At 40.6% G+C, this 72,089-nt stretch overlaps 1 protein-coding gene across 3 annotated transcripts; it reads right to left on the reverse strand.

Annotated features, from left to right (window-relative positions):
• Positions 1 to 15,274: 15,274 nt before the first annotated feature.
• Positions 15,275 to 57,143, reverse strand: LOC148022801 (protein CYCLOPS-like). 3 transcript variants are annotated; one of them, XM_087695725.1, is made up of 12 exons: positions 55,984 to 56,120; positions 55,113 to 55,215; positions 29,953 to 30,002; positions 29,314 to 29,451; positions 29,148 to 29,199; positions 20,364 to 20,422; positions 19,538 to 20,184; positions 18,115 to 18,158; positions 17,927 to 17,978; positions 17,762 to 17,819; positions 15,861 to 15,980; positions 15,275 to 15,757 (listed from the first exon to the last, which is right to left on the reverse strand). In XM_087695725.1, exons 2-12 carry the CDS (start codon positions 55,170 to 55,172, stop codon positions 15,637 to 15,639), a joined length of 1,401 nt encoding a protein of 466 aa, XP_087551851.1. In that variant the 5' UTR covers positions 55,173 to 55,215; positions 55,984 to 56,120; the 3' UTR covers positions 15,275 to 15,636. The 3 variants fall into 3 exon arrangements, with proteins under 3 accessions (XP_087551851.1, XP_087551848.1, XP_087551850.1); XM_087695722.1 differs by lacking the exon at positions 55,113 to 55,215 and having other exon boundaries at positions 55,984 to 57,139; XM_087695724.1 differs by lacking the exons at positions 15,275 to 15,757; positions 15,861 to 15,980; positions 55,113 to 55,215 and adding an exon at positions 15,989 to 16,374 and having other exon boundaries at positions 55,984 to 57,143.
• Between the last annotated feature and the right edge of the window lie 14,946 nt (positions 57,144 to 72,089).

Raw genomic sequence — 72,089 nt, forward strand, 5'->3', positions numbered from 1 at the left:
TTCTCACTTTTAAACAAAGCAACATCAAGTTCTCAATATCCTCGTGAAACATTTCACCCTTCTCTTCAACTTATTTGTCTTTGCATGCAATATCCTCCATCTTCTTCTCTTGTATTGTATCTAAAGAACAACTATCCATATATTGAAGATATACAAGAAATCCAACATTCTTCTAAACAAGAAGACATTGATGTTGATTCTGATGAAAAGGGCAATCTGCTTTCCACTTCTTGAATTCTTCATCAATAAGACCAACCTTGTTTGAAAGTTGTTCTAGCAGCATTGGAAGCTTCCATTACATCTCTATAATGGACAAATACCTTAATCTCTAGGCCTTCCACATGTCTATCATAAAACTCCCTAAATCCTTTAGTTTATCTTCAAGATCCTTCAAAAGCTCTTGCAAATCAAAGGAAACATTGAGCATATCGCTGATGTAAATAAATCTAGATGAATTTCCAGTTTCATGAAGAAAATCAAATAGCTTTTCATCGCATGTATCCTCCAGATCCTCCTCCTCCATTCCCTCTAAAGACAACTTCCTTTTAGTCATCCTGATCACTCACAAAACCAAATCTAGAAAATAAAAATTTAAAATTAGGGACATAATATACAAATCCACATTTGCTCATATCCAGTAGACTAAAGAAAGATTACTAAAAAAAATTAGTCAAAACCTATAAGGCACTACTTTTGTATTTTGATAAATTTAATGTGTTTGTTATATAAGATATTAAGAAATACAAGAAGAATGAAATGAATTCACACTTTATGTAGCAGAGAAATCATAAAATTCCAAGTCTCATCAATCAAACTTTTTTTAACATTCACGACTCATGAATTGCCTCGAGAATGTCAGTTTTTTGCTAAAATATGAGTTAGCTCTGAATCACTTGACAATTCCTACCAAATCATCTCCAAAAATACCGAACTTATGAAACGCAATTAGCCATGGCTCTTCCCATCGACAAGAGCTATTTCACGTTTCAGACGTCGCTTGGAGGGCAAGTTTCTCTTTGATCAAATATGTATTAAATGAAATATTGTGTTGGTTTCTCCTGTCCATTTGAGGCCTCCTCGCATTTCATACGACTTACGCCTGCATTGTTTCTCTTGTGACGTATGAAACACGATAGGTGTTAGGTTCCCTTGTCCATGTGAGGTCTCCTCGTGTTTCATTCAACTTAGGCCTACATTGTTTCTCTTGTGATGTATGAAACGCGATATGGTGTTATGTTCTCTGATCCAAAAGGTCTCCTCGTGTTTCACACGTCTTGTGCATTGTTTAATTGAAATTGGGTTTAGACTATGTGATTAGTGTTTGTTTGCTACTTAGTGATTGTAGATAAAATAATATGAGAGATTTTGAGATCTTTCCTAATTTGGTTATATTATTTATTTTTTTTATGTTTCAGATGGCTAGAACTAAGGCTACTACAAGGAAGTAGAAAGTTGATCCTAGATGTCTTGCTTCAAAGATCCATCAATCCTCCAAGTCTTCCAAACTTACAAGGAAATTAAAGCCCAGAAGAAGGTTCCACAGCATGTTAGGTGCCTAAAGGAGATTAGAAGTGCAATGAAGGCTCTGAATAATGCAATTCCAAAGCTATCTTTTTAGAGGCTTGTCAGATAAATTTATGACAAGCATAGTCTTGATAGTTTTAGATGGACTAGGGAAGCTCTCAATTGTATTCAGGAGACTACATATTTGTGATGCTCATGCACATGGCTTACACTTATGGATAAAGATATGATAATTCTTAGGAGATTGAGATATAGGTTTTCAAAGGTCCTTGAGTCAATCCCTCTTTCTTATGTGAAGGCTTTCACTATTTTAAATGTGCCTCCATATAGAAAGAAAAAAAATGATCCATGTCTAAAGATTGAAGATGTTACGCATGAAAATGACACAAGACAACATGAGAAAGAGAAAAAGGCCATAGAAGAGCATGCACATAAATGGAGGGAGTATAAAAGAAAGAAGGAAGCAGAACAACTCCCATCTTTTGAAGAGGAGTTATCTATCCTTCTTAAAAGGGCTGACCCTAAGGGCTTCAATGTTTATTGCTTTTGACCTGGTGATATTAACAAAAGATCTGATATGGTATTTTTGGACTTTGATTGTGTTCAAATTCTCAAGAATAAAGTGAGAGAAGTAAATGACTCAATTCTTCTTGCTGGGATGAGGTATAGTATACCAAAATTTGTTTTTACTCACCATATTTTCTATCAATAGACTTTCATGTTGATAATTACTATCTCCATTCCTTTATTGGGTGTGTAATGCATGAGCTCCCCTTTGATATACAACAAAAGATTGAGGTTCTTGATCCATCTATCTCATACTATATGAGGAGTGAGCTTGATGCAAGTGCATTTGACCATTGGTTCAATTCAATTGACTTTGAATCTTTGGAGCTTCTTCTAATTCCATACAACAAATAGTAAGTAATTTGATATTTTGTTAGATTTTATAAGATCTTGTTTTGCTATATTATTAAAATATTTTCGTTTTCAGTTCTCATTGGAGCCTAATTGGAATAGACTGTGTGGAGAGGCAATGTTTCCTCATCAATTCTATAAAAGGAAGCCATGGAAATACCAAGTTGTAAGTTATATAATCTAGAGTCTCCTTAATATTTTGATCTTTTTTTGTAGGTACTCTAAATATTTTGATCTCTCTTTTGTAATTACTCTAAATTTTATTACCTTTTTGGTACAGAGCTATAAAAAGATTGATTGAAGTTCTAGAGAAAAAGCCTCCCATGCCTTCTGACTTACTTGCAACAATGCAATATAGACAAGTTACAGTAAGTTCTTGATTAATATGGTTGGAACATAATATGAAAATTTATTCTAAAAACTATCATAAACAAGTTTCGTAGTTTTACTTTATATTGTTGATGGTAGTGTCCTCATCAGGATGATAGTTACTCTTGTGGCTGGAGAGTAATTGTAAATGCTAAAAGATTGTTTAGTTTATTTATCTCAATGATGATAAACGTATAAAGGTAATGTGAAACATACTAAACTTTAAGATAGAGGTTTATAGTAAAATAGTCCATTGTGAAAAAATAACAATGAACTAAAAATCTTTTCTTACAAATGTATGACAGTTTACAAGGAATTGCCATACAAGTGAGCATGTTTGGTATATAAGAGCAAAGCTCATGAAATACATAATGGTCAATTGTATACAACCGACAAGAATGGACAATAGTAGGGGCTTGGACATTGAAGTTGAGGAGGTACATGTAACTACAGCAGGTGAAGCCATGCCTTCAATACCCAAGGCAACCAAAGCATCAAAGATAGACAAAAGAACTCCTAGAAAGGATGTCCCTTCTCCTAAGAAAAGTTCTCAAAAAAAATAGCTTTGTCTCATTGATTGTAAGCCCTTGTGTATAAGTCATGGAGATGACAGACAAAAATTTGCCACAAAACTTGCACATGTATTTTATATTGATAGTAAAGAGATCTTTTCTTCAATATCCTTGCATTGTATATTCTTCTCTCTCCTCATTGATATCTATAAAAATATATATGTTACAAATATTTATTAATCAGAAAGTGAAATCAGATATACACCTAACTGGATATAATATGATATAAAAACTTACTCATTTGTTATTAAGTTGGAACACTAATGAGTATGGTAGTTCAATATCTTTATTCTGTAAATCTATCCTCACTTGATGTAGCATACATGATGATCTAACTTTTAGGATTGCAATGTCCTCATTGTACCAAACATCAAGATCCACTATAAGATCTTTGTTAAAATTATCAAGATTTTGGTCTAAAGCAACCAGACTACCACCAACATAATACCATCTACTATAATAGAAACTAAGGATGAAATTTTGATTAGCAATAATATATTTACAAGCTATAGAGTCTTGATCTATCTTATATATAATTTTTCCTTCGGTCCTAGTGTCCCATCCCTCATCAACAAATTGTATAACGTGATCATATATTAGTCTCTTCACACTGAAAGCGTGGCCTTTGATCTTCTTATCTCAGCATTAGAAAAGAAGTCAACAAATATATTAATAGGCATGAACAAAGTAACTTTGCTTAGCCTACTTGAGATACTAGGTTTTAATGCTCTTTATATCTCAGAAAATGTTTTACACCTATAGCCCTCACCAGTAGCTCGGACTTGACAAAGGCCACTCAAAGCTTGAAAAATCATGCAAAGGAAGGGGGGAAATTGATCCCCATTGGCTACGCTGAAGAACGGTCATCGAAGAATATTCCATTCTTTGCAAGCTCTGTCTTCTTTCTACCTTTGTACATCTCTTCTCCAATCCATCCATGCATCACATCAATCACATCAACAATAGATTCGACCGATTGCCATTCCTCAAGATTAGAGGGATAGGCATCTACTATAATGGAAAACCTTAAACCAACTCATCAAATCCTTACATTTGGTTTATGCATTGGTAGATTTGAACTTCCAAGTTCCAAATATAGCTCTCTATGCATAAATACATGTTGCACAAGAACCTCTTTTCTGCTATTCTTATTTACTCCAAGCTTGAAATTTCGGATTTCACCCTTCCAAGCAGATATGAACGATCTCTCATATCTTCGCATTTTCCCACATTTTTCTTGTTGCATGGTGATCCAACTGCCTTTGCTAATGATTGTAGGAATCCATCTTTTATCTTTTTGGAATGAGTTAAACACTGATATGGATGTGATTTGGGAGCTTGGATGCCTTGTCGAAGGTCGAATTTCTATATCCATGGCACACACACACACACACACACACACACACACACACACACACACACAGAAAGAGAGGACTAGGCTACCACAAAGGAGGGAAAAACACGAGAGGGACAAAAGAAAGGAGGAAAAAAATATATGCCAAGCTTTTTACTAATTTGAATTTAGAGTAAACATATCATTATCATTAATCCAGACATATCATTAAATAAAAGTGGTTGGGATTATATATCATTAATGCAATGAATGTCATAATCACGAATATAAGAGATTAAAAATAGATATTCATAATAAAAATTCGTAATATTATATATATATTTGTAAAATAATTTTTTATCTCTTTTAAATTAGAAGTTCCATTACGAAGGCTTTTCTCCTATTGGTCTAGAGCACTCTCTTTATATCTCCTAAAAGGCATTTTCAAGACCTCAAAACTCCCCTAATGGAAATACAAAACCATACTACATTGAGGGGATAAGCTTTAGAGCCAAATCTTGTAGGACAAATTGAGCATCATGAGAGGCCTACTCCTAGCTTCAATCTCTCTAGCCCTTTTGGGATCAATTAATATGCCATTAGTGAATTTGGAAATTTCCCATAAGTTTAGGACTCATGGTCAAAACTTTCTCTTTGCTATAACTTTCATATTATGGCTTTGAATTTAGTGTTCAACAGCTCAATAGATTCATTTTTCATAAGGTTTCCAGTTATGTATTAGATGGTACTTTGGGTGACTTGAAGGTGTCTTTTTTTGTCCCAATGTTCTAAATAATAAAATATGGGAGTTGAAAGTTTCCCAAATTCACCAAAATTATATTACTTTGATTAGACCAAGGTTAATTTCCAATGGGAGTGATCTTGTTCTGCACTAATTGTTCATGGAAAACTAGATTAATTGAAGTATATTGGAATCACCTTTTCCATCAATAACCCAAACCATTTAGCATCTTTGATAACCTTTTTCCAGCATTGAATTAGCTTCAAGTACGCAACCTCAAAGCCTATGGATTTTATCTTGAGTCCCTTACAAAACACACCATCATCCCCTTTGACATTCCCCCATCTTCCTACACTCAACTTGCTCTTCTCAGTGGCCAAGAGCACCCAAACTGCTTGCATTTGAGTCCTTTAAGCATCTAAAGCGCAAACCAAGAAGCCTTATCCTTCAAATAATTAATTACAAGTCCCCCTTCCTTCTTCCCCACAATAATTACCTCCCAAGAAATAGAGTGTCATCATTGGCTACCTCCCCTAGAACATAAGAATGCCCTAAATTGTTTCTCAAGGTCATTTCAACAAGTAGCAAAAAAAATTGTAAGGTTGTATCCACAAAAACTATACTTGTTACGAAATGGAATGAAGGATCACTAGTATCCTCCTAAATAAATAAGCTTCATGATGCCATTTATGAGTCTTGGCTTTGACCTTGGAGCATCTCCATTTTACTTCAACTAATTAAGGAATCTAAGATGACTGAGAAGTCATAAAACTTCCATCAAATTATCCATGAGTTTGCTCTACTAGTACAATATTTATTTATTGCCTATAAAAAATTGGGACATAAAATTATATTCATCACTTGGCAACCTTAGAAGTTTGATGGATCCTTCCTGCTCTAGCCAATCAAGCTTATGCAAGAGGGGGTCAATTGCTTGGAAATCGCCTAAGGCTAGTGCACCATTCAACTTGAGCATACCACTTACCCGAGTGACCTTGTTCTTCTACACAAGTTATTCATGGTAGTATTGTAGCCTTTTCCACACTAATCCCAAATTCATTTATAAAATTCAACTTGAACATACCACTTACCCGAGGAAACTTTCCATTCTCATACTTCTAAGATAGAGTTCTGATGAAGGGAGCATCAAACCTTTCTTCCTGAACCTTAGGGAGCCTATAAGTAAAGACTTCAAAAGAGCCTTCATTATCATGTAATTTGATACCATTCTTATCTTCAATACAACTAATCCATTCTCATTTTTATACGCTACTAGAGCTTTAAGGAATAACTCTATTGCACTAGATTGCACAACAACATAGGGTCTTTACGAGAAATAGAAAGAGTAAATAAAATAGCATATCTAGCTCGAGAACTACAATCCAAAGTAGTTCTCCTTTTTGCATGCAAAATTCTACCATGCTTCTTTGCTCCAACAATATTTTATTTGCTACCTTCAAACCATGCTTCAATGCGATTGGTACAAGACTTTTTAGCTTCATTGCACACACATTCAACTTCATGACAAAACCTGGATCGTGTAAAAATGATGTATTGATTTGGAAAAACCAACAAACCTTCATTTGTGCCACCAACCAAAAGTGGATGAGACATCTCTTGTGTCAAGAATGTGGGAGAGAAGGAAGGAGTCTCACTTGTAGCTTTCTTGCTTGCACAATGGAGGAAGACACACAAGGGTGGAGGCTGAAAACAGTTTTTCCTCTTCTTAGTTGTGTAAGCCAAAAGAACTCTAGTACAAAGAAATAGAAGAACCCTAGATATGGGTCTCAAACCAAACTCAACTAACTAAGGTGGCATACTAACTGAGCCACAAACTAGAGTAGATAAGGATAGCTATCATGTAGCTATTATTCAAGGGCGGTGTACCAACCGCATCTGCAACTGACAAGTCGGTGACATAAATACACAACGGTCACCCTGGCGTATCACGAGTGGAGCTCGATATCTCAACACTCCCCCTCGAGCTCAATCCCAATTCCTGCACACCAAGCAGGTCTCTGAACTTGCGCAGCTTCTCTGCGCCCAATGCCTTCGTGAATATGTCAGCTACCTGATCCTCTGTGCTGACATAAACTAGATCAATAAGACCTAGTAAAACCCTCTCTCGCACATAGTGATAATGCACCTCAATGTGCTTTGTTCTAGCATGATAGACTGGGTTATTTGCCAAGTGTATACTACTCATGTTGTCACAATAAATGACAACTGGCCCATCTGTAGACTGATGCATATCATAAAGTAGCTTATGCAACCAAGCTACCTCACATGCAGCCATTGCTGCACCCCTGTACTCAGCCTCTGTGCTCGACAAGGCAACTGTAGGCTGTTTCTTGCTGCTCCAAGTGACTGCAGCACTCCCAAAAGAGAACACATATCCACTGGTAGATCGTCTATCAGAAATACTACCAGCCCAATCAGCATCAGTGTATCCATGCAACTGTATCTGAATCCCAGTCTCATAAAATAGTCCATACTGCAATGTGGACTTCACATACCTGAGTATGCGTCTAGCCGCATCCAAATGTGGTTTCCTTGGAGCCTGCATAAACTGACTTACCAATCCAACAGCATAGCTCAAATCTGGCCTGGTAATAGTCATATAAATCAAGCTTCCTACTATGCGTCTGTACATAGTAGGGTCTTCCAGAAGCTCACCTGCATCTGCGCTCAGCTTCACATTCTGCTCCAAAGGAACTGAAATAGGCTTACAGCCTGTCATCCCATATTTGGACAGCATGTCCAATCCATACTGCCTCTGCAAGAGCTGTATCCCACTTGGTGATCTAATCACCTCAATGCCCAAGAAATAACGCAGCTCTCCCAAATCCTTCATCTCAAACTTCTGCTTCAATAGCATTTTAACATGAAGGATATCTTCATCACTATCACCTGTCATAATCAAATCATCAACATAAATGACAAGTAGCATAATACCTTTCTCTGTTTTTCTCACATAAAGTGAGAAATCTGCCTTGGAAATCTGAAAGCCAATAGTGACAAGATACTGTCCTATCTTGTCAGACCATGCTCTAGGTGCTTGCTTCAAGCCATACAAAGCTTTCTTCAACCTGCAAACAAACTCAGGATGAACAGCATGCACATAACCTGGTGGCTGCTCCATATATACCTCTTCTTGCAAATCACCATGCAAGAAGGCATTCTTTACATCCATCTGATGTAAAGACCATCCCTTTGATGCAGCCATAGCAATGACTGCTCTTACGGTTGCCATCCTTGCAACCGGACTGAATGTTTCTTCATAGTCAATGCCATATGTTTGTGCATACCCCTTGACTACTAATCTTGCCTTGTATCTGTTCACAGAACCATCTGCATTGTGCTTCACCTTATAAACCCACTTACAGCCAATTGCATTCTTACCTTTAGGCAAAGGTACCAATTCCCATGTAGCATTTGCTTCCAAGGCATCCATTTCTTCATCCATGGCTTTCTCCCATTTTTCTTTTCCCATGGCTTGCTCAAAAGAAGTGGGCTCTGGTTCCTGTATCACTTTGACCATATATGCATAGTGAATGGCTGTAAATCCATCATATTTCAGCCTATCCACAGGATACCTAACTCTGGTAGACCTGCGCAAAGTGGATTCACTCCCAGGTGCTCTCAAAACATCCCTGGTCTTCCTTACTCCAGGTGTAACAATAGAAGGAATACCCAACTCATCATCAATGCTCTGTTCTGAGCCACTGGATTCACCATCCACATAAGAGTGACCTGCATTCACATCAAACATGGGCTGATCAACCTTCTCTTTTCCTTTTCGTGATACCTGCATACCACTATCTGCATTACTTTGAGAAGATTCTCCTGATCTCAATCTGCCTGTCCATGGCGAAGAGTGTGAACCACTACTAGAGGACGCTCCAGGTCCACTAATATTTTGTGACTGCTGCTGTGAATTTTGTGCAGCATTACCATTTTGTGCATCTACATCATCAATCACATTTACTGGTTTATACCAGCTACTCATCTCATCAAAAACAACATCTCTGCTCACTGTAAACTTACGAGTAGAAGGGTTATAGCATCTATACCCTTTTTGCTGCAGAGAGTAACCAATAAAGATGCACTTCTCAGCTTTTGGATCCAACTTGGATCTCAACTCATCTGGCACATGTACATAGGCAATGCAACCAAAAATTTTCAAATGAGAAATATCTGGTTTCCTACCAGTATACCTCTCCTCTGGAGTCATTCCATGTATTGCTGCAGTGGGAGTCCTGTTCATTATGTAGACTGCTGTAGCAACTGCTTCAGCCCAATAAAAATCTGGCAGGTCTTTTTCATTGAGCATGGCACGAGACACCTCTCCAATATGTCTGTTTTTTCTTTCTGCAATTCCATTTTGCTGTGGGGTATGACTGCATGAATATTGCTGCTTTATGCCATGCTCCTGCAGGAACCTTGCAAACTCATTTGAGAGGTACTCTCCCCCTCCATCTGACCTTAGGCATTTTACTTGCAAACCTGTTTCTTTTTCAACCATAGCTTTAAGAGTTTTGAAATGCCCAAAAACTTCACTTTTCTTTTTCATAAAATACACCCAAACTTTTCTGCTATAGTCATCAATAAAACTGACAAAGTAATGACAGCCTCCAAGAGATGCAGCTTTAGTAGTCCACACATCAGAGTGGATTAATTCCAATGGCTTCTTACTCTCTTGAACATGTCTAGGAAATGGTTTCCTTGCCTGTTTTCCAAACTGACAGGCTTCACATACCTTATGCATTTCTGCAACCTTGAATTTAGGCGATCCTGCAACAATATTTTGGGCCTGCATTGATTTAAGTCGCTGTACATTAACATGACCAATGCGTTTATGCCAGATATCAATATCTGCAACTACACCGGTCCCATGTGCAAACATTGCTGCACTCAATTCAGACGTGTCTGCATCCAACGTAAACATTCTGCCCTTCTTCTTTCCTTTTGCTATCAAGCGACCTTTATTTTTCATATCCTCAACAAAGCATCCATGAGGATTAAATCTGACCTGCAAGCCCTGTTCAACCATTTGACCAACAGAAACCAGATTCTTGGTGATATTGGGGACATGAAATACATCCGACAGGTATTTCTTTTTCCCATCCTGCATAGACAAAGGAATTTTTCCAATCTGCACAATCGGATGTGCAGTATCATCACCAGTCTCCACAAATCCTGGTTTTTCCATTTTCCTTGCATCCTCCATCCATTCTGCATGACCTGTCATGTGGTTTGATGCACCTGAGGCAACATACCATACATCATTGCTTTCTTCTGCACTTGTCACAGAGTTGTTCATGTGCTGCACCATGAACAAATGCTCATTTCTGTCATCACCCTGTCTGCTAGAAGATGCATAATTCCCTTGTTGCAGTTTTCCATTCATAATGTCATTCTGCTTTTTATAGCAGTCTTTAGCCATATGACCCATTTTACCACAATAGTAGCATTCAACATTACTGTTTGCATTTTGACCTCTTTGCCATCCACCACGACCTCTTTGGCTCCCCCTGCCTCTAGAGTTACCACGTCCTCCTCCATAGGACTGGTTTTCTTGAGTTTGCTGCATATTCTGATTTCTACCACGGCCTCCAAATCGGCCTCCTCTACCTCTGCCTCTACCTCTTCCAGCATTTGAGTAGAAGACAGCTTCTTTTGAAGTTCCTCCTGAAGAAGATGCACCACCATTTCTCTGCTCCTCAGAAATTAGAAGAGCAATCAACTCCTCAAAATCAGGAAATCTTTCACGAACTGAAATGGATGTCCGAAACTGTGCATAATCCTTTCCTAGACCATTCAAGGTCACGGAAACTAAATCATCATCTTCCACTGGCGACCCAATGGAAGCAAGTGCATCTGCAATCTTCTTCACCTTCATGTGGTAGTCGTTGATGCTCATATTTTCTCTTTGCACATTGTGCAACTCTTGCTTGAGCTGCATTTTCCTGGCTTGCGTATTTGTGCTATACATTTTTGACAAAGTATCCCATGCCTCCTTTGGCGTACTTGCATCCTGAATATGCACAATCATAGAGTCTGAAATGCTGATAAACAGCCAATACATAACTTTCCTGGCTCTCTCATGCCATGCTTTAAATGCCTGCATTTGCTGTTGATTGGGAACATCAGGAAGAACTGGTTCTTCTTCATTTCCTGCAACAAATTCCCAATATCCTTTTCCCATAAGGAAATTCGTCATTCTAAACTTCCATGCCTGGAAGTTGTTCTTGTCAAGCTTTTCAGTGACAATCTGTGAAAGAGAATCAGACGCCATTACAGAATACTGTAAGAAATTCTGTCACTGCAAAAAACACAGCTTCACCCTCACAAGGGCAAATCTGCAAAACTGGCGAAAGTGGTATTTGACCACACAGTCACTTCCTAGTGACGATTTTGCATAAACAGGAACCAAGGATGATTCTGAAACTCCCAATGTCTCTGCGCACAAGCATACGATGCAATTTCTACAGTAACTTTTCACCGACCTGTAGAACAGTGGTCGCACAGCATAAAACTGAGCCTTTTCCTGAGTGCGTGCAGAAAACTTCCGTCTGCAAAACAGGCCCCGAAATGGCCTCAAATCAAAAAAACAAGGTCGCCAAGGGCTAAAGCCCTCTCCCGCAGCATATACTGCCCTCTTGCTTCACCGCGAAGGGCGTCTCAACCTGAGACAATGCACTCCTGCAATTTCCGGCTGTGCTACCTGCACAGATCTGCTCCCAAAACAGAAAATGAAAGCAACACTGCTCCTCTTACCAGAACACCGCGAGCTTGGCTTGCTTTCTTGAGCTCCTTACCACGAACAAGGCTCTGATACCATGTCAAGAATGTGGGAGAGAAGGAAGGAGTCTCACTTGTAGCTTTCTTGCTTGCACAATGGAGGAAGACACACAAGGGTGGAGGCTGAAAACAGTTTTTCCTCTTCTTAGTTGTGTAAGCCAAAAGAACTCTAGTACAAAGAAATAGAAGAACCCTAGATATGGGTCTCAAACCAAACTCAACTAACTAAGGTGGCATACTAACTGAGCCACAAACTAGAGTAGATAAGGATAGCTATCATGTAGCTATTATTCAAGGGCGGTGTACCAACCGCATCTGCAACTGACAAGTCGGTGACATAAATACACAACGGTCACCCTGGCGTATCACGAGTGGAGCTCGATATCTCAACATCTTGTATGGGACAATGATTTGACCCTATGACATCAAGGACAAAGCATAATCTACAATATGAAGCAATCCACCAAGCTCCATCATCAATGTAGGTATAATCTAGGTGAGCATTTCTCCAGTTTTTCCCTCTTGCTATTGGTTGTGCCATATGTAGTATTTCATATCCTTTCCAAAACTAGAGGCAACATCAACTAGTCCATGCATAGATTGGAACTATTCCCAACTATCACACTCATCCACCAATGCAGTTCTATAGCCTTGTGACTAATCTCCAAGGTTTTTGGAACCCAAGACACAAAATCTACACATTTTCAAGCAATTTTGATCAAGCAAATGAGATGCTCTTCCAAAGCTAGTTTAACCACCGATTGCCATGATTCAAACAACATTTTCATGCAAACGGATTGCACAAACTCTCCCAAAATTACCATCCTTGATTAAGCACTATGCAAATTGCAATTCTCAACAAAGAGGCTTATACCCTAAAATACATACCATATCAAGAGGTTTCCATAAAAGAATGTTCCTATATGCAGGATGACAACTTGAATGCATCAACGAATGAGTAGAACAAAAAACAAAAAGGGAGAAATTTATGCATATTTCTCATATACGCATGTCAAAACCATTCAAACTCACCTCAAATCCTTTTGCTGATACACCTATGATTGAGAATAGATTTTGGCTTTGAAGTTTAGCACTCTCTCAACCCAACTCAAGCCAAGCCTTTGGGTATTATCCTAACAAATGTAACCAAATTGCAAGTCAACCTTGCTCGTTGATACTAGATAGCTTCCTCCCTCACTTCTCAAGCAAGCTAAGTCACTAAATGCATCACGAGACTAGAGAGAGAACTTATGACACCATATGCTTCAATCCTCCTCTAGAGTTGAGCAAGAATGGAACATACCAAACACCAAATCTACCACCTCTAGTAGGCGTGCTCTCTCTCACATCATGTATGAGCTTGAGATACATCCAGAATGGAAAAGCCGACAATGGACTCACTACAAAGCTTCCCTGCTTCGGTTTGATGCCATTAGAAGCCACCTTGACACTCCTTCCATATAAAGCCTCCATGTCTACTCCTTGGTTTCGAGTGCCATGGAAAAGAGAGAATAAGGGAACAAGAAGTAGAAGGAACTTATTTGCATACCCTTATATTAGATCTTAGTGATGTTTTGCTTATATGTGCTCGATTTGGAGGGCCGATGATGATCCATGAGTGGACAAGAAAATTCCACCCTCAACTTTTGGTCAAGAGAAATGACATCTTTAGTCAACAGAAATGATACCTTTCGTTCTTCTTATTGAACTTCCTGTTGACTAGACACCCAACTTATTTCAAATAATCACGCTCATTATCTTCTTGAAAATCTCATTGTTCTCTAAGGAGAAAAAGAAACTTCTTTAGGCACCTTTCTATTAGATAGACATGATGTTTTGTTTACATGAGCTCTAAGGGCGAGGGTGATGTATGAATGGAAGAGAAAAATCCATCCTCAATTGATTCTCCCTCCAATGAAACCATGGGCTTATTTTCAAGAAAAATAAGCAACCATTTTTTGCTTAAATGGCTAAAGTTTTTATTCAAGACAAATGACATTTTCAACATTTTAATTGAATGCCATGACCAAGTATCAAATTTATGTCTAATTATCATGCTCATTACCTTCTTGAGAATCTCATTTTACAAAGAAATTTATCCTATCCTCTTATCTTGGTAGTCAATTTGATTTGGAGGACTCACTATGGCTATAGTATGTTGTTCATACTAAGTATGAGTATGAAATCAAATATGTGACTCCTATTACCTTGAAGTATGTTAAGACCTCTCTCAAAAAGTCTTCTTATAACTCATGTTTACTCTGTAAAACTCTAATAACAAATCCTAGTCTCTTAAGGACATGTTTCCAATCTCATACCCTTTTTTCTCTCTAATGGCATGTTGAATGTAGCCCCTTTGATCATTAGCTTTGTAAAAGCTCTAAATGAACATTCACCCATTTCATTTGCCAACCTCTATAAAGGCTTTGTGAGATTTATCGCCACACCTTTTAGTTGCAAATAAGCCCATTGCAACCTCTTGAACTTTATAAATGTGTGTTGCATACTTGGTTTTATTCCCTTTCTTGTATTCTTTTGAAGGCAAGGTTATTACAATTGTTATTTGAGTAGTTGGATTTTCCTCAAGTGCAAGGCTAATTTTATGTGTATTTTCAAATATCAATTTGTACACTAATAACGATCTTATGTGCTAGTACTTTTTATTTCTCTAATTTTTTTGCTTCCACACACAAAATATATGCTTCTAGAGTTGTCTAGTTATTATTGTTGTTGCTTTAATGCAAGATATTCTAGAAGTACCACAACACCTCATATAGTGAGAACAAGATATACTAGTCCATCACAAGAACCACACAAAAAAGTAACAAAGCTATACTTTGCATGTTTTTTCTATGCTCTAAAAATTGTTGCCACTTGATTTTGATAATTCGCCACAAATAATATCAAAGAAATGGGCATAGCTTATTTCCAACCTAGGTAGAGAGCATCTTCAAAGCCTCAACAAACAAAGTGAGTGAAGTATTACAATAAACTTAGTCTTCAATTTCTATTCACAGCTTTGTTGTGGAAAACTAGTTAGGAGAATATTTTGATTATTGTCATCTTATTGCTAGTTTCATAATGACAATTGTGAATCACCCACCTTTCAAATCAAAAGTGAATGTTTGCCACAAATCACTCGTCCAACTTAGATTTTTTAGAATCAACATAATTAATATGGTGTCAGAACAACGCTCAATGCATTTGTGTTTGCTAAATGAGCAGCACCTTTGCCCCAAACAACATTAGAGAGTGTAGGTGGTGAAGGAATTAAAAAATGTAGAATAATACTTGCTTTTTTAAGTGATTTTACCACTGACATAAGTGTACTTTCTTCACTAGCAAACTATCTTTAAAGACTGACATGCCACTTGTCAATAGTCATGGACAGAGGCAAGCCGTTCAACCTCTTCTAACAAGCGTTCCTTTTCTTGTTGCAGCTCTTGATTCTCTTTTTCCAACTCCTCTATTTTCTTAGTTTGCTCCGAATCCTTCCTGTTCAAAAGTCACAGGGTCCTTATAACAGTCATGTACATTCCATGATAGGCAGAAACTTTTGACAAAACAAAAACATCATTTGTATATAGGCTATCAATACCTGTTCATGAAAGACACTGTCAACTTTAGGGACCGTACTTCTTTCTCAAGAGCATCGCAACGCTTTAAAGCCGCTTGCAGATCTGATGGTAGGACTGGCCTGCCTTTTGCTTCTAGCATCCTGTAACAGCGACAGTAAGGCACAACTGCACAGAGTTTTCATTTGAACCCTAACTATTTTGGCCTTTTAACAAAAAGATGCCAATTGATATTTGCAGGTGGTGTGCAGTTGTTGGGTTTGAGATGAAGGGATACAACTTGAAACAGCACAGCATAAAGGCCAGTAAGTCCACATACACTTGCATGGACCAGCTGACCTTCCTTTGAGGAGGATCTCAGTCATAGGACCCCAAGGGAAGTCGTGGCAGCTTATCTATATATATCACTTGGTTGGAGATCCAGGAGTGGCAGCTATGGATCTAGGAGGGCCAAGCTTTGAATGAGTTTTAGTGGGATCTCAAACAGAGGAGTTGGCGTGCCCCATCAATTTCACAAAAGGTAATGAGTTTCTTTGCCTACACAACACAGATCAACAGGCATATTTTAATGCAGGATAATATGGATTGGGCCCTCTCACATATCAAACACCGAGCAAATCATAGCATCACAGACCCTTCAAATGTACTTCATGGAGACGCCTTCGGGATGGCTGAAGATCTAGGAGGGTCTTGTACTTCCTATGGCTAGTGGCCCATGGGGGTCTAGCAGTTGGCAGATGGTTGGCTCAGATGCAGCACAATGGGAATTGCCAAAGCTGCTCACAGAGGCACCTAGAAACCCTGAAGCACTGTTGATGGTCTTGTGAGGCTGCATAGCTGATTTGAAGAGGAGGCCGCAGGAGCTTCCCTCAAGGAAATCCCAGCTATCAGGGTGTCATCTCGGGTGCTTTCTGCTGACAATCAGATCATCCAGGGACGTACCCACTCCACAAGATGGAGATGCATGATAAGATCATCTTTGAGGCTAGGTCATGTCAGTTCTGGCCTTGAGGCTCTGCCCAGCCCCAACAAGCATTCGAGCCTGCTGCATCACAATAAAGGAGTGGGAGCTTATCAATAGCCTCACAAGGTGGCACATCTAGAAGGCCTGCTACCAACTGATCATTAGTGGTGAGAGCTTTACGGTATCTGCCACTCTGGTGGAGCTCCAGTCATCCATCATTCACTCCCTCAGAGGCTGTTGGGAGCAGCTTCAGAGGGATTCTCAACATCGACATGAGCTTTAGCAACATTTTCTTCACACTGGGATTGCCATAGCCTGTTTTTCACCCTATAGGATGACAAACCCGGTGGTGTTACACTCCTGCACTATGGCTGCTTTCAGCCATCCCCCCAGACTGCCTTCAGAGGCCTTGTATATATGTGATTTGATTTGCATTCAGCTCCAGCTAGACTGTTGAGCTTGTACTTCATTGTATTTGCCACAACTTTTTACACCAAAAAAAAAGGGGGATGCAAAAAACATGAGAGTAGGTTACAGTCCTATGAAATGCTTGGTCCTAAATGGGCTGAGAGTCTACATTTTTCTGCTGCTGAGTGTTGTATTTCATGAGTTGTTAGGTAACCACCAATTGTCTCATGAATAGGAAGATAGGTGTATCAAACATCAAGTTGTGCTTTAGATGTCAAGTTTTGCTTTAGCCTATTTGCAGAAAAGTCTAAATTTGGTGTCTTTTATGTGGCTGCAGGCCAAGTGGGCCTAGGCTGAGCAGTCATGCCCTTGGACTCAGTTATGACTGAAAAAAGAAATCTGGATCCTACATCTAGTGTGCTTTCACATGGTGGTCTGTCTCACAGATCTCTTAATTAAAAATTATCATCTCTGGGACCACTAAACAAAACATGGAATCAACAAAGGAGCACAAAGTTGTGAAACCCATAGAAAAAGATTTAAGAAACTCACTTCTCACGACGTTCTACTCTCCGCATTTTTGTCGGATTGCTATTATCCAGACCAAGGCCTACAAGTTCCATACACTCATTATTTCAAATCTCTAATAATACTGGCAAACTTCCATTCATGATAGTACCAACAAGTGCTAAATACATTGTTTTCTCTTTTAAAAACCTGATCTTCCAGATGAATTAAGTGATCCGGCGCGTGTGAGTTGCTCAGGCTTCTGCGTATAATCAAAAAATCCATGAGTTCCTCTGGAGATTCACGATTGTAAGTCAGGTTGTCACAAATATTATCAGCAATCAAACGAGCTCTCCAGCAAGTACCAAATATTACAGCCTTTGTGGATCCTATAGTACCTTGCTTATTGAAGACTTTGGAAACACTTGAATGGGCCCATCACCTGATAACAGAGCAAAATTCTTTGCAAATAAGGCACAAAAAGCTATTGTTTTCTGAAGTCCATTCTGTCCAAATTTACCGACAGCACTTAATTAAAGTGGATAGAAGTTCAGGACTTTGATAATCAGCTGAAGTTGACAACATTACAAAAGTCTTCAAAGAAGTTGTCCATTTGAAAAGGCTTTGGGCCATTAGAAAGAGTGTAGACTAAAGACTCTCACTCTGCAAGGAACTACCACAATGCCTACAACCAGTGTTGTCGTAACTTTCTGGCATGCAGGTTGAAGCATTGTTACACTGATGCATGAATACAAAGTGCTACAGGGAAACCAAGCTTAACTTTTCACCAAGCATTACAGCCTTCTGGTACATGCATAGATCATTGGCAGATATATTTAGACATAAAAGTTCAGAGCCCTTCATTTGCCATGTAGCTTTGAACGTTTCAAAGTAAGTAAACAGTGCTTCGATAAAGAATGAAAGCAAATTGTACATATGTTAGAAGCAAAGCTAAGCTATGTCAATCCACTACCAAGATCTTCTGTAAAAGGTAGTCTAGGATTACAAGCTATGGTCAAGGCCAAGAAAAAAGAATATATTGTGCTGTCTTTAAGCTAGTAAGTACCACTGATTGTCCTTCATCTATAGGATAGTGCACATAACCTGGAAGGAAGGTGGAAAAGGGATGATCCTAAGCCATCTCAAGCTAGAATAGAAACCTGGCTTCAGATAGCTGTGCCACTAGCTGATTAATCAGTGCAAAACAAAATCAGAAAAAATGCCAATGTGTTTGTAAACTGAGACGTCCACAGTAAAGAGGAAGCAAACACCACAAGGGAATTTTAAAAAGTTCATTCATGTATGAGCACACTGGAATCTGTCGAAAAATCGAGTATTTGTACACAAGACCAGTATGTTTGTCAGATGAAGGCAGTACGCTGCAAGGATGTGAAACCTTTATTTCTTGAATAGAAGAGCGCAGTGCATTAGTGTATATCTAATCATCATTTTGACACAATGGCAATGTAAAACAAGCCCCAAGGAGAGAGAGCCCACTTCATGAAGTTCAACATGATGTGGGGAAAGAAAAGTCAAGGTATTTATGCGAGAAACTTTTCAGAAGCTTTGTCTTTAGCTTTGAATAAGATAGCCGATTAATCAGTGCAAAACAAAATCAGAACAAATGCCATGGTGTTTGTAAAATCAGAACAATGACAGTCTTCAGCTTTGAGAAAGACTAGCAAGGTTAATGCAGGAGAGATGTATTCAACCGGCCCCAAACAAGCTGAAAGATGCTGATTAAGCTACTATAAACTTGTGTGCGCAATCAAATGAAAAAACCCCATTTGGCATATGATTTCTTTCTTTTGATAATCATACCAGATATCTGTGACCTTGGACTTGGAATACTTCCACCATGATTCAGCTTTTTAAAAGGTTGATCAACAGCAGTCAGTGATTGTGCAGTCCGTTTCATGCCATTTTGATGAGTCGAAACTGTTCCTGAATTTGATGGCCCATCACTTATAGCCACACCCGCTGACAAAGTTGGAGCCGCACCAGAAGACTGACTTGGTGATACAGCTCCTGCTGTTGGAGCCCGATGAAGACTTGGAGAAACCCCCCCAAGGTTTATTTGAGTTCCATTTCGCATTTCTGCTTCTGCTGGAAAACAATGAGCGTCCACATGTCCGGGGACACTGCCACAAGAAGTGGAAACTTCAACAACAGTGTGCTGATTCTGCTGTTTGTTTCCAACTAATCTTTTCCTTTCCAAACTCCCTTTCAACATGTGTACCATGTTTGATATCGAATTTCCAGATCCAACATTGGGCACTGCATCTGAAGATTGTGCGAGGTGTGGGGTGTGAGAACTTTGTGTCACACGCCCATTAGCTAGTCCCCGGGCAAATGCACCTAATGACACCACAGCTTGATTCAGTCCATGAGTGCCTTCTGTAGCAAGCTTTTGTAGAGTGCTAGCTGAAGGAAAGGAAGGAATCCCTTGCATCGCTGCATACATTCGTCTGGAACAACAAACTAAATAATCAAGTTGAAAACTGAGCAGAGTAATAACCTGAACAAAGAAAAATACACTAATAACCACATGAGAGGCATGCATAGGCTATCTCAAGGAACTAATAGCTCCTTTACCATGTAAAATATCTTTTGACCTGTGAATAACCAGTTTATGGGCATTACATACCTAAGTTCAGCAGATCGGCTCCGTGTCATAGGTTGATTTTGCTGAAACCATGCAAGGGACTGTCCACAGTCAAAGAGCCAGATACTTTAGCTGAATTTCTACTGACTTCAAAACTTTTACCACACAAAAATTAATAAGACTTCTTTCCAATCACTTTGACAGAAAGCTCAGCAACACTGAAAGAGCCGCTTTAGATGTATAGCTTCTATCTGAGTGGTAAAAAGCTCACCCTAACCGCCTGGACAGAATGCCTCATTTCTGGGATTAGAATGTTAATTTCATTTTATCAAATAGTGCCCATTACCAAAGGGGCTTCTAATCAAATATCAGTTAAAGACTGGAAATCTCACTTAGTGCAGAAGATATTAGATATTTAGGCCTTGACCACATTAAAGAAAGTTCCATAAATAAAGCACAACTGGGTGGTTTCAAAAAGGGATTGGATGGAGCAGGCCAGGTAAAGAAATTCATTATTTGACAGATGAATCTGCGAAGATATTATGTATTACAACAATACAGTAAAAGAAAGAAAAGTCAATTGTTACCCAAAAGGGTCAAACAGGAATCTGCAGTTTGAAAATTGGTCAATCCAGGGCATTATACCTATCCAATCAATGAATATCACTGCATGATCAAATATGATCGATCAAGGGTTAAAACTGATTCATGCTAATGCAGAACTTATCCAACACTTCTGCATGTTGCATTAGAAACCTGAATTAATCTGAGAATGCACGGCGTATCATGCTAATTTGCATCCAAAGCAGATAGACCTTTCCTGAGAGAAGTGCTTTGTATCACAAAGAGTGGCATTCTCTGGCACAGTGCTTTTGTATGCAAAAGCTAAATTCACATCCCTAAGGCGTGACCTAGGAGAACCCCAGCAACAATGGAGTCCATATGAAGGAATAGAGTCAGCCCTCCTGGGTCCCCCCTGCACCCCAAACAGGCCCCAAGACCCCCGAACAGGCAGCATCCTAAGCTACAAGAACACACAGTCCATAGGACGAGAGCAGCAAACAGAGGCCACAATGGCTCATTTTAGGACTTGAGAGAAGAAGAGGCCCTCATCATCCTAGCCACTATCATTGCCTAAGAAATACTCAATGTCATCCTCCACTCTCAGGTAGGAGAGGATTAATATTGTCTCAGCTAGAGACAAGATCTTACAAGTCTTACTATGTGAGGTCACATGCACCTGGAGGACAGAAAACAGGGGCTACAAATTGACCGACCAAAGCAGTGTTAGTCATGAGGATGGCCTCCTTGTATGTACAAGGGGTGACAACAGGATAAATGCTCATATCCTTTTCCAGAGTGTGCATCTCTTCCATCATTTTGCACGCAATTCCATATATATCTGCTCTTTCATTTCTGAGGCCCATGCATACATTGCCTTGTTATTTCATCACGATGTTCATCTTGAGCATTTGCGATTGCATCTGTTTGCTTGCTCTTTTTACAGCCAAAAAGAAAGGTCTTGTCCCTTGTCCTCTTTGAGGATTAGAGCTTCACACAGATGACCATGGATAATCTTCCTTTTTCTTAACACATCACCCCTTGGTAATTCTCCCATCGAGGGTCTCTACACAAACATTCTTACTACACACAGATGACCATGGATAATCTTCCTTTTTCTTAACACATCACCCCTTGGTAATTCTCCCATCGAGGGTCTCTGCACAAACATTCTTACTTAAAATGGAATCTTCAAAACATAGCAGCTAAGAAACACATTTCTTTGAATTTGAAACTTACCAAAAGTTCCTTAAGGTATGAAATGTTTCTGAGAGTAAAAACGTGGGTGGTTTTTTTTTTTTTTGAGTTGGAACCCAAAACATGGTTTTTTCGACAAAAACTATTGGGCAATGTTAAACATGATGATGATGATGTGTAATGACTCGCGAGGGCTCAAGATTTTGGACAAGAGACTGATTTTGTTTAGTTATTGGACTTTGTCAATCTAGTGTCTATTCTTGTCTTGAGAGTTGAATATTATACAACTTTAGTCTCATTTATGAGTTATTTATGATATATTATGATTCATTCTCGATTTTGACATTTTGTCAGTTTGTTTTGAAATGAGAATCATGATGTTGCAACTTGACTCAGTCCATAATGTAGATAGGCTATTTACATGTTAATTTCAATTTTCTTTGTATGATATGTATAAATCATAATGTTTGAGTTTTAAACCATAGTATAGCTTGTCCAAAGACTAACTTTGATATAAGTAACAAGTTAATAATGGATCATGGATATGTAATGTATAATGCATTATTCTCAATCGACTCTATTATCACTCAAGCTCAATTGGCCATTCTTTGTTTAAGAGAGAGTTCCATAGAGGTTTAGAACCTCTTTCCCTAGTCAAAACTATTAAAAATCCCTATATGAAAAACCCACGTTTCTTATTTTACCCCCTCTTGAAAGAAACTTACGAAAAATGTTTCTAACGTTTCGTTTCTAAATGTTTCTAAGGTTTCTGGCTGCTATACTTCAAATTTTAGATATTCAGTAATGTGGTTTTCCACCAATGCACTCGACTATTGAGCTTCAAAATCTTATTTGCTTTCTCAAAAAACCAATGCTTATCTCACATCAATACATAAAAATCACTTAAGGGCTTCTGAATTCTTAAACTTCCAATCACTCCATAATTCCTACTCATAAAGGGGATAGGCTAGTTTTGAGAAGAAGCAATGAGGGATATGCTCTATCATGTTATTTCTAAACAAGCTACCACCTATCTACTCCCATTCTAAAATTTATATCATTGCTTCAATTGCCCACATTGTATGAGTATAATGTTGGATTTAGGATCATAGGAACAAACACATAAAGCTTGGAAAAGCAGCAGCTTCAAAGCACAACATAATGTGTATTAAGAGGTATCAAAGTAGAAGATTTGCAAGACTAAGTAAGCTCCAAAGTGAAGTAGGTATAGACAAGGGCGGGGGAAAAAACCTCCTAGTGAGAGAAAAAAGTACCCAAATTTCCCTATGTATGTTTACACACAGGTCTACATAGATATGGCAACCAATCTGGCACTCATGAATAGGGAAATGCTAAGCCCAGTGGACTATGATCAATCCACAAAGGGGAGTAAACTCAAAGATTCATGAATAGCTTCAAACTTCTCACAAGGCAAAGCCTTTGTAAAAAGATCTACAAGGTTATCCTGTGTTGGCACATAGGCCAAGCTGATATCTCCTGCAAAGAATCTCTCCCTAGTATAATGATAATGCACCTCAATGTACTTACTATAAGCATGGAACACTAGGTTCCGTGCAACTAGCAATGCAATCTAACTATTCATGAAGATGGTGGTGGCAGATGAATGTCCAATTACAAATTAGCGAAAGGGCATCTAAGCCAAACACATTCAATCATAGTTGTGAAAGTTGCTTTGTACTCAATTTAACAACTAGAAGTACCCACAGTGGGCTACTTCTTCCTCAACTTCACAACTAGACATGCACATAGTAGGCTGCTTCTTACTCAAAATATGCATAACTTGCCAAGCATGAAGTAAAAACTTATGGATACGAGTGTCATAACAATGAATCTAGTCGAAATTCAAAAAGGTGTGTAAATTTGGTAATAATGATCCACCCTTGGGATAAAACAACCCAAAGTACAAAGTATCACTCAAATAGCCAAAGATATGCTTGGCTGCTTCAGCTATGCATAAACCTCTTCAACTATGAGACTACAAAGTTCCGTAGCAGCTAGAACGTGAGAAACATTTAGAAACGAAATGTTGAAAACATGTTTCATGCGTTTCTTTCAAGAGGGATTAAAATAAGAAACACAAGTTTTTTTAACAAGGGATTTTTTATAGTTTTAAATTAGGGAGAGTAGGGGTTTGAACCTCTTAAACCAAAGAACTCATAAATGAGACTAGAACCATATAATCATTTCTCAAGCTAAGAATAGATATTACAATGATAGAGTCAAAGAACTAAATGAAATGCCATAAAGCTAAGTCCATCATTCCAAATCAACTTTGGTGGGCTAAGAAGTAGCCATTGATTATGCACAATAAAGCAATGAGAGTGGCAGGAGGCCAATTGAGGTCCCATAACATGGCACGACATTTCTCTAGAGTTGGGCTTCACTATTTTTTTTTTTAAACTCGTGTTTTTACAATAATGTCTCAACATACTTTGTTTAGCACAAAGCAATACCTCCATCACACTACTTGAACTAAGTAGCCCTTATGTCTGGCATATAAGGTGCTCTCAGTTGGATTATTTTGAAAACCATGTACGCATATATCTTCTTGTACCAAGACCAACGTGCTTGGCTCAGACCATACAATGTCTTTCACAATCTACACACTTTGTTTTTCTAGCCCTTTTGAACAAACCATGAGGCTGAAAAAAACTTCCTCATGCAAATCACCATTAGAAATGCACTTTTAATGTCCAATTGATGTACATTCCAAACATTATGAGATGCTAATGTACACATGCTATGTATTATTGTCATATAACAAGTGGACACAAAGGTTTCATCAAATCCAATACCCTTCTATTGAGCATAACCCTCTGCCACAAGTCTAGTCTTATAGCAATCAACACTGTCATTTGGCTTACGTTTCAACTTGTAAGCCCACTTAGTACCAACGGCCTTTTTGATGCATGCTTGGAGTAATCACTAATAAAAGTCACAAATTGTAGATAGTTTCTAAAAGATAGTATTTGCATCGAACCACAAATATCATTGTGTACAAGCTGCAGTTCGTGTGAGCAGCTCTCACTTAAACCATCTTTTGAAAATACAACACATTCCATTTTACCCAATATCCAACCCTCATAAATGTGTTTTATAAGTGCCTTAACAATAGGGAATGAAGACACCATATAACATTTCTACAAGCATAGCAAACCAGTAAAACTTAGATGACCAAAACATACATGCCCAAGTTTTACATGTGAAGCAAAGTGCAAATTTGCAACTCCATATTCCAACCCATCCACACATTTACCATAATTATTGAGCTTGTACAACCCACAACATAGTGAACCTAATGTTTTCACCACATGAGAGATCACATATTTTCATCTATCATCCATAAATTTAATAATCGAGTCAATCTTAGTAAGTGCAAAAACTAACAAATCATCATTTTTTATATTTGGCACATGCAAAGCATTTGTAAGTATGAAAGTACTGCTATTAGCAGTAGTTAAAATAATTTTACCGACTCCTTTAATAGGAGAAGAGGAGTTATTGGCATATGTGGCGATACTACCCTTAGGGACAAGAAGTGAAAAAAATGCATTGAGAAATAATATACCTAGTGGTACCACTGTCAAAGTACCAAACATCTGAATTCACGCTAGACATGCAAGAGTCATGTAAAACAAGGTTATAATTGCAACTAAATGCCCACTATTTATTCTACAAAATATTTGCAAAATTTGAATTTGCCAATAGCCATACCAACCTCTTTCTTCTTAGCCTCTTTCGCATGCAATTTAGAACAATCCTTAATGAAATGATCTCTTGCTTTATGATACTCGCAATACATGTTACTATTGTTTTTTTCTCATCCTTATTAGCCTTATTTTTCTGAACATTATTTGCAAATTTTTACTTGCAAAAAATGTAGCTTTTCCTTTACTTTTCTCACTAACCACAAAAAGCTTGATCTGCAACATGCATAATGAACGTATTTTGTGGAGATTGTTCTTCTTGTAGCAAAACAAAGACCAATTCATCACATGACATAGTATTGGGATTGCCTTTCATCATCAAATGCAGAGTAGACACAAGACTCTAATAAGAATCAAGAAGACCATGGATAACAATCTATACAAACTAAACTATTTGGCAATCATCTGCAACATTAACTATTCCTTAGGATCTTTGATCTTTGTCAAAAACTATTCACTAAGCTACCTTCATCCATATATTCACTTTCCGCTTATGCAAGTAAGCAACACGGGTTTCATTTCTTTATTGATACAAATATGCCAAGTATGTTCCAAGCCACTTTAACTCTCTTGCATGAGTGAATGTATGGGATCATCTCTACCATCCCAACTTATCTACTAAGAATAGCTAGTGGCAGTGCTCTAAGATTAATTGGAATAGAACTAGAACCTACAACATCTTCAACAGCACATGTTTCTATTGCAATTACAACTTCGAGACCACAACAGGACATACTTCAATTCCCTCCACAATGTTCCAAAGCCCTTCCCTTTTGCAACTAATACATGATGCATCATATAAGACCACAATAGATAGTTAGTTCCATCAAACTTGTCCTCAGTAACTAACTTATGGAATATATCATTGTTACCAATCATGGTCATTGATTGCACTTGATGCAAAAGTTACATGTATTAGAGGAAAATCCACACAAAACCAACCTATGCTACATAGCACAACACAAAGTAGATTGTAAAGGCCCTTACTTGTAGAAATGACCGTTGTCAAAATTCCATATAAAAGGGTCAAAGAGCGTGCACAATATTAGCAGTAGTACAAATAGAGCGTGAAATGTACTTGAATCAAAAATCTGACAATGCCAATTACTTGCAAACTCTCTTGCAGTATTTTTTGACTTGCAAATGCTCATCAAATCCCATCCCAATCAAAGGAGATGAAGCAAAAGGTATTCACAAATTTGCCCAAGAGATTGAAGTCTGCCTCGGTATCAATTGTTAGATTTAGGGTTGCAAGAATGTGTACACAAAGCTTGGAGAATAAAAAGCTTGAGAATACATCACACAAAATGTATCAAGAGGTATCAGAGTATGAGAATCCGCAATAGAAAAAAAAAATTTGAAGCCCACTCCTACTCGAGTCTCTGTATGAAAGACTCTAGAGACCAAAGCAATGTACAAGTGTTCAAAGTCATCTTCTCTCTATGAACCTATTTTTTATGATGAGCTCTCTAATCAAAAGCCTAGGTTTCTTCAAAGAGTATGTAGATCTAATACCATATAAAGAAATACTTGTCCACAAATAACAAACAAAATTGTATGACAAAGCACACACTAATAAAAAACACAAATAGGGTAAGCGTCACTTGGAGATAATGAACACCAGAGAAGATAATGAATAACTAATGAATGCTAAATATATGTATGATGCTCAATGCAACAAAGAAACTATGCCAAGGTGAAATACTGACCCCTAAACTCTCATGTCTCCAGGACAAGGGTAGAGAGTATAAGTTGGAGAGTATGTCATACTCAAATGGATCACTCTAACAAATCCTGAAATCCAGCAGACAAGCTCTATGCATGTCTCGCAGCAGCAAACGCAACTCAAGTGTGGCTAGACAAGCAGCCAAAGTGTAGAATCAGCAAATACGGGCCGTAATGATGACATGGCAGCAGGCAATAGGCGGCAAACTGCAAAATGCAGCTCTAAATGACACTTGGCAGGCTAGGCAAGCAGCCAAATGCAGGTCTTCAACTGATGATTTTGAAGGCAACATCGGATCTGTGCAAATGCAAGCTGGACAGCAGTGTGGAGCAGTAAACACGGCAAACAAGCAATCAAAATCAGGATGAAAACAATCACCAGCTGACGGAGAAGGCTGGACAGCAGGATAGCAATGGACAGCATCATGAACTGATATTGCCTCTGTGAACAAGGTGTGGACAGCAAAGATATGGCACTTACAAACTACAAAAACGAGATTAAGGGCTGAGTGGTAGGCAACCTATCTATTTAAAGATGGATGGGTCCTCCCAAATCAAGGTTTGGCCTATAGGACACAGACACTCTCTAGGATCATGTTTCTTTTTAATAAAAGTTGGGTAATTTTGAGTTTCGGGGCTGTTATTAAGAGCTAACTAAGTAATACTACACTTTTTAGCTCAACATCCTCAACCTCCATAAAAGATACTGCCACAATAGGCTACTTCTTACTACTCCATGAGATAGCTCCCGATCCAAGGGAGAAAGCAAAGCGTGTAGTGGAGCATCAAGCATCGACATCTCCAACCCAATCTAAATCGCTCCAACCTACTAGAGTGGCTCCCTCTTCATACATGATCCCATAGGATCTCTTCCCTTGTAAATAGCGCAACATGCACAAAGCAGCCCTCCAATGAACCTACCAAGGTGTCTTCATGAAAGAAGACGAGTGCCACAACATTGAAGATATCCAGCCTCATATGAATAAGCCAAATCAAAGAGCTAAGAAGGCACCTACAATTGGTGGCATCTGGAAGGGGATCACCTATAATAGTCATGAAATGGCTTACATGTGCCCATACTGAATATTCCAGACCCCTTTTAAGATCTATTGAGACAGTGACTGCCTGATCAGTCAAGAAAGTACCACGACAGAAGCCATGGAGGCCATTTTTAAGAGCTAAAACAAGCAAGTTACGACAATGCAGTCTAAACTTTCAAACAAGAAGCCAATGACCCACAAGAGCCAGGCTCCACAAGGGCAGTGAGCAGCTTGGTCCCGAGCAGTGAACTGGTGATTCTTAGAGCAGTAAGCAATTTGGTCCTGAAGGGCTTAAAACCTTACTGGCATCAAGAAGCTTCAAACTTGTCCAAGCTGTATTCTACCAGACACTCTGCAACAATCCTTATATCAGCTTTCTCCCATGTGACATTGTCACACTCAGCACATAACTGGTTCCCTAGGCTTTTCTTCATTTCCTTACCTTCTTCAAAAAACACGAATTACCACTCCTAAAACCACTTCACCACAATCTCATATTTCAAAACTAAATCACTATACTTTGGTTACTCAATCATCACCAAGAAAACATTTTGTAGTTGAACAGATTACAACACCTGCAAGCTGCTGAGATCAGGTAGTCCCGCTTCTCTTTCTTCACCTTCAGTTCTAAACATAGTAGCCAGGGTAAACGTTAGTACAGTCAGCTGCTACAAAGATCAGAATTGTACAAAAGTGGCTATCCGTTTAGAGAAAGCAAATGCTGATCCTCTCAAATCTCACCTTGGTCTCGAGTGACCTCGAAATGTCTTGCTGGGGACAACACAGTTTGGCTGCTGCCCATGCTCTTGGTAATTGATTAGCTGTTGATCATTTCCTGAATGTTGCTGATTGACAGGCACGCTCAAATCATTTGGTATCCTGAAAATTTTGAAAGATGTAAGTGCAGACCCAATATGATCTGATTCCATTAAAGGTAGATAAGTAACCATGGCAATTATACCATCCCAATGCTTATTCTCAGTCTAGGAATAGGAAACAATTTCCTGACAGGATTAAACCTAAATGAATTACTGCATTAGTTGCAGAATGTAGTAGCCTCATTTGCATGCATCCATATGTATTGTTTCCTGACTTAAACATCGTCTAAATATATGCAGTATAAAATGCTGGCTTAAACTTTGTCCTAATGCATGCAGATATAAATCCACTAAACAGAAAAGAACGGTTGCTTATAAACCATTCATGTACAAGACAGGACATTATCTTCATCTTGTCACTGCCCCACAAATAAACTAGTTTACTGTCTTTGGAATTCTCATTTATGTTTTAAGCATGCCCATAGAAGTACAAAATGCGAAATTTAAGCATAATGCAGAAAGCTTTCATATCAGAAAACCCTACAGTGGAGAGACTAAATACCTGCCAGATGATTGCCGAGCCCAATTTGGAGGAGACGCTAAACCAGGTCCCTGTACCCAGAAAAGCACAATTGTGATCTTTCTGCACACTAGAATAATGAAACCTCAGAAACAAACTCCTAAATGTCATGTTTGCATCGCAATACATTGAACAACCCAAATTCACACCTCATAATCTTCGATGGTGCAAATCCAGTAACTTGGATACACTTAAAATAAGTCTTAGGTACAACTTAAAGAACTAGGCCACTCCTTGTCATGAACTTTGTGCACACCTCTGCCTATCTGCCTTCCCATTGTCATCATTCACACTGCTCACCCACTCTCCCACACTCCCTCATGCCAGGCTGCAGATTTGGACAGGCAACCTCAACTGCCCCCTTGTTGGGCCCAGCTTCTATCCCAATGGGAGCTTAGTCAACTCTAGATTCTTGTTTTGTGCTTGTATTGGTGGTTGCCTCTCTCTTACAAGGGTGCATGCTGCCATTTCAGCTGGAAAGTTTACCCCCCCCCCCCCAAAAAAAAAGTCAAGTTGGCATTGCTATGTAGGTACCTTGTTCTTGTCTCCTCTTCTTCAATGACAAGGCGGTATGACAGCTCACCTTCTTCCAAGAAGAAGTGGTGTTACACCCTTGGACAATGAGATAGGCACTAGTAGCACTGGTCACAATGGTTATTAAAGTGATCTAGATGTGAATGAACTAGGGACACTTTAGGGTTAGGGTAGTTGAGTCCTATTTATAGACTTAAGGCCCTATTGTGCACATAATTGTGTGATCACCACTTCCAAACTCTTAGCTTGTAGGCCAATGCATTCAAACACTAGGATGGTGTGGGCTGGTGGTATGGAATCCCAACTCTTGGGACATGGTCGTGACCCTAGCTCCCAAGCTCAGAGGTGAGATTGTTTGGCTCTATGGTTGGGAGGTGAGTCTGATGTCCATCCTTATATGTTTTCTTTGTTGTGGATACAGCTTGTGTCATGTCTAGAGTGTATGTTGGATCCTAGGGGGACTTTCCATTGGTATCAAAGCATCAACTTGCTATCCAATGCGAGATACGATGACATACACAAAACCACCATTCGTTCATGGGATTGTGATGCTCCACACCTGTGGGTGCACTTCGATCTCATATAGGGTATATGGGATGCTACTAGCGAGGGGCATGCATGGGAGGCACATGTTGCACATGGTGGGTACGAGTCACGCAAGGTATGTTACTTGTCTAATACTAATGTGTAGGTTGGATCCTAGGGGGATGTTGCATTGGTAGGAAAACACCAAAGCTACTTGCAACAAAGATCATTTGAAGGGTCGCTACTTTATGTGTCACCAAACTAGACACTTCCATGGGGACAAAAAATGTCCACAAAATAAGAAGGCAAAGATGGCTTACAAAGTGTCAACAAAAACTATTGTGGATCATTGGGATCAGATGGTGCTAAGCCCTGCCATGTACCATGGAACCATATAGATGACGCCTTTCTTGGAGGCTATGGGAGAGCTGCCAACAAGCTTCAAGGCAACCTCCACCGAGGTGAGATAGACCATAAAATACCCTAGCCCATCAATATGACCGTGGCAATCTGTGCAATATTAATGTGTAGGGTGGAAAGAAGCCAATCATGGAGTTGTGCCCTAGAGGGAGAGTGTCCAATGACCTTACTCAAAATCGAGGTCTCCTCTAGTTCCCTTTCTATGGCACAAATGGACAAGATTTGTTCCTTAGTGAGTATGGCACACAAGGCATGTGACTGGGGGGCACTCACAGAGTGCTTCAATGCATCAAACCAAGGGCTTCCATTGCGGGTCTTCACTAGGGACCTTCCAAGGATGCTACCATTGACTTCGGTTTAGCCTCAAGGGGAAGGGGCCAACGAAAAAGGCAGATTTGGTTTAGCTGATTCGAGGAGGGGAGGGGGGTGTGTATGGTGGCAAGACAATGGGGGGGAGGGAGGAGTTGTGTATGGTGGCGAGACAATGGGGGGAGGGAGGGGGAAAGGTGTAGAGAGGACAATAGGAGCAGGTGCCTCTGGCCAAAGGTATCCTATGGGGGAACAAATGGCAGCACTATCCTATGGGAGGAGCAACGACAAGACCACTTGACAAGGACAATATCTAGGGGGGAGGAAGGTGACAAGTTCCGCAAGCACAAGGTGGGGGCGATTGGGGCAGTGATGTTTAGGCTGAGGGGGTGAGACGCCAGGAGCAGCGCCAAGCGAGGGGAAGATGGGCATAAGAATGCAGATGGTCATGCAGCGATCTAGCAAAGGTGGGCGGTAGCAAACAACGAAAGGGGAGACAGCTGCATCACATCGATAGTATGCTAGGTATGATGGAAGCAGCTTCTCTTATTATGCACCCTATTTTCCATATTGCTAGTACTACGCAAGATGTTTTTTCCTTTGTACTGAATTTTTGACAATGTTCATCTTTGCTGGTAAGGCATTTTAAATCTACTATACGTTGTGCTATATAGCACAGCTTGGTTTTGTGCAAATTTTCCCTTATACATTAACTTTTATATCAAGTGCAGTCAATGGCTATGGCTAAGAACAATGCTATATTAGGTACGTTGATTGTTGAGAAAAAGTTGAATAGAACTAGCTATCCATTGTAGGCTTATATGATGCGTTATGTATTGATTGCAAAAGGGTTATGGAACATTATGCAAGGAATTGATATATATTCTATTGTGGCTACAAAAGCTGCAAGTGTAGCAAAACAAGGTATTGACGAGGATGTTATAGATTCTAGTTCTACTGCAATTAAATCACTACCTACTGCTTGGCATATTTGGCCATGATATCAAAGATGTGCAAGCTCATGCCATTATTATGTTATCTATTAAATATGCCATGATCCCACACATTCACTCATACAAGACAACTAAAGATGTTTGGGATACACATGCATATCAATATCAAGGAAATAATGAGGTGTGTGTTACTTGCACAAGCAATTAGAGAGTGAACACATGGATAAATGTGTCAAAATAGTGGGCAGAAATGGAAGCAAAGAAACATTGTTGTAATAGACTGTAAGAACACAAAAAATAGAAAAGAACACGAGAATTCAAAGAGAATATGCTCAAGAAATGAAATCCATATACCAAAGCACAAGAACACTACAAGGCTCTAGCATGGAATCATCAACAATGGGGATGGTCTCCCTCTCTCTACCAAGATGCAGTCGTACTGAAGGATGAGTATTTGCAAGTGACTAAAAGTGGAGGAAGAAACTTATCTAAATAGGTCAAAAGAATGCCTAACAATGATGACTAGTTGGCCAATTGAAAAAAAGACACCCAAAATCACAACGGCCAGCCACAACACACACTAGTATAAATTAAGAAATTTCCATACATACACAAATTCTAGCCTGTGAGATATACACTGAATTGATATCCTCTCATATCATGGGTGATCAATACAATAAAATATACAACAATAAGAACTCATCATAGTACATACAACAATAACACTTAGACAGGACCATGGATACTATAACCAGCCTTCCTTCCATCAGTAACATTTATTACAAAACTGAGAAATGCAAATTAACTTACAATCTTGAACAATGGACACCCTGTTGGCCCCAAAACTAGTGCCCCTTTCGGTATTTCTTTAACTTAATTGAAGAAGAAGTTGATGTACAATGGGATTCTCCCAATCCCTTTTGGTATTCCAACTTCCCTTGCAGTCAAAATGACCAACAAGTCTTCAATCTGATTTGCTCCTTGATTTGGACAGTCAATTGGCCTTCATCCGCTTTGATGGAGATGGTAAATGACCCAAATTCATTGATTTGTTGGCCCCTCCACTTGAATTTGACTAAAAACAGCTTCAGCCTTGTTGAATCCAAGTCTTAGAGCTTCCAATTTTTTGCATGCTTCCCGAGGTTACTACTAAACCCTAATTTTTGCTGCAGATTAGGGTTTACAGTAGAGAAATATGAAATTTCTCAGCCTTTGGTGATCTCAATGCTGTAATCTTTGGAGCAAGGCTATAGAAAGGCTGGGAGATGAGAGAGAATGTTGAGGAGAGAGAAAATTCAGACTTTCTTCACGAAGAACTGAAGAAAATCTGTCATTTATTATCGCTACACTATCTCAACAGCTTGTAGATGCAAAGAACTGAAGAAAATCGGTCATTTGCTGCTACTGCCTTGTCTCAATAGCCTCTGGATCACGGTATCCAAAAACGCCATTTCGGCAAGCCCCGAAACGAGCTGGCTGTTTCAGGTCTTCTTCTTCACATAATCCACTACCTAAAGACTAATTTTCATATCATGGCGTCGGATCCATATTGAAGGCACGTCACTCCAATCAAGGGATACGAGGGCTCCGCCTATCAAAGAAGTGGCGGTACAACTATTGTAGATTGGAAAATTTGGGGAGCGTAACGCGCATAAAATACCACTTGGAATGCATTCCTAACAAAGACATCGGGCCTTGCGCAAATGTGCCGGAAAAAGTAACGATAAGTCTCCATCTTTGGCGCCGAAAGCATATGGGTATTGAGCTCGAAGAGGGTGAATCCTCTCATCCAACACCACATCGGGCTAATGAAGCACAAGTGGGGCAAGGAGAGGCTAGTGGACCTAGTGGTGCTAGCCAAATTGGAGGTGCTAGTGGCCCATCAAAAAGAAGTGCATCCATATCCGTATTGGGTCCAAGTGCAAAAAGGACCCCGTTGCCATCTTCTAGTGGTGGTGGACAAAAGGGCTCCTTATATGGTGCAAGTATCCATGCACGACTTCAGAGGTAAGCAATTGTGGAGACAACTAGGGAACTCACACGATTATTTATTCGATGTGCTATCCCTTTCAATGTGGCCACTATACATCAATGGAAGAAGACAATCAAGGTAGTGAGTCACATAGGGTGTAAGTGGGAAGGCTCATCCGCAGATACATTATGCACACGGTAGCTTCGAAAGAAGAAAGCATTCATAGAGACTCAATTGGAACCCTTGAAGAAGATATGGGTGAAATATGGATGCACAATATTATGCGATGGATGGTCAGATATGCGCCGAAGGAATGTTTACAATGTTTTGGTATCTTCATGTAAAGGCACCATGTTCATTAAGGCCATCGATGTCTCTGTCTCAGGTCTTACCATCACAGGAGCTTTCATTTGAAAGCATATGCGACAAGTCATCATGGACGTAGGAGTCCAAAATATGGTGCACGTGGTGACAGACATAATTGCCTCTGTACGTGGTACGCAACGCTCCGTACGGTACCATATGGTACAATTTCGTGCGATAAAACTGGCCTCTTTCAGCCACCTGGCCTGCACGTGCTCTTTTCGCATTTCCTACGCCCTCGCGTCCCGCGTTTTGCACTTTTCCTGCACTGTTGCGCTTTTTGGGGGGTGGGAAGCCTTGGATACCTCACCCCACCCCCCTTTTCCAAATTCCAGCCATCATCCATGCAAAACTTAATGCTCCTCTTTGGATTCCTTCCAAGCTCCAGCTTGTAGCCCTCTCTTTGGATTCCTCTCTTTAGACTTTGATTGTTTGAACTTTGAACTTTGACCTTTCTCTCATCTACAAAAGATGCTCCTCTTCTCCATGCTTCCATACCAATTCAGCAAGCACTTACAAGTTACCATTCTCATCTTCCTCTTTCCCGCACCCTATCGAAGCATTTGCCATTCTCAAAGAGTCAAATCTCATCTCCATCCCCTCTCTCCCGCACCCTATCAAAGCATTTGCCATTCTCATCTCCCATTCCCTCTCTCTCACTCTCGCTCTTTCAACTTTACCCCAACCCTCAGGCCTCTCAAGTCTCCCTCCCTTTCAACTTTCAAGACTCAACTTTCAAGAGTCGAGAGTCGAGACTCAAGCATCTCTCTCTCTCTCTCTCTCTCTCTCTCTCTCTCTCTCTCTCTCTCTCTCTCTCAGACCTCTTTATTCGTCATCGGCACCATGACTCGTGAGAAGCACGAGGCCTTCAATTTGCATGCGATCCATGTGGAGAGGGACACAAAGAAGTCCAACTCCCACCATTGGGCATGCAAGTATTACGGGAAGTACTATACAAGTGGTGCAACTCGGCTTCTCCAACATCTTTCCAAGACGGGGGGGCAAGTGTTAGAGATCATAGCCAGGCAGGCAGGCAGTCTGCACAGCAGTCTGCACAGTCGGACTGCCACGTGGCAGTCCGACTGCCTGCAGCCCAGTCGGCTGCATTTAATGCAGCCGACCTGTCCTGGTTGCGCCCTATTTTCTGGCGCCCTCTTTTTGCCCCGGTTGTCGGCTATTTATACCCGACGTTCCCAGCAGTCTAAACACTTCTCTGCTCGCAGATTACAGACTGGTGACGCGGAGATTCTGTCTCTGTTCACAGATTTCAGACAACAGACAGTGCAGACTGCAGCGGACTTCGAGGTGGACAGCAGGTTGCATCGTCGAGGTGGAGACACGCAGTCCAGCGCACTGCGCCCGTGTATATATCTGCATATCTTTGTATTCAGCATTCTTTATATAGCAGATCTTCATCGTCCACTGTCTCTTTCTCTCTCTTCTCTCTCTGCGTTCTCTCTCTCTCAGTCCTACGCTTCCGCACCGCTGCACTCTGACATGGTATCAGAGCAGTGTTTGAGGGCTGACTGAGCGCAGAATCAACCTGAAGAGGAGTTTCCATCGCGACACAAATTTGCATTTTTTGCGTTTAAGGGCAGATAGGAGGGCTGCGCCTTGGAACAAGGCTGAAACGAGTGTGGGCGCACAGGAAAGGAGTACAGGTGGTGGATTTGCTGCTGTTTATTGCTGTTTGACGCGAAGGAAGTTTGAGTTTTCAGCCTACAAGTGCAGGTTTTGCTTTTTCATCGCCTCCGGCGGGTGAAGAAGGTTCAGGACGCGGAAGAGCCTTAGCAGGCTGAGTTTTCCCAGTCAGAGGGGGCTGCTTTTGCATTTGTGAAGGCATTGCAGGTGAAGATGTCTACCGAGATGGACTTGGAGTTCCAGGCGATTATGGACCGGAAGGTGCCTGTCTTACCGGCTCTTCCTACAGATCAGAAGCTCGACGGCGACAACTACTGCATTTGGCGCGTCATGATGTTGGCCATCCTTGAGTCCTATGATTTGGCGGAGTTGGTACAGGAGGAGATTGACCGGCCCTCGGTAAGAGATGAGTCCAAACTCTCTTCCGATGCTCGTGCGGAATTGGCCAAGGCCCAGTCTCATTGGGACAAACTGAATGCGAGGATTCGATCCTTTCTTTTTTTATCATGCACTACAGCCGTGATCGCTCACATCGAGCACTTGACGGTGGCTCGGGAGATATGGCTGGAGCTTGATCAGATGTACAATCGGATGACCCTAATGAAGCGGGTTTCTTTGGAGGTACAGATGCGGACCTTGTCCGTAAATAAGTCTTCTTCGCTACGGGAGCACATTAACAAGCTAAGGCAGCTACAGATGCAGGTTCAGAATGCGGGGAAGCCGATTTCCTCCGAAGACATGGCGATCACACTATTGTCCCAGTTGCCGCCACGATTCGGTACATTTTACTCTGCCCTTATTGCTTCAGGGCGAGAGTCTACTCTTCGGTGGGAAGAGTTGGTTCCTATGGTCTTGGACCAAGAGGAACAGTTAAAGGGACAGAATGCTTCCAAATCGGAGGCGCTGACAGGTCAAGCCTCTCAGAAGAAGGGGAAGGACCAAAAGAAGAAGAAGGGGGATAACAAGTCCAAGAAGGACAAGGAGAAGGACAAGGACAAAGACTCCACATGCCATATTTGTGGAAAGACTGGCCATTGGAAGAAGGATTGCCCTGACAAAGACACGAAGGACACCAAGAAGAAGGACACCAAGGATTCTGGAGCGGTGGCTGCACCCTCATCAGCTGCATTTCTTCATCTAGCTGTCATTGAGGACGCTTCACCGAATGCTTCTGATGCTGCGATGACGGCTCCCCAAGCTCGAGAGTGGATTGTTGATAGTGGTGCCTCACGGCACATGACTCCTTCATCAGATGGTGTTGCCCAGTTGCGACCCTCGCGTGGGCAGATTCTCATTGGAGACAGCTCTTCAGTTTCTGTTGCAGGTCGGGGTAAGATGCAGCTTATTCCGGATGGACGAGGTGGTACCCATACCTCAGAGGTTTTGCATGTACCAGGATTAGGGTATCATCTCCTTTCACTTCATAAGATTTGCTCCCTTGGTCTTTTGGTGGAGTTTGACAGTTCTACGGTGCGAGTCCTTGATCGTGGATCGAGGAAGGTTCTCTCATCCGGATATGAGGAGAACGGCATTTACAAATTGAAGTCTTCCACTGCCCTCTCTACTCTTCTTCTTACCTCACAGTCACAGTCAGAGTTATGGCATGCTCGGTTTGGTCACCTGAACTATGACTATCTTCGAAGGGCGATCACGTGGACAGCTTGTTCGAGGGTTGCCGGATATAGTGGTGAGCCAGCAGCCATGTGTCTCCTGCATACGGGGGAAGCAGCATAGGGATGCCATTCCCCACACAGCTTCGCGGCGGTCTACTTCACCGATGGAGCTAGTATCTACGGATCTATGTGGCCCTATGAGGAATGAGTCCTTGCGTGGGAGCTCGTACTTCATGCTGATCGTGGATGACTATAGCAGGATGACATGGGCCTACTTTTTGGCACTAAAGTCAGAAGCTTTCTCGCACTTCAAGGATTGGCTTCTCTTTGAGGAGAACCGATCAGGCCGGAAGTTGAAGACCTTGCGATCCGACAAGGGAGGTGAATTTGTGTCTAATGAGTTTGCTCGGTTTTGTGCAGATAGAGGAATTCACCAGGAGTTTGCCAATACCAATACTCCTCAAGAAAATGGTATTCTTGAACGGAAGAACCGCAGTGTGATCGAGATGGCGCGCACCATGATGGAGCACCAACAGACCCCTCAGGTTCTGTGGGCCAAGGCTATGGCTACTGCAGTTCACATCCTTAATCGATCCCCTACTTCGGCCGTGGAAGGGATGACTCCATTTGAGGCTTATTTTGGGACGAAGCCAGATGTTTCTTACTTTCGGGTCTTTGGGTGTGATGCCTATGTTCACATCCCCAAGGCTCACCGTGATAAATTTGAAGCAGCTTCCCGAAAACAGGTATTTGTTGGCTACAGCTCCCAGTCCCAAGGCTACCGACTGTATGATCCCGTCAAGCGGGATGTGTACACTAGCCGTGATGTGCGGTTTGTGGAGGTTCCGGCTACTTCAATGGGTGAGAAGCATCCCGTTCTTGGAGATCCAGGGGAGAGTTGGGATCCTTCTACAGTTCCGCTGGAGCCCGTGCCTTTTGATTATGATTCTGTTTCTGACACAGAGTCTACTGTTCCACCGGACACCTCTGAGGAGTTACCACCGGTGGATATTCCAGAGTCTTCTACTGATGGAGAACGACGAGGGGAGGTTCGGCCTCCTCCTCGTTGGGCCCGTGACACACTCCGTGATTCAAGGATCGAGGGGGTTCCTGAGGAGTGGGGACCCCAGGATGGTCCGCGGCGGTCACGAAGGCACCAGGCACATTCTACGAAGCTTGTTTGCTCCAACTATTGTTTGATGACCCGTGTTATGCAGGATCGAGAGCCCACCTCCGTGAAGGAGGCTTTACAGTCCGCCCCATGGAAGAAAGCTATGTCAGAGTGCAGCGGTGCGGAAGCGTAGAACTGAGAGAGAGAGAATGCAGAGAGAGAAGAGAGAAGGTGATTGGAGTCAAGTGGGTCTTCAAGACCAAATACCTCAGTGATGGTACTTTGGATAAGCACAAGGCTCGCCTTGTTACTAAAGGTTTTGCACAGCGCCCAGGGATTGACTGTCATGACACTTTTGCCCCCACAGCTCGTATGGCGACCATTAGAGCTGTTCTTGCTTTGGCTGGCCATAGGAGATGGCCTGTTTATCAATTGGATGTGAAGTCGGCCTTCCTGAATGGTGATTTGAAGGAGGAGATCTATGTTGAGCAGCCTCCTGGCTTTGGTTCTTCAGATGGGAAAGTCTACAGGTTGAGGAAGGCCTTGTATGGCCTCAAGCAGGCTCCGCGTGCATGGAACGAGAAGATTGATTCGTTCCTCCAGTCTCAGTTGGGATATCGGCGGTCCAAGGCCGATCCGCAGCTGTATGTTCACACTTCCGAGGATGGTTGTGTGCTGTTTGTATTATATGTTGATGACTTGATTGTCACAGGTGATGCTGCACAGCAGGTCCAGGAGACGAAGTCAGCTTTACATCGGACATTCGAGATGACGGATTTGGGTCTACTCCATTTCTTTTTGGGCCATGAGATTTATCAGTCTCAGAGGGGGATCTTTATCTCTCAACAGAGATATGTACAGGAGCTCTTGGTGTCTTTTGAGATGGAGGAGTGTCGGGCCCTATCTACTCCTATGGATCCGAACTGGAAGGCCACTTCCCATTCAGCTTCTCCTTTGGCGGATGCGTCCCGCTATCGACAATTGATTGGGTCCTTGATTTGGCTTCTCAACACCAGGGTTGATCTATGTTTTGCTGTTGGGCTCTTGGCAGGGTTCATGAGTGAACCTAAGACGGTGCATTGGCAGGCTGCTCAGAGGATACTTCGGTATCTAAGGGGGACGTCTGATTTAGGGATTCATTACCCCGCAGGGACAGATGGGTCAGATCTTGTACTTGCAGGTTGGAGCGACTCGGATTGGGCCGGTGACGTGGACCACAGGCGGTCTACTACAGGTTACTGTTTTACTTTGGGTGCAGGTGTTATTTCATGGAGTAGCAAGAAGCAGCCCACGGTAGCCCTTTCGTCTACTGAGGCGGAGTATCGGGCCGCGTCTTCCACCACATGCGAGGTTGTGTGGCTTCGGAGATTATTGGAGGAGCTTGGGTGCCCCCAGACTCGTCCTACATTGCTGCGATGTGACAATGAGAGTTGCATTGCCTTGGCAAGGAACCCTGTTTTTCATGCCCGGACGAAGCACATTGAGATCCAGTACCACTTCATCCGAGAAAAGCTTCTGGATGAGACCATCACTGTGGAGTATTGCAAGACGGAGGACAATCTTGCGGATTTGTTTACGAAGGCACTTCCTCAGGCTCTACTTCGGAGACATTCCAAATCCCTCAGGCTTCTGCCCTGCCCAGGCTCTGAGAGGGGGTGTTAGAGATCATAGCCAGGCAGGCAGGCAGTCTGCACAGTCGGACTGTGCAGTCGGACTGCCACGTGGCAGTCCGACTGCCTGCAGCCCAGTCGGCTGCATTTAATGCAGCCGACCTGTCCTGGTTGCGCCCTATTTTCTGGCGCCCTCTTTTTGCCCCTGTTGTCGGCTATTTATACCCAACGTTCCCAGCAGTCTAAACACTTCTCTGCTCGCAGATTACAGATCGGTGACGCGCAGATTCTGTCTCTGTTCACAGATTTCAGACAGCAGACAGTGCAGACTGCAGCGGACTTCGAGGTGGACAGCAGGTTGCATCGTCGAGGTGGAGACACGTAGTCCAGCGCACTGCGCCCGTGTATATATCTGCATATCTTTGTATTCAGCATTCTTTATACAGCAGATCTTCATCGTCCACTGTCTCTTTCTCTCTCTTCTCTCTCTGCGTTCTCTCTCTCTCAGTCCTACGCTTCCGCACCGCTGCACTCTGACAGCAAGTTGCTCCATGCAAGGAGATCCCTCCAAACATTGCGGAGGAGATTCTCGCCAAGATGAGAGGGGGATCCACAAGAGGAGGAGGAAGTGGCTTATCAGCACCGACTCCTATGCCTACTAACGAGGAAGCATCCAATGTGGGCGTATCTTCAACCGATGCGAGAGAGGCCTCTACCATTGGTGGTGGGGGCTCCACATCCGCATCCAGCTCCAGTAAAAGACAAAGAGTGGAGGCTCATACGTTGCTGGAGAGACAATCGTCTCTCTCTCAAGCACCCGGTCATGTGCGTGGATCGGTTGCCTTTCTTAGAGAAAGGCAACAACTTGCAAACATTGAAATTGCAAACACGATGATTGAGTGCAATCTTGCATTCAATGTCCTAAAGCAAGAGCAATGGAAGAAGATGGTAAAAGCCATTGCCAATGTGGGTCCATGTGAAGGATGGACCAGTGTCACATACAACAACATGAGGACGAGAAAGATTGATGAAGAGAAGGAGAGGATTGATAGAGCCCTTGATCCTATTCGGGCTGCATGGATAAAATATGGTCGCTCCATTCTCACCAACGGATGGAGTGATCGTAAGAAACGGGGCATCGTCAATATACTCGTCTCATGTCCACTCGGCACTTACTTTTTGCGGGCCGTAGATACCGGCAAGAGAGGGAGAAAAACGACGGGCCCATTCATCTACCGCCACATTCAACAAGCTATCATTGAGGTATACATTGCAATTTGCGTTTTAAATTTGTTTCACTTTCTTTCATTATGATAATATCATGATTCATAATTGAAATTTGATTTATACATAACTTGTAATTTGTAAATTGTGGTTGTAGGTGGGCCCCTCAAATGTAGTGCAAGTTGTTACCAACAATGCATTGAATTGTCGACGCATGGGCCGTTTGCTTGAGGCCAAGTTCCCTACCATTGTGTGGACTCCATGTACAAGTCATTGTTTAGACTTGCTCATGAAGGACATTGGGAAGCTCAAGTGGGTGAAGAGGGTGGTCCGCAAAGCTACATCAATTGTCACATTCTTCACGGTAAAGGTAAAGGTACTTGCGATGTATCGTGAGCATAGCACACTTGAGTTGAAGAAGCCTTCTTCAACTCGCTTTGCTCACATGTGGTTATTGCTAGAGCGCCTTTATGAGGTGCGGTCCGCCTTGCACCAGACAGTGGTGTCCACTCTATGGAATGAGTGGGATGAGCATCAGACAGAGGAGGAAGCCATGCAGCACTTGTGCCTTAATGAGCAATTTTGGCAAAAAGTCCGTGCCGTTGTCATTGTTGTGACTCCCTTTTATAGGGTGTTACGTATGAGTGATTGCGAGCGGTCCACCATGGGCCTTCTCATTCACTTCTTTAGAGCGGCATTGGTAGAGGCATGTGCTTGTACAATGATCACAGAGACGCAGCGTGCACATGTTTTAGAGATAGCAGAGAGGAGATGGGCATGGATGCATAAGCCCATCCATGGTTTTGCCGCGTTGGTACATCCAGTCTAGAAGTCACAGGTGGTCATGGATGATAGAGAGTTCTGTTCAGACCAGCTTGCTTATTTGACTCGTGTGGTCCCTATTGATGACCACAATGCAATGCTAGAGGAGCTAGGATGCTATGCAGATCAGAGAGGGCATGTGGCTTTTTCTTTTCCCACTTATTGGAGGAGAGAGTCACTTGTGAAGCCTTTATTTTGGTGGCAAAACTTTGGATACGCACTGGAGACCCTTCAGCCCTTAGCCACGAGGGTCCTTGCCCAAGATTGCTCTTCAAGTGTATGTGAGAGAAACTGGAGTGCCTATTCTCTCATTCACCAAAGATTCACAATCAACTTAGCACACGATAGTTAAAGCGGCTAGTCTATTGCCGCACTAACTTACGCATGATGAGGGCTATAATGAGCATGGGTAGTCCGAAGCAGGTAAAGTTTAAACACTTAACCATAACATTTAAAATTTGTTGTTTTAACTTTTAAACTTTGAACTTTGAAGTTTAAACTTTATACTTTACAATTTAGACTTTAGCATCTAGTATTTACAATGAATCATGATCAATCTTACGTGCATCACTGCATTGTGTAGGTGAATGTTGATACATTCAAGTTGACGGGCGACACTCTTCCGAGTGTACATAAGGAGGTGGATGAGGAGGAGGAGATGATTTTTGCAGAGCTCTATAGAGAGCTTATAGCAGCAAATACTCGTGACACTCGCAGTCAGCGTGCTCGTGGGCGAGGAGTTCGAGTAGGTGGTAGCAGGGGCATGGTCATTCGACACCATCCATCATCGAGGAGGGGTGGTTCGAGTGGCTTGCAGACATATGTAAGGCGGGGCTCTAGTAGCTCACATCCTGTGCTTCATGATGGCATCCCCCCCTTGCCTACATAGTCGCCACCTAGGGAGCCATCATTTGATAATGATGGTAACCTCATCAGTGAGGATGAGTATGAGTCTGTCTCATTATCGGATGCGGAGGAGTCATCTTCAGACTCTCTTGATGAGCACTCAAATGGTTCTGATAATGATGATAGTGATGCCTCATCATAGATTCATCATTCATATGACATAGATCTCTCTTTTTTTTTTGTATCAGATATACTAGACTGTAGTTGTATGATGTATCGCATGTTTTGCGTAGCCCATGCGAGTCGCGACCGCGATGGTCACCCTCATGTATTCATCTTATTCTATAATGAAATGGCTACCATATTTTATCGTACCGTACCGTATCGTACCTTTCGTACCTGATAACTATGGTAACAGATAATGGAAGCAATTGTGTGTCTAAGGGATGTATACTTCAGGAGGAGTTTCCTAGCATAGTATGGACTCCATGTGCATCCCATTGCCTTGACTTGCTTATTGAAGATGTTGAGCAAATATCTTGTGTGGATGACATTTTCAAGACGGCAACAAGCCTGGTAAGATTTGTGAAGAAAAGGCTATCCGTCACAAGTATGTTTCGAGCCAATAGCACACTTGAGCTATTGAAGCCCTCTACCACTAGATTTATTTACATGTTTATTGTATTGGAGAGGTTGATATGGGTCGTCCAAATTTGATACGGACCATTGCATGCTAGGAATGGCTCACATGGAGTGAGAGAGAGTCTCCAAAGGCTCTTGCTTTTAGGCGCAAAACTTTAAATGAGAGTTCGTGGATTGAGGCAGAGGCATCGGTGAAAAGTCTCACTCTTATTTATACTGTATTGCACATCATTGATATGGAAGGGAGTACTTTGGGGCTTCTATATGAGTATATGAATAAAATTGGCGAGGCCTTGCTTCACAACAGCTTTTTGCCCCAAGACAAGTAAGTTTTTGTTTAACTTTTACACATGTAATTATTCGGTATTAACGACTCCTTGATGATTGATTATTATTCTAACTTCTAAGTTTTTAACTTATTTTATCTGTGATCCATCATCCTTTGCTCTGAAGGGTTGATGAGATTCGTGCAGTGTGGAATACACGATAGGATTGGTTCCATAAACCAATCCATGTGTCACACATATCTTGCATCCCCTTTGGCGCAGCGAGAAGCAGTACACTAGCAAGGAGTGAGAGGAGGGCTTCATGAAGTACATGAGGCGTCTCACAAGGGATGATATAGATATGATGAGGAGTAGAGGATGATTTTCTGGCATTCTACAATCATTCTCTGCATATTGGCCGACCCACAGCTAGGCTTCGAGAGACACAACTGCAGTCTGTCTCTTGGTGGGAGAATTACGGCAATTATGCTCCCACTTTGGTATGTGACTGGTGACTTTTATATTTTGAATCTTGATTATCTAATGCATTATGCGACCTAGGTAACAACTTCTATAGTCTATTGCCCACTCAAATGTTGATTTTGCGGCTTACATATTAGTAATAGTCAATTAGTTAACCTCAATCTCTTAAATTTGAAGAGAAACGCATTGCCATTCAAGTCCTCTCGCAAGATTGTAGTTCAGGGCCTACCGACAGAAATTGAAGCACATGGGTCCTCTTCTACACCAAAAAGAGAAACAAGCTCACAACTGTCCAACTGAAGCATTTAGTGTTTTGCCATTGCAATCTCCAACTTCTTGAGAGGACCGCTCTGTCCCCTGAGCCTTCGTAGGTAAATTGGTAATGATTAGTATTATGTATAATTAACTTTTTAACCTTGAGTCCTTGATACTTGACATTGCTAATTTGCTTGAAAGTTGGATCGTAAATTGTGATATATATGAACAATGAACATGTTGAATCTTCTCTCATATGATATATCTTTGTCTCGTTCACCTTTACAGACAAATGTTGACCAGATTGATATAGAGAAGGTGCGTGACATCCTGCAAATACCATAGGAGGAGCAAAATATCTACTCCATACTCTATGAGGAGCTATCGACACTCGTGCATGAGACTTGTGCACAGAGGAGGATTAGAGCAAGAGCCACATAGTCGTGCATTACAAGCAGAGTCAGAGCCTGAGTTTGAGGCTGAGGTTAAGGCTACTTCATCAACTTCTCAATCAGGGTCCTCGGAGTCGGCGGACGAGGAGATAGTGCACAGATCCTCAGAGTCTGAATGAGTCATGAGTCATGACTTGTGATATATAGAAGTCAGTTTAGTAGTGCAGAGTCCAAACTACAGTTGCCAGAGTTGTTCATTGATGTTGATACTTATAGCCTCACTGGACTTTGAGTTTTTACAGATTATTCACATGACGTAGTTACACGTATCATTGTATCTTGATTTCACTTATTATGCATCTTGATTCTTGTTCCATTGTTCTTGATGTCTTTCTCCGCTGTTCTTAATCTCAATCTTCACTGCTCTTTAGATCATAGATTATTCATGAGTCATAAATTATAATTCATTTTGTTGCCTTAAGTTTTGAAAATTGAGTCTTAATTGTGTTAAGCTGTCTTAAGTTTCAACAATTGAGTCCTCAGTCTTGACTCCTCAATCTTCACTCGTGAGTCATGACATGTGTAATGAATCATGATTTCAATCATATGACATGAAGACTCAAAGTTTTGTATGAAATTTGGATACATGTTGTTGTGGGCATTGATATATTTACATACTCACATAATACTGTATTTATTTTAGTGTACAATCCGAAAAATTGTTTCCCCGTTTCCAAAATTTGGTCGAAACTCTGAAACTCCGGTTTTTCTTGTTTCCGTTTCTCCCCTTTCTGCCCCGTACTATGCTATAGATACTATCATCTGCTGTTGATTGGTCTTCTCCTACCCCTGGCTACCTTAGAAGATTCTCCAATGGCTGCAAATCAAACCAGCAACATCTCCTCCCTCTCTCTTACAAGGTGAATCTGCTCAAATGCCTCTCTCCAACCTCTAAAGACGTTTTTCAGTCTTGCATGGGCATTTTTGACAAGTGGCATCCTTCCCAAATGGTTTTTCCAACATTATCCATAATTAAATAGTAATTCTCAGTCTTGAAATACTAAAAATTAAACTAATAATTATTTCAATATCCTGAAAAATAATCTGACTAGCCAATAATTAAATTGGCTAGGCAACTTTCATTCTTGAGTGTCTCTGTGTCATCTTTGAGCATCAGATTGGCGTTAGGTACCATTAAACACCACTTCTCTAGTGTCACCAAAACTGACTCTTATGGCCAAATGAATGACCTAGGCCAGCAACTGGCACCAAATACCACCAAATATCTGTACGACATAACTTGTATCAACATTTTCCTTTGACATCTCGTAATTTCCTCGGGTCTCGGGCTCATAAATTTATTCTAACCCCACTTACACCTCACATGTGCAACATTTACTTAACCATGTGGTTAAAAATTAATCTAAATGTTAAGCGAGGTTTTAAAAATACATGTCCTCATGACAAATACCCAAGCAATGGGTGATCAAGCCACCACCAAGGTGCCTCACAAAGACATTGATATCAACATCAATCATACCAATCCCTAAAAACAAATGTTGTCATAGTAGCTCACGATGTCTATCACCAATGCCCTCTAGTAGCATACGTGACTATCAATTCCCACTACCAAAGTGTCCCCTTATGTGACCTCAAACTAGGAGCAAAACCTGCTCTCTATGAAGCAAAACAGCCCATGATGAACTTGGATGTCAATATCAACTCCAATATTTCAAAACTTGCCAAACTTCAATGCGTGTGAGAAGCTACACTTTGGGTCCATTATACCTATAGATCGATGAGGCTAGGATGCCCCACCATTGCCACCCTCTCATACTCTGTCTCTAGCATTGGAGAGTCGTAAGGGATGATAGGATCACTAGGACTAGAAGGAAAAAGAGAAGGCCTTCACAACCTTCTCCATCACCAATAAAAGAGGAACCCTTTGTAGCCTTGGACTTTCACTTTGGCTAGAGATCAGAGTCAAAATCTGAATTTGAAGATGATAATGACACATCGCAGGAGTCCTTACTCTTCTTCTTCTTCTCCCACTCCTTCCCCAATGCCGCTAGGTCCTTGCAGTCCTCTTGGAGACACCCCCTCTTGCCACAATAATAACACTATGCCTTCGTTGTCATCTTCTTGTCACCCCTCTCTAAAGCCCATAAGCCTCTTGATTGCCATCATATGTAAACACAAAGCAACCTCATGCTTAAGCAACATGGAGGACACATGCTCCAAATTGGGAGGTGTTATCGATATTTATGCTTATAACACATTGGTCATGCCATCAAACTTCATAGGAGGCTTGTAGAGAGAAATCCCCACAACATGTGCTTCATGAAGGGTAGACTACATGTCTCAAAGCTGATAAGCCTTCGTTGTCGTCTTCTTGTCACCCCTCTTTAAAGCTCATAAGCCTCCTAATTGCCATCATATGTAAACACAAAGCAACCTCATGCTCATAAGCCTCCTAATTGCCATCATATGTAAACACAAAGCATCCTCATGCTCAAGCAACATGGAGGACACATGCTCCAAATTGGGAGGTGTTATCGATATTTATGCTTATAACACATTGGCCATGCCATCAAACTTCATAGGAGGCTTGTAGAGAGAAATCCCCACAAGATGTGCTTCGTGAAGGGCAGACTACATGTCTCAAAGTTGATCCTGTATCTATGTCACCCGAACAAGGAATGACTAAATCATATTAGTTGCTCTAAAGTTAACCATAGATGGTCATAGCTCGCATGGTCAATGGATCCTCATACATAAGCTGTAGTTTCTCCTAAACCCGTCTTGTAGGAGGTGACCGCCGAAGGAACTTCTTAAGAGATGCATCTAAGAAGAGCAAAGCAGGCATCAGCATCATCTGTCTCCCAAGTAACATGAGACTAAAATCTAGAATAGAAGAAAACAAAGCAGTTGAAGGTAAACGAGGAGTGTCGACTTCCTCACTAAGTCCATAATGCCTCCTCAAGGCCTCCAATGATGGATAAGTCTAATAAGACATCACGGGGTCCCGAGAAGAAGGTGACTAAGACATTGTGATTTGGTTATGGGTCATTCCTATGCCTTGCACAATAAACTAGCACTCCAAAATATCTGTAGGATGCTCTTTACAAGAGCACCGGCTTTGACACCATGTGAAAAAATTGTTGGATTTGCACTGAGAAAACACAAAGTATACAACCACGACAAAAACATAAACACTGACAGTGATGTGCAAAACTCAAACCCTAAACGCAAAACACAAAACTCAAAACTCAAAACTCAAAACGCAAAAACACAATTACAAACAGAGAGAGAAGGAGAACTTTGAAGTGAATGAATCAATGTAGTAAATAAATGTAAGGGTATACGAAATGCTCAAGAGCAAAGCAACAGAGTGTCAAAGTGTGACATCCACTGGAGATGAATCACGAGTGCCATAACCACCAGTCAAAGATGAGAGTGTGCTGAAAAATGAAGGGCGACAAGTTGGTTACCAAAGCACAGCAGTCGCAAGCTGAAATCTAGTAAACACAGCAATGTACCACCATAGAAGCCTAAAAACTGATCACTTGAGACACAGAAGTGTCAGGCAACAACAAGAGAAGTACTTGCTGATGTAGGTAGCCTACTAGACAGCAAAAGCATAGGTACTGCAACAATCACCTCATGGAAGAGATGGCAGTAGCCTGTTGCCTAGCACCAGATATTGGAAATGTGGGCTGATCATGTGCTATGATGAAGTAGATGGAGACCTCTAAACAACAAGGTGATGGCTGAAAACAAGCCACCTAGGGCCGAATGGTGACGGGCTGTAGTCGGTGATGGCTGGATAACAAACGGTAGGTGGCTAATGGCTGAAATCTGCATGGTAGAGTGAGAAACCTACAAAAAAAGATGAGACTGAATGGTGGGCAGCCTGTCTATTTATAGATGTGGATGTCAGATGGACCCTCCCAAATAAGGTTTTACACAAAAACACACTCGAATTGCTCCCTGTTTCAGAGTTTTTCATTAATTAAGCATGTTTTGGGGTTGTTCAAGAGGTTAAACAACATGTAATGCATTTTTTAGCTCAACATCTTATGCACTAGTTGTTTCCAGTATGTGTAATAAAAATGAGCTTATTTATTCGGAAGAGGTACAAAATTCAAAAAAATGAATGCTTGTTATGCCATCTAAGTATGACACTACTGTCAATAACTACACTTGGCTCTTCGGTGACTTGTCTTGTCATGAGGACGTGAAATTTTAGTGCTTTGCTTGGCATTTGATTAAACGTTAATCAAATGTGCTAATGTCACTTGCACATGTGAGGTGCAAGTTAATTATTGCACTATGTGGGACCCAAGACCTTGAGATCTCAAGTGGTGCCAAAGGCAAAAGTTGTAATAAGTTATGCTTGACAAGTATTCCGTAATGCCCAGTGTCAAATTTAGCCAAGAACAATTTATTGGCCACTAATTTCAGTGGACATTAGTAGAGACTAGGCATTAATTAATTAATGAAAGCCAATTGAGTCAATAACTACTCAAGGATACTTGGAAGACAAATTGGCTGGCCAATTAATTATTGGCTTGTGGAATTAATTTTTTGAGCACTAGAATAATTATTAAATTAATTTTCAGAATTAATATTTTAAAAAGGAGAGGACGTTGATGTGATTTGTAGCCACCAAGGATCAGTCCTATAGCATGTGACAGTAATTTGAAGCCCTCCAAGAGCAAGTGATAGCAGCCCAAGGTCCTGATGCAAATGACAATATATAAGATGGGCCAACAGTCTTTTCGGTGGTCCTAAGTTGTAAGGAACAACTTCCATGGCTATTTGAGCAGGATAGCAACAGTATTTCAGCATTTCTCGCGAAAACTCTGAAATTTCTCTCTCTACTGTATTCTCTCTCATCCTCCAACCATCTCTCAAGTTATCTCAATATTTTCCAGCAATTTGAGCCATCAAAGGAAGAGATTTCATTCAATCTCAAGTTATCAAACCCTAATTTACAATAGAAAATAGGGTTTCATAGCCACCTCAAGATGCATGCTCAAAATTGAGAGCCTAGGACTTGACTTCTAATAAAATATTGAGAATTTTCAAGGAGATTCAAAAGGCCACCTAATCAATATCAAATTTGGGGCTGAATTTGTCTTTCAAGGAGCAGGGTGAAAGCCCATCCCCAAGCAAACCAAGAGGCAAATAAGTTTGGAGGCTTGCTAGTCAATTTTGATAGCAAGAGACACTTGGATTAGCGGAGAAGATCAAAGGATATCAGTTGTACTCCTTCCATTTCCAATATAAGATAAACAAATACCGCAAGGGGCGCCATTTTTGGGGCCAACATGGTGTCCAAACGTAAATCAAATGATATTATTGACTGCTATAAGGCTAGACTTGTGACAAAGGATTATACTTAACAAAAGGACATTAACTTTGATAAATTAGGAGACCTTTCCTCCTATATGCAATATAATGATAATTAGTAGCATTTATACATTAGCAAATTATAATGGTTGGAATGTACATTAGTTAGACACAAATTGCATTTTTGAATGGTAACTTACATAAGGAAATATATATATTTCAACCTCATAGTTTAGTTCAAAAAGGATAGGAAAGAATAATATGCATTAAAACTGCATTTTTTATGATGATTTGCATGAGAAAATATATGTATTTCAATCTCATGGTTTTCTCAAAAAGGGTAGAGAAGTAAAGTGTACAAATTGAAGAAAGCATTGAATGGTCTAAAGCAAGTATCTCGGGCTTGGTACAAAGATTTGGTCTTGAGGACTACAAGTCCATTGGTACTTCTATGGGGACACATTTGAAGTTAAGCCTTCATGATACCAAAGACTGCTTTGATGTCTTTCTCTATCGACACGCTATTGGATCCTGAATTTATAAATACATTACAAGGCTTGACTTTCAAATTGGTGTCTCACAGATGAGCAAGTTTATGCATAGCCCAAGCACCAAGTGTCAACGAGCTGTGAAGCATATCTCATTTCCACCACATTTATATGCTTTTTCATATTTTGACTAGGTTTTTTGTTACAACACTCATGTATCTACAAGTGATTTTTGCTTAATGTTTGGCAACTCATGTATATCGTGGTTAAGCAAGAAGCAACCTATTATAGCTACTTCTAGTGGTAAAGATGAATATATAGCAACTTTCACAACTATCCTTGAGTGTCTTTGCCTCAGATGGAGTTTTGGCTTATTTAAGAGAACAATTTGGCCTTTGTGCCATCACAAGATAACCTTGCAAATGTTTTCACAAAGGCTTTGTACCATGAAAAGTCCAAAGCTTGCAAATGTATTCACAAAGGCTTTGCACCATGAAAAGTTCAAACCATTCACTTTCCCCCCTTAATAAATTGATCATAGATGTAGTCTATCTAGCTTGGTGCTTCCTATCAGCTCTTACTCATCGTATCCCTCCCAAGGGGTTTTGTTATTGTATTTTGGCAGTAATGTGTATGGATACACTTGGGACAGCCCTGGCACTCTTTTCCCTCACTAGGAAGTTTCTTTCTCCTAGCATTGTATATATGCCCATTCACTCTAGGCGAACTTATTCCTCAATACACTTTGTGTTGTATGCTCTCTTTGTTAAGATATGCTAGGGTTTACATTGAAAAAAACACAGAATGTATGAACATGACTTAAACACAATTACTCAAACAATAATGCAATAAACGTAAAATGGCAAAACACAAACACAAACAGAGAAGAAAAGGGACTCTGAAGGAAAGAATGTACAAGATGCTGGAGGACAGAACTATAAAACAGCCAGTGGCTCTCGTGGAAGCGGGCTGAGGGAGTAGTCAGAGTGTGACATCCACTGGAGACAGATCCCGAATGTTGTAACCACCAATCGGAGAGGGCAGGCAGCAAAACACAACCTGTAGGAGTATGATGATGATCACGGAAATCTCCACAAAGTGCAGCAACTGTACAACCAGGCTACAGCAGAAAGGCAGCTGTGGCAGCACTTTCTTCAATATACCACATTCAGAAGTGCTCTTGAACTTAAAAGCAGGTTATCACCATTAGCAGCCTCCTTACAGACAGCATGAAGTGAACTCAACCAAAAACTCTTCTTGTTCTCTCATTGGGAACGAAGAAAAACCCAAGAGGGTCAACCCTGTACTAAAGGAGAAAGAAACATAAAGTTGAGCCGCTTTTACCACCAGTTGTTGCTTCAGCCCCAGCAAGTTCTGAGCAGCAGGAGTAGCTACTTTGGTTGTAGTGGCATCAAATCCACTACCACACAAGAAGAGGAGAAGCTTGAATAGTATTATGTTACAAATACTCTCATTTTTGGCTAACAGTTTGGGCTTGCATTTTGCAAGGTGCAACTCTATTGAGCAGTCTACATGTGGGTTGATCTAGATTCTAGACCTGAGAGACACTGGCGGAGCACTGGGGTGGTAAACCCCCATCCTCCATCAAAATAAGTTATTTGTTGGGTGTATCAATACAAGATATACACTATTCCTTGCCACAATTCTCAGCCAATTGAAACAGAAAACAGAAAACGGAATCATCTTACAAAAAAAATCACCAATCAAGGTCCCCAGCTTGCATACCACCAAGTCCAATCTTCTAAAAGTCTTCAAAAAAAAGATAGCCTGAGTCCTAGAAAGCTCACATTTTTTCTCAACACTACTCAACACTGTCATCCAACTGTTGAGAAACCACTTCTTCAGTTTCCCCGTTTCATTTAGGGCTTCGCACTGACAGCCCCAAAAACGGCTGGTGTCCAACATTCTGGTCACTTTTTCAATGGGTGATGGACCACCCTAGACAGCTTATGCCTATAAATAGGCCATCACTTCATTCATTCCTACCCCACTTTAGTCATTCTTCACCTCTCTTCCTTCGTCATTCCGGCACTCCTCCCTCCCGCCTCTCCACTGCCCTCATACCCCTTCAAGCAGACATTGTGGTTCATGGTGGGCATCCATTAGCTTCCCTCTTCTTGGCATCATACATAGGTATCTGGCATCAGGATTTCAGGCCTTGGTCCTTGCGTTTGGCAGTCAGGAAGCTTTCCCATCTTGCATTTGCCACTCTCCAGGCATATCCTCCACCTATAGCACCATCTCCACCATCAAGCATCACCTCTCCCACTCCTAGCGTCATCTTGGCTTCTGCATTTGGCAAATTTAGAGGTTTTTCTGCTACCGGTGTCATCACACAGACTACTTGTGTTTGTGTTTGCAACCTACTATCACTCCTCCCACCTAGCATCAGCATCCACACTCCTAGAGATAGCATTTGGGCTGTCATCATCTGCATTTGGCAGCTCACACATCTCTGGCATTTGCATTTTGCAACCAGGCCATCTTCCCAACATCTAAGGACTACGCTTCACTCCCTTGACAAACTAGTGATTATCTTCCTCATCTCTGACAGCATCTAAGGACTGCACTTCGCTCCCTTGATAGCTCTCCTTCATTTTCCAGTGATTACTTTGATAGCCCACTGCCCGGAGGACTGCGTTTCACTTGCTTCACTATGCAAATTCCCACAGGTGTGCTGCCACCTGATTCAAACAAGACAATGCAATCATCTCTAGAGCTTCAGCTCCACTGTATCAGCTTTCCTTCTCATAGCATGATTCAGTGCATCATCATCATGTTCTTCTTGTGTTTCTGAGTTTCTCTTCTCCCTCAATGTTTGCCATACACACACTGTGTTTCTCCCCGCAAACCCTACCGTCTCTCTGGTCTCTTAATCATTTTTTGACACCAGCTCCAGACAACTCACCTAGAGATGGAGATGGCACATATGCCTTTGTGATGCCTGCTAAGGTCTCTAATAACAAATAGTTCTGTCAGATACTGAGGTGGTTCTGTTCAACCCAAAAATCAACAAAACTTAATGACCTCTACAACTCAGATTACCATTCTTTAGTTATCACTTTTTCTCGATCAGATTGCAAATATCATCAATAGACACTGGTTTGCAAATTCCATACTCAAATTGCACACGATTACTAGTTCTTTAAGATCTCAAATCCATATGACATTTGATTTCTTTACGATCCTATAGCTTAGAAATCAATTCCCAAGTTCTGCTGTTTCCACATTTACAAAAGATGAAGTCTAGAAATGATTTATTGTTACAAAATTGAAGACGAATAAATGCATACATACTTCAACATTTGCCTGTTCAGTCATGAGTGATGACAGTTTCACATGAGTTGTTTGAAGCATTCAAGTCATGGTTTAAAGTATATGCTACCAAATTCTTCGTCATCTGGAAATGAAACATGGACAAAACATTGGCCATCTCATTTTCTTATCTCACACCACCTTTTGAGTGAGAAATATCTCAAATATTGATTATTTGTTTCTCTGGTAAATCTGAAGATCTCCATACAGGTTGCCTGAGACTCTTCAGCCAAAAAATTCAAGACAATAACAAATGACACCATCCATATAAAAGATTTGGGCAGAACAGGTCACATAGACTGTACATAGCAACACTGAAATCTCAGACGAACCTAACCTGAAACATGAAAACAACCACTAGGTTCCTCCAGTTGAAATTGAGAAGAAGAACAGGACTGCAGGAACAAGGATTTGTACAGAACTTAATCTTTTTCTTGAACTGAGATAAAGATAATCAATCTTAATGCTCAAAGGTCCGAGATCATGCAAAAGAGCCTAATCACAAGCAACACAGAAACATCTGACTGAATTCACCATATTCCAAAGGAGACCTTGCATTTCAAAGTATGCGTAACAAACCATAGAATTCATCAAAACTGTTACAAGTGACTATTCTGGTAATAGTTCTATGTTAGAATACATAATTCAAACACAAACTATTTCAAAAGTTCTGTAAAAGATCCACATGTTTCAACAATTGTAACAAGAATAGCTCACTGACAAAAAATGCCTGCTTGATCAAATCTAACAAGCACAGAGACTTGGATATTTGGTTAGCTATGTTTACAGCTAAAGACTTGTTATTTAACCAGTTGAAGAGGACAGAAAGCAGGGCGATAAGAAATAGCTGTACATCTTGGTTTGCAAGCCATGTGCTGAAAAGCTCTTCGCTGTTCCTCCTTGAGGCCAGAGGCAAACTGCAGAGCCCCAACGCATCCATGCTTGGTGTTGATTGCATGATTGCACCATCCACAAAAGTCCTTATCAAGATTTCTTCACTTGTTGTGCGAAAATATGGAAGGCTTTCAAAGGTGAAGCCATCTGATTCAACCCTATTGTTGGGCATGCCATTGGAATTTGCCCTGTTACCATTAACCAAGTGTCCATTGCTACCTGGTGCTGGAGGGATTTGCTGAGCTTGATGTATCCTATTCTGGAGTTCACTGGAGAGGCTTCTAGTGATCCGCTTTTCAAAAAGTTCCACCATGTCCTTCTCCTACTCTTTGAAGCTTACCTGCTGGTGATCTTGACACTTTACCAGGGGCACAGTGGAAACCAGCAATAGCTGATAAAGGAGACAATTTCAGCGTTAGCCTTTGAGATGCAGATTTTAGAAGCTCTGGTACTGGATTGAAGGCAACTGTGCGTGTAATTCTTCTCTAGAACAAAGCTTCAATCTCACAAGCTTTCTTCTTTAATGATCGTTTCCTTCAATCTAGATGTGCTTCAGTCTAATAGACTTGTATCTGCGAAATGTCTTCTGTGGATTGTTCTTTGATCATCATTTCCTTCAATCTAGCTGTGGTTCAATCTCATAGACTTGTTTCTTTGAAACGTCCTTTGATCATGTCCTTCAATCCAGCTGTGCTTGAGACGAATTTGGATCAAGCAGTGAATTCACAACCTTGGAATGTCGTCTAACCATTTGCTTTCAGATTATGCGCAGGCTTGTCTTTGCATGACCGGGCTGCTAACTCAACCACCTGTCTGCATGAGGAAGCACCTCAACCTGCTTGATACAGAGGCAGGCTGCGCAGGATTGCAAACTGAGAGCACCTGGCGCTTGGAAATCAGCAGCGTGCAGGGATAAAACGCCTCATCGGGGCCGCCTTGGATGATGTGGCTGCAGACATGAAGGAGGAGGAGGCCGACAAATCCCTGTTCATGGAGTCCTCGTCTTGTTGTGGCGTTACTGAGATTAGGGGAAGGCCAGAGAGGGCAAGTGCTGAGGGTCGTCATCAGCATTGAATTTCCTAATCCCACGACTGTGGAAACGATGAAGACGACGACAAAGACAACGATGATGACGATATACTCCCCTCAGTTAGCAGCATCTTTTGTTTGTTAATGTGAAAAATGTTTTTCATTTTTATTTTTATTTTTATTATCATGCCTAAATTATTACTTTAATCAAAATAATAACTAACCACGACCACCTTAGGTGGGTTGAGATGGACCCTAAAAATGTACTTTGCTTTCAAAGCTGCCCCGCTCTTGTTCACACGACGCTGAGGTAATAATTCACAGAAAAGTGGAAGCCTTCCATGGTCCGTGCAAATATGTAAAGACCTGGTTGGCTATGTGATGAGCTGAAAGCCCTTGGACGGTGGACCTACCACATTCACCTCTTTTGGATAGAAATGTTTCTCTATCTATTGGATGGAAATGTTTCTCTATCTACAGAGTGAGGCTACCCTTTTTCGAGTGGGTCCAAATGCAACGCACTTTTCTTTTAGCTAATCACCCACTGCCATACACAACAACCCCATACCCCAATTCCTTCGACTCGCTCTTGTGAACTAAACTAATCATCCTGGGTGAAGCTAGTTGATGGTTGTAATAGCCCATTGCCATACACAACAACCCCGTACCCCAACTCCTTTGACTAGCTCTTGTGAACTGAACTAATCATCATGGGTAAAGCTAGTTGATGGTTGTAATTTGCAAGCTTGTGCAAATGTCGAATGTGCATAAGAATCATACAACTCAAAACAAAATGCAAAACATTCTCCATTGTCATGAGCTAAGATGATCAATGATTTGTTGTGCTTGCTTATCCAATCATCATGATGTGAAGGAATTGTGCTTATCCAATCATTCAATCACTTAAGCAACATTCACCATGGCATAAGCTACATTAGATTCAAGATTTTGCTTTTTTAGAGTAAAGAGTCACACATGCATTGACAATAACTATCATTGATAGCATCACTTGACCAAAGACATTTTCATCACCACTTATGCGATGCATGCAGTGATGTTTGCAAACTAAGATTGTGTAGGGGGGGGGGGGGGGGGGTTTTCGGTTCATGCTCATGATTTATCCATTAATTTGTGCCCCATTGCTAGCATTTGCATAAGTCCATCCCTCTTGGTGAGCTTCCTAGTCCACTTAGGTTGAATCTTGATAACATAAATTATTGGTTGCACACTTAACCCTCCTATTTCTTATTGAATTGTAATGTTCTCATATTAATTAGCAATCATATTTTGTATACTACTAAAATTGCTTGGATAAAAGCTTTATGTCCAATATTAGCTCTAAGTGACCAATCAGTTTGGTTTTTATTTATTATGGGAAATCATCCTTGTGTAGGAGTTTCGTGTGTTCAATGGATAATTCATGGGTAATTATCAATGCAAGGGTATGCCATTTTTAATAACATAATCTAGAACCTCAAACATATGCAAGTTCTTAGGTCTTACACCCGCACAATGAATAACTTTTCCATTCAACATTGCAATCACAATGTGTCCAAGATCAATAAGAAAAAGCATCATTGCATTAATATATGTAAGAAGAATATGCATGTGGCACAAAACAACCAACATATTTGTGCACAAACCATGGTAGTGTTGATGAAAGAATGGGATGCATTTTTCATCAAAGCAATATAGTAGAGGATATTTGATTATTGGAAAAGAGGATACATGTTTGATTCTCTAGAGGATCTTGTGGACATCTATGCCATTTATAGTTTACTAATAATTCATCACTAGCTCATAGCTCATCTTTCCTTCTTTTAGTGCTATTGATTAGTCCTACTATACAGGGTCTACCATCAATATATATAGCTATTTTCCCTCATTATAAGTCATGGCTCTTCCTACCAAGTAGGTCATGTTACAACATGTGACGGCATAGCTAGAGCCATGCTCCTCATTATAGTTCATGCCTCTTTCCACCAAGGAGGTGATGTTACAACATCACCCATATGTGGCCATGCTCTTGATGTAATGGCATAGTTAGAGCCATGGACCCTGATGGTAAATAGGTCCACAAAAACTCATCAAAGTAATCCAAGAGTGAGATGGTGCATGTAACTCTAGTGCAATGGAGAAGCCTTACCCTCCATCTAGAATGGTTGATGGGGAGTCGCATAACAACCACCCCAAAAGCTAAATACCTCCTCATCCCTCGGAAGTGATACACCCTACCATCCTCCATAGTGTTCAAGATTGCACATCTATGCATGTGGTGTGGTAAGTCATGGCTAATTTCACTTTGTAGACCAATGGGCAAGGTATACCAAAATGCATCCAATTATAACTACTGCAACAATTGACCACCTTGAGTGTGAGACAGACATATATAGTGATAGCAAGAGAGTCTTCAACATCATCAAAGTGGGGATTGCAATAGCATAGACAAGGTAGAGCATATTTGTAGATACATTATCATATATGGACATTAGGGGAGTTATGAGGTCTCGAAAATGCCTTTTTGGATGTAAAGAGAGAGAGAACTCTAAATCAATGGGAACAAAGCCTCATTAATGGAAGCTCTATTTTAAAAAAAGGAAAAATCATTTTCTAAATAGATATGGATATAACATTACTATGAGATTTTATTATGAATATCTATTTTTATCATCTCGTAATTGTGTTTATGATATTCTTTACATTGATGACATAAGGTCTTTGACACTTTACATTAATAACATATTTAGGATTGTATGATAATTTCAATTAAATCTAAATTCAAATTACCAAAAAGCTTAGTGCTCATATTTTTTTCCTCCCATGTTGTGTTCTTCTCATCTCTTTCATTCTCCTTGGTGGTAGCTTGTTTCTCTATCTCCCCTCTCTTTGCTATGGATACATAAATTCAACCTCCAACAAGGCACCCAAGCTCTGAAATCACATCCATATGTGTGTTTAATTCATTCTGAACTAATGAAATACATATTAAAGAGGTTTTAGTATAACATATATTTATGCATAAAGAGTGATGTTTGGAACTTGGAGCTTCAAAATTTTCATTGCATAGACCAAATGATAAGTATTTCATTTTGTTGGGATCTAAAATAGGCCTGATATTGGCTCTAAGGCATTAGTCGAGTCTCACTACTCACCTAAAACCACCCCACACGGCCTCACGCGACCAAGAGTGTCTAAGACTTTGCGTTTGTAGCGTTTTATGGTACAACAAATAATTCTTTCCCCACTCCTCAGAGGGAGTCCCTAAACATGTTAGTGTTATACACCATGTAACACACACATAGGGAGCACCCCTTGGTTGATCACTGTAGCTCCATTACGGCTCTCCTACACCTCGGGAATTGGCCCCAAGATGTGCCGTGAACATAAAACACTTTTGAAACAAAGTCTACTCTTTTGATAAAACGATCCACGAGATGATATATAAACCTCACCAAATAACTACCAAGGAACCGAATAAAATTCCAAAGCAAGTTGCTAACCAACTGCTCCAACACAGAAGACTAGCTAAAAGAACCATCAAAGAGGTCATCCTAGTGGTGGTCTGAACTACGTACCTAACTTAAGACAACTAGACTAGGAACTCCTACTAGGCGCGGACTCCTGTAGCTTGGTCATAAAATTTTTTCTCTTAACACATTCGTCTTTTAAAATTTCTATACTTCGGCATGCAAAAAGGAGGAAGCTGAGCATAGAGTGACCCAAGGAGAACAGGGCATCGGCCTCAAGTCCTGACTCAACACCCAAGAACCTACCAACCTCTCGTGAGGCGACACTTAACCCTTTTCTTTTTCACTCACTTTTATTTTCACTCCAACCTTCCTTATTTCTTTTATTTTGGCTAGCTGCTACCGCTAGAAGACAAGGCATCGGTTGGGTTTGGTTCATCCCCAGAAACCTACCAAGCCTCCACAAGGTAATAATCAATTGCTCGTAGGATTTTTCTTTGTTTTCTTTTCTATTCGAGATTAAGGGGTTAGATCCCCTTTTTACACACCTCTGTCATTTTATATTTAGATATATTCAGAATTGTCTCTTCTTTTCTATTTTGGTAAGCTTCTCTAACTGCCTCACACTAGCAAGGATTCCTAAAATAAATCCCTAGCAAGCAGAAAGGAGAGGGTCACTAGGACCACCTTCTATAGCAGGTCTTTAATGCTTGGCAATGTCGACAACTACTCGAATCTCCCCTAGATATACCTAATTAACGCTGGGACTTTAGCAAATCCCAATGTATGTCAGTACTTTTCCATGGCGTTACGACTTTAGCATAATCATTGGTCGATGCTATGACTGCCACGGGTTCCAACATGCTTGTTGCATATCCTCTAGGTTGATGGGTGGTTGTACACTGTGTTTCTTCAATAGAGACTGCACCAAGGCGTGACCCTCGGTCCATGCCATCATGCTATAGGATTAACTAGCTGCTAAATGCTTACTTTCCTCTTGTTACATAAAGCATCTTTCGAGGATTAAATCTCTACGTAATTGACTAGGTCTATCAGGAGATTTTAAATTGGGCAAGCCAAGTGTTTGAGACCCTGGGGCAAACCCCATTTTACAAATACTTTAGTGCATCCCTAATGGACATGGTTATAAATTTTAAGTCCCTTTTTGGCCAAGGTTCGAAAATCGCCACTTATTAGCAGCTCCAGTAAATGCACCACCTATCCGGACCTAAAATGGGCCCGCCGGCACTAGCTCTAAGGCACTAGTCGGGCCTCACTACTCGCCTAAAACCACCACACATGCTTCACAGCCAAGGGCATTTAAGACTTTGCATTTGTAGCATTTTATAGTCCAACAAATAATTCTTTTTCCAATCCTCAGAGGGTGTTCATAAACATGGTGCACAGATCGGACGCCATATGCGCGCGTAGTGTGTCAGAAGGTCCCCAAGAACAAAACAACTCTACTTTTGCACAAAAAACAAGGAATAAAGCTTGCACGACATGAAGCAAGAGACTAATTGGGTGCAATCTCCCCCCATGCCTTGTGTTAGCACTCCACAAAGCATGTATTTTATATATTATTCATCTTCAAGCTCAAGAAATAGCCCAACTTACAATTAGCATGCTTTAGCTTTTGTGTTTGCTTTTGTGCCACTAAAGAATTAAAGCTATTGGACGCCCAAGGAGTCAGGCGGTACCCAAATACAATGTCCAATACAAATATTTAAATTGTGCGTCCATGCGCATACAAAAATAATAAATAAATATCAAGTGCTTTAATAAATAAGTGCGTCAAAATTATGGACGCCATGCCTAAGATACGTGCCCATCAAAAATTGATGATAATTTGAATACACGCTATCCTCCAATGCTTCCCAATGCCATCGCCAAGTGGCATGGGGGAGGGAAGGCTCGCATGGCTGTGTGGGGTGGGCTACTTGGCCATAAGCCAGGTATACAGGTTAGGGTTGTATTCAACTGAAGCATTCACAATTGTTAGAAAAATAATACAATTAAACTGACAAAAGTGAATACCTAGCAGTCTTCAGCTACAAAAATAAATTGGTTAGAACTCAATCCTAACCTTAATTTATTACGAGTGCGCACTCTAAACTCATAAACGTTTATTAATTTAAATATGTATTTTGCGAAATCACCCGCTATGGAATCACCCACTTACACATTAAATTAACAAAACACCCGAAAAGGATAGGCGTCCCCATCGACTTTTCGCACAAAGAATCCACCTTGTGTATGAGCCCCGGTAATAAAATTTTACGGAATCCACCATGGAATATGCCTCCTGGCATCATACCCTCAGTAACAAAACGCCCGAAAAGGATAAGCGTCCCCATCGACTTTTTGCACAAAGAATCCACCTTGTGTATGAACCCCAGTAATAAAATTTTACGAAATCCACCGCAAAACCTCACGGAATCCATCGTGGAATATGCCTCCTAGCATCAAAACATGTTGGTGTTATATACCACATAGCACACACATAGGGAGCACCCCTTGGTTTTGGTCATTATGGCTCCACTACGGCTCTCCTACACCTTGGGGATTGGCCCCAAGATGCGCCATGAACATAAAACACTTTCGAAACAAAGTCCATTGATAATATGATCCAGGAGATTATATTATACCTTACCAAATAACTCCCAAGGAACTAAATATCTAACCCTACAGCTTGGGATACCTCACACTCATAGCGTCGGGTCATCGCTCATACAAATAGGTGTTATGCATCCATGATACGATGCCATGAGGTGCATCAATGCAAAAGTGAATATGACCATTGTGCTCAAACAAATATTCATTGAAAATCAACACCTGAAAGTGCAAAGACAATTCTTTTCATGATTTCATCTTTTACGCGAGTGCTTCATTGCTTAGGGCTACATCAATCATCACCATTTAACGCACTTCAATCACTCAACAAATTCCTTATCCCCTATCATTTAAGATTTTACTTGCATTAATAAGTGTAAGGCACGGTTTTTTTTGTATTTTTCTTTATTGAAGGCGGTAAAAACACACTGTAACAAAGAAATGGGACTGAATTGAGGCTAAACCTCATGCTTTAGCTCCATTATATGATCACATACACCAAAATTCCAAAAATCCAAAAATCGCATATTTTCCCTTAAATCGCCTAATGTCAGGTTTTGCAAGTTTTGCATACAATTATTATACGACTAATTTTTTATGATTCTTTAAGCATGACTGGTCAAACAAAGGACTGCCAACCAAATCCAAGCATTACTAACCATTTCAACTAGAATCCATCATAAAACAACAAAATCTACATTTTTCTCATAAAACCTCTCATTATGACACGCGTTTTTTGACATTGGAGAGTTGTTGATGCTCTTCCATAGCCCGTTGACAATCCATCCAACTCCGATTCACGTGTCTCTCCACTCCTGCTTCATTGGTTGACCAAAAACGTCCATCTTAGGCCATCCCCCTCTCTTTTACATTGTAGGGTGCTCGCCAGGCTCATTCCAAGGCGCACCTTTATGTAGTCCATCACTAGGTTTTCCAAATGACATTGCCTAGCACTCCCTTGGAACATCACGGGGTTTGTCACTTAGACCCCACTGAGTCTACACCGCAATAGAAGTGTTTTGGTCGCAAACCCACTAGGATCGACCTGAATTTCCGGGTTCCTAAAATCAGATGGGTCTCCTAGCAACCAGCTAGCATTAGGAATTTTGAGTTCCCACTTCTACAGAATTACTCGATCTGAAGCAGACTTGCCATTGCACTTGGTTCAAAGAGAATGGGAGATGGAGGGGAGTGCGATATATCAACCCTCCTGAGCATGAGGCAAAATCCCATTCTAGCCCCCTAAAATAATGCAAGTCAATTCTACCTAACGACTAATTGGTCGTCCTCTTATATCTATTGCCGATTTAGAAAATCTCCCAGCTAACCAGGACCACCCGTCCGTTGGACAGACCCATCACGGGTTACGCCCACCTGCTTTTCTTTGATGATGGAATCATCTTTAGTTTTTTAATTACCTACATCACATTTATTGGAATATATATAACAAGCTTTCTTAATTAGTCCGCTAAATCACATGTTCCTTCACGTAATTTATCTCACGGACACACATACAATTCAAACAATCCTTGAATAAAACAAACTTCTTTATTATATTGGAAGCTTATTACAATTTCCATCTTTTCGACTCTATGGAAGATACACAGCACGAGGGTATTTTACCCACCAAGATTCCACCCTTGTAACTAGTATTTAGGGTTCCAGGATCCCATCCTAGGTCACGAAGGGGCTCATCAGATTCTAGGAACAATGCAGGATTTACGTCTAGAGCCCCCCCGACACCCACATTTCCTACTGCCCGAGGCTATCCCTACGGACAGACCTTTTGCTAACGGAGCCAGTCGTCTAAGCCTCACGGAGCGATAACCATGACCCCCTTGGAGTAGGGTCTCACAACTAGCTTGGGGGTAGCCTAGCGCGATCCTTCCTTTTATCCTGTTTGTTAATATTTTCAATCAGAGATCTAGATTCTAGCAAACACAAACAATTCTTTCATACGTATATCAAAATGATGCAATGACAATCACACCATCGTGCAATTCATAGCTTCCATAGCCAATGTATACCTTATCCTAAGGTAACCTTACATTCTAATGAGGATTCTCTTCCCCATAAAGAAGTGTTGAGTACATCTCTTACATGTTAAGCAAGGCATGAATTTTTCGATTGGGCTATCTTACCCAACATAAGTGAAATTCCTTAAAGAAATATGTTGTGCCAATAACTTAATGAGATGATTCACATATCCTTTTAATAGAGTTTCATGAGATGACTTACAGATCCTTTTAATAGAGTTTCACTTTTTAAGTGTTAGTCAATACTTAACCTTATCACGTTTGACAATAATTATATCGTGTTATTTTACTAATCTCGAGTGCGCATAAAGTCATTTGTGCAATAACCTCTTGTAACTATTTCCATCATGATTCCATGATTTAGAATCTCAATTAATCTAACTACCAATCATAGCGGTTAATTGTTTATGTGTGTACTAGTATGATTTCTAAATGAAACTGTCAATTCGTGTAAGTGTAAAATATGGAAGCTAATATTTTATGTGGAGAAATAATACCCTAGTAATGAATAGCCTAGTTTGGTACGACGACATTGGGAATTTCACCTTTGCTCGCACTTGCATGTGGTTCTTGTGGTCATTCCATCTCGTCACTTTGGAGCCATCGTCCGCGAGCATGTTCAAGAGATAGGGAAGGCGGAATAAATTTGAGATAGGAGAGAGTAAGAGAAGATGGTTTAGTCGAATACCAATTGAGGGGGAATTGAGCTGCCTCTCTCCCTTGTAGCCTCTTGGGGTAACTCCTCTCTCTCTCAGTCTCTCTCTCAAGCTCCTTCTCACAGCCTCTTGGAGGGGTATCCTTCTACCTCCCTCTCTCTACCTCTCTCTCGCAGCCTCTCGGGGTCTCCTTGTGCCTCCCTAAGTGCTTTCCATGCCTCATATTTATATCTAAACAAGAGAAGGGTTGTGGCTGAGAAGAAGAGCTCTTTATGGAGGGGATCTTGGAAAAATCAACAATTTGATTCTCAAATCGCAAATTTGATAGTTCCATTGACTCCAAAAGGGGGGTAAAACCACAAGACACTTGATTAGAAATCTTCCAGATCACTTCTTCTTTTCCTTATTCGAAGTGTTGTTTGCTGCTTATAAATTGCGATCGTGACGTGCGCGATTTCGCCAATCCTTTCTTTTTTTCATTAAATCTTCAAAACTTGTTGAAAAAACCACTTGCTTTTTTTTACAAAACATCCTATTCTAGAATTTTCCATAGCTTATTTGGATATTTACAATAAATAATATCTAAAATATCTAAAATATGATATTTTTCCCCAAAAATCTAATATTTTTAGACCATCTATATACTATACACATTAACACTAATGACTAATATGGCTCATAACTCTCGTTCACATTGTAACTTCTGTGGTGACGGGTGGCTACGATCGGGTTATGACTCTTATTTTTTTTATATTTTAAATCAAATAAAAATTATTAGTTATTAATGTTAGTTTTTACTTTAGTTAGTCATTAATTAGTAACCTTATTAACTTATTAATTGATTAACTAATTTTCAAACGAACCAACAAATTTTTAATTGCGTGGAAGTATTACATCCTCCTCCCCTTAGAGAAATCGAGATGTCCTCATCTCGAGAGAACCCATGGGTATTGTTGATAAAGAGCATTCTCATCTATCCATGTAGCATTTTCTTCAGGATAATCCTTCCACTGGACAAGGTATTCTCTAAGGGTTCTACTCCTCAAATTTCTCTTCCTTATAGCAATTACTCTATCTCAAGGACTCCTTGGTTAGGTATTACAACTTGTTGATCATCAAGGATATGGTTCGAGTTAGCTATGTATGCTTTCAATAAGTTAACATGAAATACATTGTGGATTTTAATATTCTCAAGGAGTTATATCTTGTAAGCGCTTGGTCCTGAGCACTTGAGAACCTTATAGGGTCCGCAATATCTTGGACTTGAGAACCTTATAGGGTAGATACTGAATCCACCTTTTAGGTTCCTTGCTGCAATATGCACACAGAATATCTTCAATTACTTGATTAACACGTTCTATCTGCCCATTAGTTTGCGGATAATAAGCAGTACAAACAAAGTTGGGTTCCAATGGCTTCAAATAAACTCTTCCAATAATGTAATGTGAAAAGAGAATCGCAATCATTGATGATCCTTTTAGGTAACCCATGTAACCTAAAAATCTCTTTTACAAAAATTCTTGCAATATCTGAAGCTTTGTAATTGGTTTTTGTTAGAATGAGATGAACGACCTTTGTTAGCATGTCTCTATTACCCTTTGGTAGGCTTCGCTAGTTGCCTCACAACTAACAAGGATTCCTAAAGACACTTGCCTAGCAGGCTAGCAGAATAGGGTCACTAGGAATACTCACAAAAATAGCTCTTAGAGTGCCCGACAATGTCTTTACAGGAGGCACACAACTGCTTAAACATCTTCAGACACACCTAATCTAACCCTAGGACCTCATGTCTTGAATTTCAGTTCCCAACAAGAGAAAATACCCCCCCATACATATATACATATAGCATAAAGGGAAAGAACTTGTAAAGGAAGGATATCACCTAGACTTGGCCACAAGGAGCTTCTGCATAGCAAGAGGCTCTCTCTAGGTGCTCCGTTGAATCTATTTAGTGTAGCACCAAAATAAAAACTCATTAACTGCACCCACACCAAACAAACAAATGGCCCTCTTGGCCTAACACAATCAAACAATTCTCTACGAGAATAAAGGGTCCCCCTTGGCCTAACAAGAATATGTCATTTTGATCTGTCAAATACATGGTCTTCTTGGCATATGCATTGCATCTTATAAGATTAACCAAAATAAACCAAAAATGCCATAAGATGTGAGGGCTAGCCTCATGCTACTTATCCAAGTCAGCTCATTGCAATCTGATCATCAAAGCTTAATCTTGGGCTTTTGTATATCCACAAGTCCAAGACTTCCTACTGATATAGCGTCAATATGGGATATCTCTTCTTGACTACTATTAACTAAATGAATGATCTCACTGGGTTCATGTGTCCTACCTTGATTGCCATTCAATTTGATTGACTGTTTAAGCTTCCTAGAGAGAATCACAAATTTATGCCTATTCAAAACTTCCCTATTAGGATGATTGCATATATCACTATCACAACCCAAACTAGGTAGGCTTTCAATCCTAGGTCCATCACATAGATGCATCCTAAATTGGTGCATAGTATTAGATGTGTCATTATGGCCTCTGGTCTCATCCACCTAGGGATTGACCATGTAATGTCTACTTGGAATTCTTGGCCTTTCACCTAGCACACTAGCCACACTTTTAGAGATTTTAGGTCTCCAAACCAATCTCATATTCTTCTTTCTATTCTTCCACTACCGCAATTTTCCACATTGGTCTAATGGAATCAACGTGGACTTATTTCTATGACCAAATAGACTCACATACTTATGACTTCCATCTAGCACAGGTGGACCTTTGGCATTCTGTATCTTCTTCACCCAGGATGCCTTTACTTGTCTTTGTCCACATTACCACTTCTTACTCATAGGCATCATGCCCTTATTAAGAGAAACAACATCCACCCAAAAGCATGATTCACCTATAGATGGCAAGGGTCTCTCAAGAGCCTTTCTAGGATCAAATCGAGAACCACTCACAAGATGTGTATCCACACTTGTAGTCCCAATGGTCCTATCAATTTTGCCTTCTCACAAGCACCTCTCATGGAAGTGTTGTAAGCCCTGTTGGGGCTTGCTTGGCTTGGACTCTTTCCACTAGGAGATATACTATCACTACAGGTAGAATTATTCACATTTCTTGCTTGGAGATTTTGACTACCAAGGTCCCCCATAGAGGTTGTCTTTGTTTTAGCAAATGAATTATCTCCTTGCAAAAAAGGTTGGATGCTTGGATGCACTTGCAATGAGCAGGGAAAACTCCAAAAGTTTTCCCAACATCTCTTAATATATTGCTCATAATCAAATGTCTACATCTTAGACTCACTAAATAACTTGGAATCTCACATCCTTACTTGGATTTGCATATTAATCACTAAGCCACTCATAAAGAGCTCACACAACACATCATTCAGTAACACAATGGCTCTTCTTGGCCAAAGCCTAAGAATATCATCAAAGGCTCTAGCATATTCTTTAATCGAGGTACATAACTCTTTCAAATCTGTAAGCTACCCTAAGACTTGACTTGTGGAAATATTCTTATAGTATTCATCCAAGAATTTTTCATGAAGCCCCTTGAAGGTTCTAATTGACCTTCTTGGGAGGCTTTAGTACCATTTTCCGGCCTCCCCCTTTATAGCACTCCAAAACATGAGCATCCGATGTATATCATTAAAAATACTCACAAGGCAAGTTAGGCCATGATCTTTTAAATGCAGAATTGGATCCTCATTTGATAGCCCATAAAACACTAGGAGATTCGTATAAAGAGGAGGGCATTTAGTCCTCTTCTTTGGAATCAACATTGGCTCCCCCAGATCTTCATACTCACCTTGATCTAATCCCAATGTCTCAATGTCTCTAATCTCTTTCATTTCCACCTTTACTAGTGTAGGAAGCTTAGTATTTCCATTGATATCCCTTTTGGAAAACTCATAGAGTGGTCTACTCGGGAGTCCTATGCTATGGCATAGGGAATCTACCCCATCCCCTACTAGTGGTGCTTTAGCAAGTCTATTCTCATTTACCATCATTTTCGTAGAATCAAAGACAGGTCCCAATGGGACCTTCCTATTTAACAATGGTTTCCCACATACATAGATATTATCCAATGCTTTATGGATCTTAGAAATTGCACTTCGGTAACCAACTACATCAAGCACTAGCATCAGACGTATCTTTCGATCATAGTCATGTATTACTTCGACCATTGGGATCACACTCTTTTCCTCTAAAAAGTTATCACTATCCAAGGATCATAGAAAAGTGTTCCATCCTAGCATCACTTTGGCTTCCTAATGTTTCATCTAACTCCCATGGATTATTACTCATGAAGGCCACTCCATGTGTACTTCCCCATTGTGGCCAAACTCGAGCATGTTGTCACTTTAGGGGCAAAGAATAAAATAGTCCACTGCCACATGACTAACCAAAGATCCCACTAAACCATTCAGAATGGACAAAGTATATTTCAAATTATGGGTATTCCTTGGATTAATTGTCATGTTGATGTGACTGAGGTAGCCTAATTTAACAACCACCACTTCAAGGCAACACTCTCAATTAGAAACTAGAAATAACATGTCCCTTATAACCAAGGTTTGGAAACCACCACTTATCAGTGGATCCGAGCAAACACACCACTTATATTCAAGACCTAAAATGGGCTTGACAGTGGCTTTAGGGCTCTAGCCACAGGCCTCCTATGCTCACCAAAACACACTCATAGCCTCGTAGCCACCAAGAGTGGCTAGAGGTTGTACACTACTCTAAATAAATTACGCATTTGTATCGATCTATAGTCCAAGGTATTTTCCCAATTCAAATCCAACAAAGGGAGTATCCCAACATATAGATGATCAATAGCTCGATTCACATACACAAAAAGCTCCCCTTAGTAGAACATTGTGGCTCCTACAGCTCTCCTACACCCCAGGTATTAGACCTAGGATGCACCATCTTTAACATAGAACACAAGAATAACAGAGTCTTCTCATAATATAAGCATCACAATCCATGATACTGTATATATCTCTCACTTAATACGTGTCCCCCAAGATATCGCACTATCCTACAACAAAGGGGATCTTACACTCTCAACGTTGATCCTCACCTAGATATACAATTGCAATGCATCTAGGAATTCATGTTCTAATACCATATGTAGATTGTATATGCAAAGTACATGACATTCTATGCTCAAACAACTTAACTAAAAACCATCCAATGTGAAGTGCACAAATAATCTTTTCATGATTTCTTTCTACTAGTGTCATATTATGTTGCTAAGGAATAGCATTGGGCTAACCTATGCTAACTGAACCTCTTAAAACTTATATAAACTATGGTTTATATGCTAAGATATGCAAATGAATTAGCAACTCAATCAAACATCTTTCCATTATAGTCACACACCCCTTATCATTTATGTTTAGATTGCTTGCACAAATGTTGGAAGATTTCGTGATAATTTTCCATAGAAACAAGCTCTAAACATGCACTTTAACATATAAATAAAAACAAACTAAAGAAAACCCTCATGCTTTACCTTCATTACATAATCATAAATATTATTCTAATTTTATGTACTTTTTAACTCAAAAAAACTATTTTTTTTCAAGTTTCTTTCTTCATTTGACTATTTTTCATGAAATTTTCTATCTATTTTAACATACATGATTGATTTTTCAGAGTCTCCTGATTTCTATGACTTATGTGAAGTGTGATCCATTAGCATATTCATTTTCATGCCATGCAAATATCATTTGATGTCCAAAACCCAAGAACAACCCCATTTTCCATTAAATCATGTATTTTGGATTTTGTAATTTTATTGTTTTTAATATACATAAAGAAAAATGAATGAATTTTTGAAAGTGTAGACCTTACTAAACATATTTCAATCATTTCCAATCATCTTTCCATCATATGCATAAAAGACTCATAATAAAATCTAAATAAGAGTCACTTACTCAAAAATTCCGCATACATACGTCTCGTATTTCGAGAAAATAGAATTGCTAATGCTATTTCCCAGTCACTACCAATGCATCCAAATTACCCAATCTACGTGGCATTATGCTTCCAAACCATTGTTCATCCCCGAGTCATCAAAGCACCCTCCCTCTCTCTCGCATGCACAACCATATGAACAAGTGTAAAAATTACATGGCGTAGTGAACAGAATCTGAGAAAGAGATAGAGAGTACACAACATATAAGAGGAGAATTAAAAAAATATTTAGCTCCAAACAACTGATGTAAAGATGGCTCTGTC

This window comes from Lygodium microphyllum, chromosome 16, assembly GCF_053477565.2.
Source record: "Lygodium microphyllum isolate KBCC chromosome 16, Lygodium_microphyllum_v1.1.10, whole genome shotgun sequence".
Lineage (NCBI taxonomy): Eukaryota > Viridiplantae > Streptophyta > Polypodiopsida > Schizaeales > Lygodiaceae > Lygodium > Lygodium microphyllum.

Coding starts and splice junctions, on each gene's coding strand:
- LOC148022801 (XM_087695722.1), bottom strand. CDS start 56,337: ATGGTGGAACTTTTTGAAAAGCGGATCACTAGAAGCCTCTCCAGTGAA. Junction 29,200..29,313: donor CGAGGTCACTCGAGACCAAG/GTGAGATTTGAG, acceptor TACTATGTTTAG/AACTGAAGGTGAAGAAAGAG. Junction 17,979..18,114: donor CAAAGTCTTCAATAAGCAAG/GTACTATAGGAT, acceptor GATTATACGCAG/AAGCCTGAGCAACTCACACG.